This window comes from Cornus florida, unplaced genomic scaffold (genome assembly GCF_030987335.1).
Source record: "Cornus florida cultivar Cherokee Brave unplaced genomic scaffold, ASM3098733v1 CherokeeBrave_3.0.0_Hap2_Chr01, whole genome shotgun sequence".
NCBI lineage: Eukaryota > Viridiplantae > Streptophyta > Magnoliopsida > Cornales > Cornaceae > Cornus > Cornus florida.
This window is the reverse complement of record NW_026775571.1, coordinates 74,470,637-74,536,014: the sequence shown is the minus strand read 5'-3', so window position 1 is coordinate 74,536,014 and position 65,378 is coordinate 74,470,637. Positions and strand designations below refer to the sequence as shown.

The following is a 65,378-nucleotide window of genomic DNA, read 5'->3' as shown; positions in this document are numbered from 1 at the left end:
CATTTCTACAAGTTTGACATCTATTTTGCCTACCAGGTGCCACGCGGCACCAGCCAATCCATCGCTAATTCACATAATGCGCGACTAATAATTCCAACGAATTTGAGGGTGGTAGTGCAAAACTAGTAAAATTAAGTAAAAAACAACAAGAATGGAAGCAAAAACACGTGCGGAATATGAGAGCGAGAGGCACACTCAGAGTGTGAAAGCGACACCCATTAAGAAGGAAGGATTGTGTGACTTCCAGCGTCTTAGTTATCAAATTTTTTTCCCTCTTTATTAATTTTAGGAAAGTTTTTTAAGTTTTTTAAGTGGGACCTACTTCTTGGAAACGAATTATTATATTTGTGAATGATAACATAAAAAAGAGTACTGTAACTGACCAGTTAGGTGTCTCACAGCACACAATGACACTCGACTAATCACCCAACTAATCAGGTGTTGTCAAGTCTATAACTTTCAAAATAGAGAACTGAACCCTTGAAGTCGAGATCACTATAATAAGATTGCCTATAAGTGTTTTTTTTTTGGCCAACTATTCACTGTGTATCACAATTTTGAGACAAGATTATTCATTATAGTTTCTCAGTTGTGGAACAACACAAAGGGAGTAATGGGAAAAGGGTTTTCTGTGGCAATTTAGTGGAATTAAAGTTAATGGGATATTATAACCTTCTTTACTACAATTAAGAAAGCATCACATCATCATCACTGCATCATCTGAGAGGAAAGAAGATAAAGATGGAAGTTTGAACTGATGTATAATTTGTTCAAGTAGCAATTTGTCAATATTATGAAACATATGTATGTTGTGGACTAAAAATCCTATCAACATTAATGAAGTTGATATAGTTGTTTGAATTCTTCTTTTGATCATTTTCTTTCTTCACAACACTATATATTCATGCATAATTTAATTCTCATAAAATTGTAACAAATTACTGGTCCAATAAAATCATATTAAGGTTAAACTTCCAAAATGGGGTGTGGGGGTAGTTGTGAGGAGTAGCCTGGATTCATCTTACAAGTAGTATAGACCGTTAAATTACATATACTATTATACCTCTTATTTATCGTCTAGGTTTCTTGTATAGCATTCACCTATTCGGTTATTTTATTTGTATACTCACTTATCCCTAGCCAGCTCACATAAATAGGATCATTTTGTACTGTTCATTAATTTAATTCTATATACAGTTCCAATACTTCTAACATGGTACCTTATGAGATAGCAGCAAAGCCCCATCCTGCTCCACCATCACTTTCATCACCATGCATCTCAACATGCTGGATCTCCCCGGATTCGCCACCAACTCGTCTTTGTGAGTCTTAACGTGTTAAATCTGCCACCAACGTGTCAGGCCAGTACACTTCCATGCGCCTCCTGTAGGCTTCACGTCAATGCGCTTCCATGCACCTTAACGTGCCAGATCATCACAAATCTGCTACAAATATGTCGGGCCACTATGTTTTCATGTGCCTCCAATGGTCTTTACAATAATGCATTTTTTCCTTAACGTGCCACCGTGTCAGGCCACTATGCTTCCATGCACCTCTAGCGGTCTTCACATCAACGTACTCTTATGCCTTTCAACGTGTCAAATGCGTCTCTAGTGGTCTTCATTGTAACAACCCAAATCGGGGTCCGGATCGCTAACCGGGTCCTTAACCAAACCCGAGGACACACTAGGGGTAAAATAGTCATTTTACAATATGAGAGGTTAATCTATCCTTAAACTAATCAAATAAGGTTTAAAACAATCATTCTAATCATCCCATGATACGCGGTGAAATTCTACGGTCGTCGGTTATGAATTCTCAAAAGTACCATTACTCGGTTCAAGGGGAATTCCGACAATGTTCCACTAAAACAATCATAACTCTCAACATGAATGGAATTTGAAGATGATGTTGGTCTCATTGGAAAGCTAACTCAAAATCCTTGAAAATAGACTTAAGAATGACCCTATTTGGGTTTTCAACAAAGAAGTTATGACCAAATAAAGTCAGGCGGTCAAAACTGATACATTGTCAAGGCAAAAATATACACTAGAGGGCTGGAACCGGTTCTTAATCTTGGTACCAGTTCCACATGGGCAGAAAGCCCAAACGTGAACCAAGACAACTCTTGAACAGGTTCCCGAATGAGGTATTGGTTTCCAAAGTCCAGAACCTAAAAATTTTACCCAGAAAGGCCTAAATACTGAAACACATACATATGGGCACTCCCTAGGTCCATTGGTAACCTTAATTAAAGTCTAATCCCATTCCCAAATATGCAATTGACAGTGTATGCAACATAATTAAACTCCCGTGCCTTCAATTAAATCGAATACTAATAAGCACTAAAAAGTGCGTATTTAAACCCCTTAAGCTTGAACATTCTAGTATCTTATTCTATCTTATTTTTCTGTTTTAGTCTAATTTCATGTTATTTCCATTTTCATGCACTTATCCTCAAAATAAGTTAATTCAGCCAAATTAGAGCAAAAAAAGAAGCAATCTTAAGCCTAACGGGAAGAAAGGAGCAAAGTGGAAGCAAAGTGGTGAAAAACAGTATTCTTCGATCGATCGAACCTAAGCCCCGATCGATCACACAGTGATCGTTCCAACCATGCCATGATGGATCAAACCTTTTGTCCTTATCCTCAGCAAAATATCTTCTTCGATCGATCCAATATTTCATTCGATCGATTGAAACCCTTTGATAATATCCCCACCTACCACTTTTGTCCTTTTTCCCAAAATATTCCAAAAATATCCCAGCCTTGTCTTTATCCGAAAAGGCGCCACCATAGTTTGATCTATCAAAGCTACCTCATGATTGATCGAACTGCCTCAAGTGCGAGAAAAACAGAGTTCCAGCCAATTAAAAGGTGTGCTCGTGGTGCAATCATTTAGAGGTCCTAGTGCACGAGGTCTGACCATTGGGTTTAGGTGTGACACTTGAGCTACCTATATAAGGATTTTAGCTATATTGATTAAAAGATATTAGTTAGTTTGAGGAGGCTTGGCTAGAGATTAGTGAGAGAATATACAAATTGGGAAAGTTCTTCCTCTTATCTAGGGTTTTACCAAGGAGGAAGATAAACTCTACCATGGAGATAGCCCTTGAGGGTTGGATGACAACATCAATGAGTGGCTAAACATCTTCTTGGGGTTAGAGTTATCCCTAAGCATGCCTCATAGACTTTGATGTTTTGTAATTAATGGGGATTAGTGTTGTATTTCTTATCTTGACATTTGATATATATAAATCTTGTTTCTACAATGATTTGTGTAGGTTAATACTTTCAATTGATCATTTAATTCTATTCATATGTCTATGTATGTTAGAATGGATGTTCATGTGTTTATATCTAGATTTTGTTACATTGATGCATGTCTATGTGTGTTAATATCATGAATCTAGTGATGGTAAAGGCATGGTGTTTAAATGGAATACTCTTGTGATTTATTTGATGGTTCATACTTATTTCTTGATGGATTGTGTCCCTTCCTTAGTTTAATTAGTTTAATTTTCATGTCATTAGCTTAGTTGTAGTGTAGTTGCCTTACTTTCTTAGATAGGAGGACAATCAATACTTGTTGTTTGATGTTCCATACTTATGAATGCAAGTAGTACATTTTCTAATTTGTTGAGTGTGCATTGATTGTGTTATGGAAGGATTAATGGCTTAATTTGATATGTTGTGCTATGCACTAAATTGTCTAGACAATGTATGCTTACTTGGTCATCCATACTAATAATTCAATCAATGTCACACACTTTCATTTACATCACATTTCCCCCCTTAATCTATCAAATATTGAATGTCTAGGAAGGTAATGCTTAGTGGTGAACTCTATGACCCAAGACTCCTCTCTCTAATTCTCTACACCTTATTTACTTACTTGTTTTACATTGCATTTGCCTAGTTTAAATTGTAGTTTAATCCAACCAACAAACCATCTTTGATCATTCGACTTATTAATCCGACATTGATTTCTAAGCAAAACTACACCTCCTTTTCCTTGGGACGATCCCTACTCACTTTAGCTAAATTAGTAGTTAATAGTAGTCAGGGACGGAGCCAATGAAGGCCTAGGGGGGGCACGTGCCCCCCCTGAATTGGCCAGCAACCTATAATATATGTGGTAATTTTTATAAAAAATTTCATATATATGACAAAATTTATATAGTGCCTCCCCTCAAATTTGTAATTCCTAAAATTATATTCTTATTTTTTCTATATTTTCTCTTTTACCCTTCACATTCTTTAAATTTCTTTAATAGAAAAAGTCAAAATTTTCTTCCTCAATTGAAACTTTTTAACTAGTTCCTATTAAAGTTTTTTCATTTTTATTTTCCTTTTATATTTTAATAATTTTCTTCTTCTTTGTCTTTTTAAATTTTATAGTTATTATATATATATATATATATATATATATATATATATATATATATATATATATATATACTCCGCATTATTATTATTATTTTTTGGCAGTGTGCCCCCCCTCACTTGAAATCCTGGCTCCGTCACTGGTAGTAGTAGTGGCATTCTATAAATTCAAACTTGGCCACACTATACACTTTCTTGCAACTCGGTTCGGGCGACACCAAATACAAGTCCAATATATCGTTCAAAGACCGAATTACACAAATCTCATTTTATACAATTTCAAAAGAATTAAATACAAGGAATGAGGCCTTCATGGCCAAAATTACATAGTTTTAATAAAAATGAATTACAATCCTAGTTACATCAATATCCATGGATGTACATCATTCACCGGCTCATCTCCGAATTCCTAAAAAATATTAATAATGATAAGGTGAACTCAACAGCTCAATGGAAAAAGCCTAAAGTACATTCCTAAAAATCCCGTGAGCCACAACCAAAGAGTAGGAGATCAAGAAAAATGGATCATGGGATACAAGCCATATCATTATACATGAAATTTCACAAATTCACATACCAATCCATCACACTTGAAATGCAAATGCCCTCTTCTTCCTTTCCAACTCAACCTCACCAAATCCTTCATAGCCTTCACCTTAACTTACAACACAACCCATCCTCTCACATCCTAACCTTCTCTCCTACTTCAAACCTTCTTCCTCTCAACTCACTCCATGCCAAGAATGTACATACCATACTACCATTCATCACTTAGACTACATCATCTTCATGTTTACCTTAATTTTATATCAATTGGGTCGACGATATGAAAGCTCAATTTGGTGTTCATCGGTTTTAAGAATATTAAGATTATTTGAACTTAAATATGAGTAAATTAATTAAATCGCAAATTTTCCTTTGATTTCACTCCTTCAATAGGATCACAGTATAATATAATCTAGCTAAAGGTTAAAAAATGAACCTAATAAAATTTTAAATTTATTGAGCTAATTCACTCAAATTACTCAGTGGAAATGATTATCACATCCCATTTATTAAAGTTCCATAATCATTTGAGGGCTTAATTTTTTGACTCAATTGATTATTTGCACTAATCAACTCGACAAAGTGTTGAACACAAATTTTACCACCTACCTTATATAAGAGTAAATTAATTAAATCGCAAAATTAAATGAATTAAACAAGTCGAAAGAAAAATATCAGCAAAATACATTCTAGTAAATTTCACATAAATGTCACTTCATCAATATCATCCATTGGATATTAAATTTAACTTTTTAGACTCTGGCACTTAAAAAATGTGTGATTATGACATCCAAACTCACGTTATAATGTCATTGTTTCAGCTAAGTTTAACGGACTTGGACCGCACCTGCGTTGCGTGGCGTAGCTTCTTGATTGCGGGACGTGACATAAGCCTCAGTATAATGGCAATGTGAGTTGCTGTTAAACGGTTCAAGGGCAGTTATGAGTCATGACCACCATTTAATAATCAAAACAAACCTTAAGTAGGTGAAAGAAAAAGCAAAGAAAGTGAAAAAGAAAGAAAAAGACAAACTAACATCGAGCCAAGGAACAAGGATAGAGAACACTGGTTAGACAGTTCAGAGTAAAACCATGAACTTGAGCAGTTGACTTGGCAATAAGAAACAAAAATAAAATAATAAAAAATGAATTATTTTGTGTCTGAAAGAGAACAGTGTATATATATATATATATTTTTTTTTTTGGAATGGTGTATTTAGGGCTTTGCTCGACTAATCATCGTAACATCACACAAAGCGTTCCCTCCATATGGGTCGGTAAAGTTCAGCCTTGCACCATTATGCCTTAAAAAATTATTTGCATTCAAAGGGAACAACCTCGGACCTTCATGAGGCCTTGAGCCATCTCCTTGGTGTTAATTGGTATGAAAGCTGAAAAAAATAAAAACAAAGAATAACTTAAAACTTACGCTAAAAAAAAAATAAAAATAAAAAATAAAAATTGAATTCAAAATAGTGAAACTAAGCAGAAACAGAGTCATGAAAAGATAATTTTGCATTAACTTCTCCTTTAATGCCTTCACCTACGCTTGCCCATATTGAGAAGGTGCAGTTTTATTTCATTTAATGCCCTCTGCTCTCCCTCCCTCTCTCTCTCTCTCTCATGCCCTTCACCATCACCATTTCATTCTTGTCTGCAAGAAGCAACACTCAGCAACCTACCTTTAACAATTCTTGAATCCAAATCAGCATCTTTGCTTCTCAACCAACACAATCTTAAGCACAATATATTAGATGAAAGAAAAAGACCACCCTTTTATCTTGTAAATCTATTTAATATATAGGATTTAAGTTCATGTCTCCAAAATTTGGTCCACTGTATGTTCTTTCATTCCAACTTTGTAGATATCTAACTTGAAGTTCATTGGGTTGAAGTCTTTGTTTTGAAAAGAAAGAGCTCAAAAAGCTGGAATTCCTGACATGGGTATTGAAGAAAAACAGAAAAAAAATATATGGCTTTGTGGTTATGATTACAGAAATTCCTGTCTGAGTTAGAACTCTTTGATCTGAGTCTTGGTAAGTTTTCCTAATTTGCAAGTTTCTGTATAAGGTTTGGATTACATTTGTTCATAGCTGTGCTTGGCTATGGAAATTTATTTATATTAATTGTTGTGTAGCTTGATTTGCATCTACTGAAAAAGAGAAAAGTGAAAAGAGTTTCAGTGGTTTAGATAGATAGTCCTAGTTCTCATATTATATTCTCTCTTGTTTAGAATCACACATCCATTGTTTGTTCAGTGGCTTCAATGGGCATTGTGATTTAGTTTGGATGGTTGGTTTGGCTTTCTGTAATGGACATTTGGAGCTGTTTGGGGGGCTTCAAGATCCACCAAGGGAAGGCCAGATTTCTTGCACAAGCTCTTATCTTTGTGGTGGTTTCGGATTTATGGGGATTGGTTTGGGGTCTAGGCTCCATGTCTTCCATTGCCATTTCTTATGGTGAGAACGGTCCTGTTTTCTGTGGCCTCAAGTCAGATGGTTCTCATCTAGTGTCTTGTTATGGATCAAATTCAGCTATAACCTACGCAACTCCAGCTCATTTCGCCTTTACCGGTCTAACTGCAGGCAATGGCTTTGTGTGTGGGCTCTTAATGGACTCAAACCAACCCTATTGTTGGGGAAGTAGTGGTTTTATTGAAATGGGAGTTCCGCAGCCCATGATCAAAGGGTCTGAATACTTGGAAATTAGCGCGGGCGATCACCATTTGTGTGGCTTGAGAAAACCCCTAACAGGAAGGCTCAGAAACACTTCTCTTGTTGACTGTTGGGGATATAACATGACTTCAAACTATGTGTTTGATGGGCAGATCAAATCTATCTCAGCTGGTTCAGAGTTCAACTGTGGATTGTTTTCTCAGAATAGAACTGTTTTCTGTTGGGGTGATGAGACTAGTAGCCGAGTTATTAGCCTAATTCCCAAGGAAATGAGGTTTCAGAAGATTGCAGCCGGGGGGTTTCATGTTTGTGGGATTTTAGAGGGGTTGAATTCCAGGTCTTTTTGTTGGGGAAGCAGCTTGGACCTTGAGGAAGAAATCTCTGTGGTGTATGCAGGTCAAGTTGGTGTCGACGTGGCTCCAAAAGATCCGATGATTTCAGTTGTTGGAGGAAAGTTCCATGCTTGTGGAATCAAAAGCTATGGTCATGGTGTGGTTTGTTGGGGTTATCGTGTTCCAAGAAGTACGCTGCCTCCCAATGGCATTAGGCTTTATGAAATTGCAGCTGGGGATTACTTCACTTGTGGAATTCCTGCTGAGAAATCACTCCTACCTGTTTGTTGGGGTGCTGGATTTCCACCCTCCCTACCATTAGCTGTTACTCCCGGACTCTGCAAGCCGAGTCCTTGTGCCCCCGGTTTCTATGAATTCAACAATGGGAGTGCACTTTGTAAATCTCCTGGCTCCCACATTTGCTTGCCCTGCAACAATGATTGCCCCAATGAAATGTATCCAAAGACTGAATGCTCTTCCATGTCTGATCAACAGTGTGAGTTCAACTGTTCTAGTTGTGTCTCAGCCAAATGCTTCTTAAACTGCTCTAATTCCAATGCCTTGGTTGGAAAGAACAATGGAAATTTCTGGTCACTTCAAGTTCCAGTCATTGTTGCAGAAATCGCGTTTGCTGTGTTTTTGGTGAGTGTTGTAACTTGGACTGCAATTATATATGTTCGCTGCAAGTTGAGGAACTGCCGGTGCTCAGAAAAAGACTTGAAATCCAAGAAAAAGAATGGGACAGGTTCCTCTTCCCAAAGAGACAGCGGCAAAGTCCAACCGGACTTGGATGAGCTTAGGATTAGGAGAGCTCAAATGTTTACTTATGAGGAACTTGAGAGAGCCACTGGGGGGTTTAAAGACGAATCTCAAGTTGGAAATGGAAGTTTTTCGTGTGTCTTCAAGGGGGTCTTGGACGATGGGACGGTTGTTGCAGTTAAAAAGGCTATAATGTCCTCTGACAAGAAGAAGAATTCAAAAGAGTTCCACACTGAGCTTGACCTACTCTCGAGATTAAATCATGCTCACTTGCTCAATTTACTTGGCTATTGTGAAGAAAGTGGAGAGAGGCTTCTGGTTTACGAGTTCATGGCAAATGGTTCTCTGCATCAACACCTCCATGGCAAGAACAAGGCCGTAAAGGAGCAGCTGGATTGGATAAGGAGAGTGACTATTGCAGTTCAAGCAGCCCGGGGAATTGAATACTTGCACGGTTATGCTTGTCCTCCTGTGATTCACCGGGACATAAAGTCCTCAAACATTCTCATTGATGAAGAACACAATGCTCGCGTAGCTGATTTTGGTCTATCTTTGTTAGGACCTGCCAATAGTAGTTCTCCTTTGGCTGAGCTACCTGCAGGGACTCTTGGCTATCTTGACCCTGAGTACTATAGACTCCACTATCTTACAACCAAATCCGACGTCTATAGCTTTGGTGTTTTGCTCTTGGAAATTTTAAGTGGCAGGAAAGCCATTGATATGCAATTTGAAGAAGGGAATATAGTTGAATGGGCAGTCCCTTTGATCAAAGCCGGGGACATAGAAGCGATTTTGGATCCAGTTCTGAAGCCCCCATCTGACGTTGAAGCTCTGAAAAGGATTGCAATTGTGGCTTGCAAGTGTGTGAGAATGAAAGGGAAGGAGAGGCCATCAATGGACAAAGTGACAACAGCTTTGGAGCGAGCGCTTGCACAATTGATGGGCAGTCCAAGTAACGAGCAGCCCATTCTGCCAACGGAGGTGGTCTTGGGAAGCAGTAGAATGCACAAGAAGTCCTCTCAAAGGTCTTCCAATCGTTCAGCCTCAACCGATGTGGCAGAAACCGAGGACCAAAGGTTCGAACTCAGAGCTCCTTCGTGGATTACCTTTCCGAGTGTTGCTTCTTCTCAGAGGAGGAAGTCCACGGATTTGGATGCAGACGTAGAAGGGAGGAACTTGGAAGCTAGAAATGTGGGCAATGGTGGAGGCATTGGCGACGCGTTGAGAAGTTTGGATGAAGAGATTGGGCCTGCTTCTCCTCAAGAAAACTTGTTCTTGCAGCACAACTTCTAATGGTTCAGCAGAAAACAGAAAATCACATTTGAGGTACTAAAGCATCAAACACATAGAAGATTCTTGATTAATTTGTGTTTGGGGGAATGTAAAGAGAAGAATGAGAGAGAGAGAGAGAGAGAGTGATGTAACTGTCTCGATTACTACTTATTTTGTTGTCATCACTGCTTCACTACCATCAAATGTTTCATTTGTGCAACTTCAGCTGCTTGTTTATGCATTCGAATCTGACAATTTGCTGGTTTTCTGTTCTTTGTAAAACTGGATTATCATTGTATCAGTAGATTTTGTACTGGCATTCTTCTATTTCTTCAGACTGTAGTAACTTTTTGGCCTTATATTTGTGTTTAAAATTGTGACAAATTAGTTTGCAGTTGTTTATGTGCTGGAAACTTAGTATTTTGGTACTTAAAACATAGCCTTTATCTCGTACAAACGAATTAGCCATGTGAATTCTTTTCTCTTTAGAATTGGCAAAATTTATATATAGAGCAATGTATTTGCTATGTTAATGACATACAATTCCAAAACAAATGAGGATTGTGTGTATACTATATGGTTTCAAACAAGCAGGTTTGGTTTTGGCAGATGACAGTTTGCAAAAAAAAACCATAAAAAAAGGAAAAAGAAAAAAAAAATGCCCTCACGCAGGATCGAACTACGGACCTTCAGTTTACAAGACTGACGCTCTACCACTGAGCTATAAGGGCTCATATGATATGCTAGCCGAATTCATTTTATAAAATATTTATTTTCACTTTCTTTTTTTTAAAAAAATACAATTATTTAAAAACCATTTTCACATATTTTATAAGTTAAGGTATTTTCAGAATTCACAAATTTATTCTAGAAATAAATACCCTAAAAAGGTGGAAATGGAAGCACTAAACCCAAGGGTTTATGTACAAAGCGGAACACAAAACTGATTATCGCACCCATTGAACCAGAGAGAGAAAGAGCGACTCTCTCAAGGAAACCCTAGCTGCCCTTTCCCGCCCACAATTTCCTCCGACGAGAATTTCCGGCTCCGATCTGAAAAGGACAAGAAAAAGGTTAGCATGTTTGTCTTCTTCTTATTCTTCGTTGTTCATTACATTTGGGGTTTCTACTGTGAATCTTACATTTTAAACACTGAAATTGAGCCTCTTTTCTTCTGTTCGCATGTGTAAAATTCTTTGCATAATGTTTTAGATTTTCAGATTGCCCATATGAAGTTGAAGGACCGCTTTTGACTCTCATATATACAGTATCTCATATATATATATATATATATATTAATATTGAAATTGAACCCTTTTTTCACATTTTTTCGTTAAAGTAGTAGTATATTATGCCTTATTTCACAAAAGCACAGAATATTTTGCTTTCACTCTTTACTTTTCAATATGAATGTCCAAAGATAGGTCATCAAAATATGAAATCAGCAATGAGAACTTTTTTATGAACCCAATGCAAACTCTTTTTGCAGAATATAAACTTAGCAATATTTGCAGACATCCCAATTTAAGTCCTACACTAGGAATATGACATGTGATGAGACTTTAGTTTCGTGCACTTTCACATGGAAAAGATAGTTTATGCCCTAACAAATTTTGACTTGTACAAGGCACAAGTTTGTTGGCTTGATAAATGAATGCAGATTTGTAGCGAAAGGAAAGTAAATGATAATTCCATTTGAGAATTGCACCGAACATGCTGGTTAAGTTCCTTAATTGTAGAACCATTCATTACCGTGACAGTATTTTAGGTTGAGTTTTTATCAGGTGTTTCTTTGTGTCGTTTTGCCAGTTCTTCATTTGTGAATTTAGGCATATCGAGATGCTTGAATGAGGGGTATATATCCGATCCTTCACCATTTTGTTCACTAATGAGGTTTCAGATCAATGTATCTGAATGGAATAACTAAAGCCCTTTTATTGTCATTTTCTAAGAGAAATTTATGATGGCTGTTTTTGGGATGTTTCATTTTCTGATGGTCTTTAGTTCTTGAAATGAATAAAATTCTAGGAACAATATGCGCGAGGAGGAACCTCCTTGTTACAGCTAACATGTCATGATATAATTAGATCATATTATTAGATTTGGTATCAGTGTGACCCACTCAATTTCACAAGAAAGATGCACAGGAAATATATTCCTGTGTTTTCACCACTTCTCAAACTGCTGAGGCCAGATGAGGATTTGCGATGGGAGCCTGAACATTAGAGAGATTGGCTACTTATTTTGTTTAGACAACCTAGATTGCCCCCCTAAACTCCGCGTATAGAGAGTGCTATATTCCATAGAAAAGACTCGTGGTCCAAATTAATGATATCAAGACACATGTATAGTCAAACGAAGCATTCAAAACTAGAGAAGCTCAGTTTGAAATCTATTCGGAGATCATTGACTAATATCGGATAAATAACTGGCTATTTCATTCATGCATTATCGAATCCTGAAATATAATATCTTAAAGAAAGTGACTCTTTAAAACAACTGAATTCTTTATTTGTTGCGAAACTGCGAGTGCTGGGTTATCTATATTATTGAATGAAATCACTCCTTAATTACTTCAGAGGCCTTGATTTCAGACAGTTCCTGATCTCTGGGAACATGCATTCTTGCATCTTAGATAGCGAGACCTATATTAGTTATTTTTGCTAATTTTATGTTTCTTGAAGCTGATATTTAAAGATAGTAATATGAATTCAATTTAGGCAAGTTATATGATTTAGTCATAGAGTGAAAGGTTGTTAATTTGTAGTTTGATCAGTAATAAAAGTTGGCCATGGCTTATGTACTTAGTATTACTTAATTGTGGCAGGTTACACCTCGTAAATTTTCTTAATGATCGACATCAAACATCTTCTTTATATAAATTACATTTTTCCCCATGTGCAGCCAAGCGACAGAATCTCTATAGGCTTATCAAAAATGGCAACACAGCAAGAAGGAGAAGACAATCAACAAGTAGCAAGCCCATCGGCTGTTGGCATGAGAGGGATGATAGAAGAACAGTACCGCAAAATCAAAGAGAATGCAGAAACTTACCCTTACGTATGGGGTTCCTATATTTTTGTATATGGAGGACTTGCCATGTGGTCTGCATACAGGTGGAGAAAGCTTCGAAAAACTGAGGACAGAGTCCGAGTCCTTCAAGAGCGACTCCGTAAGCTTGTTGAAGCTGAAGGGCCTGCAAGCTCTGCTGCAGTGACCAACAAGACACTGCCATCTGCTGATAAACAACCCTGACAACCGTTTTACGCTCTCTCCTTCAACTCGTTCCTTTTCTTAAAAAAACACTTTTATCACAAATGGCTATGGTTTTCTGGCGGTAACCTAGTTGGGGAGGTCTCAATGTTTCATATTATGGAGAAGCTTGGGAGAACCCAAAACAATATTTTCTTTCTGCAGATGGGGAATTTGTTGTGATCTTGAAGCTGTCAAGAATCCGCCCTCGTCTCTTTTGTGACAGTTCTTTCTCATGTTATGAGCGATTAGCGTGCCAAGTATCTGTTCTAGAAAATGTAAAACAGTTTTGAAGGAGAAGCTTGAAGCAGAGTCAGTAGAGGAATTGATTGTGTTCTGTAGTCATGCCATCCCATTATAAACCACATTGTTAAGTTGATGCCATAATTTTGAGAAGGTTCTTCAAGTTTATATTAGTTTTTTCATGTAACTGGTTCATTAGAATGGACCATGTTACAAGAATTTTTAGCTCGAGACTGCTCTTCAATTGAAATCCCAATATGTGCAACTGAGTTGGTATCTTAATAACATGAATGTACTGATTGTTGCTTTTATGCGTACTTTTTTAGGGGAAAGTATGAAATTTAAGTTTTGCTCAAATTACTTTGGCACTTTTTGTAGAAGTTGGGAACTTCTATGTATGCCTATAGGCTATAGATGAGAAAGCCTGATAATGGAGTTTACAAATATATATGTGTGTGTGTGTGTGTGTGTGTGTGTACTTATTTAGTTACCATGAAAATTAGGGAGTAAAAGAAAATAAGAGGAGCCAGTGACATTAATTTCAAGGTAAATTCACCTTTCTTGTACTTTGTTTAATTACATTGGGTAGTTCAATCCTTCTATAGCTTGCAGCTCAGCAAGAACCTTCCATACAATGAATGATATTTATTATCCTCCAATTACCTTTCCTTTTTTTTTTATTATTTTATTTTAATATGTAAGGGTTTTTTGTGTTGTAATTTTACACCTTTTCTTAACAGTTAGAAAGAAATTGCCTTGAGAGAGTCAAGTAATGTAAATGAGATATTATGAAAAGCAAATGGAACATTAATGTAATGTAAATCTAGTTTTAGAGAAAGTTAATATAAATGTAAATTTAAGTAATTTACAGTATATTTTAAACACCCCCCCCCCCCAAAAAAAATGATATTAATATTATTAAGTATAAGTTAGGGATATAATTGTCCTTGAAACGGCGTTGAGGTGTCTTTGAAACTGACAAAACCTTGGGGTGTTAAAAGCAAAAAATGGATAATGTCTTTGAAAGTGACAAATCGTGTTGGGGGTGTTGAATGCCGAAAAAAAAAGTTGATAATTTTCACTCAGACTGTTTTGTAGCATAGAATTTGTGGAATTAAAAATTATTTTGGTTCAATTTTTGGTCACTTTTCTCCAATTTTAGCAATTCCAACACAAAAGCTCGAATTTTACGTATGTCAAACAAAGCCTTAGTGTTTAATTACACTATGCACTGGATAGTTCCTAAATTTATCTCATTTCTCTCTTCTATTTTCTTAGGGTTACCCATTTAATTCGTATAGCGTTAGATTCTCGAACAAGTATGCCCAGGTTTAAATCTCTCCCTCCCATAATTTGCCAAGGTAAAAATAAAAAATAAAAAAGGGTCTCAAGCTAGAGTTAGAGATATTTCCATAGGCTCAGACAACCATATTTAATAATGTTGGGCTTGGACTGAAATACCTCAACCGCTACTCAATTTGGGTTGGGGCTCTTATTGAAATGTTTATTATTTATATTATAAATTTATAATTGTGATAAACTTTTTTTTATTGAGTTTATTTTTTAAAAATATTGGTTTTATTCTTAATTTCTTTAAATATCAATTTCTTGAGAATTTGTTTATAATTTTTTTTTAATTTTTTTATAATCACATTCAGTTTTTTATAATGTTTTCTACTCGAGTGTATAATAGAATCAAGGCTAACCCGAAATCAACCAATTTGTCTCCCAGTTGTATGGGTCCTACCAGCCCACATTCATTGTAAGACAACTCATGCCAATTTTCCACAAATTTAAAGGTTAGGGTGAAGTACTGCCACACCCCCGTTAGGTTTGGTAAAAAGTACACTTAAAAAAAATTTATCTATTTTTTTAGACAAAGATATTCCCTGAAGGTTCAAAAATAGACAAAGACATCCCTTAACATGAAAAATTGAGCAAATTACCCTTTAACCGTTTAAGAGACTTTTTTAACTTTACAATTTAATAAATTGGACCAATCTACTCTCATGAATAATTTATGCATAAAAAAAAGTAAAAAAAAAAAAACACTTTATATTGTTCACTTCTTTTTATTTATTTATTTATTTTATTTATTTTATAAATGTCTCAACTTATTAAAAATATAGACGTCTAAAATAATTTTTTGATTTAATACATATATTTCAAATAAATTATATTTTGTTATTATTTCTTTTCTTTTTCTTTTTTATTTTTAAATTAAGATGCTTAATTCTTTCATCTAAAAAAATTAAACCAATCTCTTTTTCTTAAAAATAAAAAATATCGTACCATTATAACTTTATGCATCTTAAATTTTATATCAAATATTATGCATTTCCCAACATAAAAAAAAATAGGTACCAGTATAACTTTATGCATCTTAACTTTATGCATGCCTTTATTTTATTTTATTTTTTTCCCTTTGTTTTATTATTATTTTTTTTCCCTTTTATGTTCAGAAATGCATAATATTTGATATATAAATTAAGATACATAAAGTTATACTGGTACTATATTTTTTATTTTTAAGGAAAAGAAATAGGTTTAATTTTTTAGATGAAAGAATTAAGTATCTTAATTTAAAAATAAAAAAGAAAAAGAAAAAGAAAAGAAGTAATAATAAAATATAATTTATTTTTTTATGCATAAATGATTCATGAGGGTAGATTGGTCCAATTTATTAAATTGTATAGTTAAAAAAGTTTCCTAAACAGTCAAAGGGTAATTTGGTCAATTTCTCATGTAAAGGGGTGTCTTTGTCTATTTTTGAACCTTAAGGAGGTGTCTTTGTCCAAAAAACAGGTAAGTTTCGTCTGAGTATTCTTTTGCCAAATTTCAGGGGGTGTGATTGTACTTTGCCCTAAAGGTTAATACACTTTTGTCACTTAAATTGAGACTCCCAAACATTGTTTGCATTCCCGATTGCGATATCGGTTGAGGTGTAATGAATTCCGACTAATATCAATATAAATTGATCGAATAAGTCAATTTATAAAAATATATAATAATATTAAATTATTAAAAAATATTACGAATCGAACTATACACCGCTTACCAATTAATACGACCAACCATCGTCTGAAATAAATTCACAACTACCTACTAATTTCTCGTAAAAAAATGACACTTCAGTTTTGAAAGGTGCCAACAGAAGAAACTCTCTTACCTTTTAAGATGCAAATTCCTAATCACTCTCAAAAGTCAAACTTTACTTCATAATTGGAATTTGAAGTTAACGAATACCAATATTTTCAGTGTACTTGATAATATAATTTCTACTTACTCTTCGCAGCTATTTAAAAAAAAAAATTATAATCAATTCTCTACAGCAAAAATAAATTCCCTTCCCATAATTATTTATTAATTTTTATTTATTTCTTTGAAGATTTTTTTTTAAATAACAATTATTGAATTTATTGTTAACTAGTAGTATAAGATATTCACATAGATGTAATAAAATAAAATAAAAATAAACCGAAAATTTAGGATTACTTATATTGGAAAAAGTATAAACATGTTAAAATTTTCTCATCTTTGTTTGTTATAGTGTAAGGTTTTTTATTTTATTTTGGTGATAATTTCAACTTCAACTAATAAGAATGGACTTCTTAAGCTTTGTGAGAATTACATAATTAAATAAATTCTCATTAAAATTTTTAATTTTATTATATGCTAAGAAGGATAGACACTTTTATAAAGATATCGTGTCCACGACTTTTTTAAAAAGCACGAATACTTTTATGAAGTGTCGTGTTCGCGTCCGATACAATATCAAAATCAACATTTCATAGATACTTCTAGACACGTATCCGACACTTGATGGCAATATTCATTATTTAAAAATATTATGACGTATATCAAAATTGTCAACCTCTTTTTCTTTAAAAATCGACTTTAAACACGTATAGCAATATGCAATAAATAAAAACTATCACATAAACATGGAGAAATTATTTATAAAAAATAAAAATTATATGCAGGAATTGTGGGACCTGCTCAGCACCCTTTAAACAGGAAAAAAACGTGGCATTCTTATTTTCACACTTTCTATATTTTCACTTGCTCTCTCACTTTCTGTATTTTCCATCAAATTTGAGTCTCAATCAATGAGAGCTACTCTACCTTTTAGGTTGGCTACAAATTGAATTGATTTTCCGTTTTAATATTTTGATGGTAGCAAATTTCCCAACACTGCATTTCAAAACAAGAAAACAAAAACAGAAAGGCATTATATTTATGTAGGAAAGTATATATATATATATAGAGAGAGAGAGAGAGAGAGAGAGAGAGAGACAGAGATAGAGGGAGAGTATCTAGCCTCACCCACATCTAGCCAATCAAAATCCTCCTTCGTATTGTTCAAGATGACCTCCTAATTTAACTCTTCACTCATTCCTTATCTCCCAAACCCCCCATATCAGAGCAATCACATTTCCTCAACACTTTCCTCTCCCTCACTCGATTCCCTCCCAATTTCCCTCCATCTCTCCCTCTTGTGAGAGAATGGCCACCAGCCAGTACTCTCTCAACTCCATCTACCACCAGGACAACCACCACTCTTTCCGGAGGCGCCACTCCATAGACACCCCTCCTCCCTCCACCCTCTTCCTCAAGCCAACCACCAACACAACCAACCCCACTTCCCTCTCCCACACTCTCTCCTCCACCCCTTTCTCTCTCTCCCTCTCCACCACCACCGCCACCTCCTCCCTCACAACAACACCCTCCACCTCCCAAACCATCTCCTTTGACCTCCTCAAACAACACCTCTCCTCCAAAAACTACCGGGAGGCCGACGAAGAAACCCGCCGCCTCCTCATCGTCCTCGCCGGCGAAGCCGCCCAGAAGCGCGGCTACGTGTTCTTCTCGGAGGCCCAATTCATCCCGGAACAAGACCTGAGGGCCATAGATGAGCTCTGGAAGCAACACAGCAGCAACAAGTTTGGGTACAGTGTCCAAAAGAAGATATGGAAGAAAGTGAACAGAGACTTCACCAAGTTCTTCCTCAAGGTTGGGTGGATGAAGAGGCTTGACACTGAGATTGAGCAATATAATTACAGGTCTTTCCCAACTGAGTTCACTTGGGAGCTCACTGATGACACACCAGAGGGTCACTTGCCATTGACGAATGCTCTCAGAGGTACACAGCTTCTCAACTGCATTCTAAGCCACCCTGCTTTTCACTCCACCCAAGAAGAAGAAGAAGAAGAGGAGGGAGGGAATGGAATTGAAGAAGAGAAAGGAATTGCTGATAATGGAGGGTTGAAGGGTTTGAGGGGAGTGAACAAGAAAGTGTTCAAAACAGATTACAGCTTTTAATCTCAAGAAACAATGGGCACTTGTATTTTTATATTTACTTATATATATTTATATATGCAATGAAAATGGTTACTGTTTTTGTAATAATATGCTTTTCACTTTCCCTTTGAACTTTCTTTTGTTTTTCTTGTTTTTGTTTGTTTTACAAGTGGGAGCATCTTTTTTAATTTTAAATTGATGATATATGGACACTAGTACAAGGTTGTGTCGCTTGACACGTTGTATGTATTAGTATGGTTGCAAACAAAAACCAGCCCTTTTGTATTTTTTTTTGTTTATTAATGTAACTTGTGCGTTTGTGATGTTGAATATGGAGTCTGTGAAAAAGCGATATATATATTTTTTATAATCAATAGTCACTTTCATTCACTCTACGTTTACGTAAATTGTTTGTTTGACTAGTTTTTGGCTACTCGACCAATGTAAGAGAGGAAGTATAACTCTCTGCGAGTGACTGAGTTATTTATCGTGTTCTCCTCTCTAACAATTAATTCTTAATATTCTTGTTATGAAAATAATAATAATAATAATTTCTCTTCATCATAAAAATGAATGATTTTGAAAATATATGACAACCCTTATGTTGTGTTTGGTTGCATCCGATTGGTGCTTCACTGCTTTGGATTTGGATTCAAAATTTAAACTACATTTTTTGAATTTAGTGTTTCCAAACACAACATAAATACATTCATTGAATCACATTTACATCTTGAAAAGCAAAATAGAGGAATTTAAAAAACACTGACTCAGCATGTCCTCAGAAGAAGACTGAAGAGGGGCAAGGAGAGAGAGAGACAGGAGAAAATAGTAAAATTCATTCACCTAGAGGATTTATGCTTCCTTGGAAACACAATTTCTAGAGCCCTAGGAGATAATGAAATGTTTTGGAGAATCCTCTTTCATTTGGTAGAGGTAATAAAACAAGGGAAAGGAAAGGAGTAAATCCCTTCCTTCCGAGCCCAACACATCACTTCCAATTTCCAACCCAAAATATAAGGAAAGCAGGAAAGGAGCAACGAAACATCTCTCCCCCCATACCATCTCCCCATACCAACAGGCACTAGCCTAGATGGTATAAGTTCTCACCAAAGGGGAGGTTGAGTGTTCGGGCTTTGGTAGGGTCAGGTGTGTCTGAGCCCTTTGAACTTTGGGCCACAAAAAAATTAAAATTAAAATTAAAAAAATAAAATAAAATCTTTCTTCCCATGAGTGGCTTAATTACCCCCAAAATAAGGCAAATTTACAAATCACTAGATCATCATCCCAGTCAATGAAATGATCTGTGGGATATCTGAAAGCAAACCTAGAGAACACCAGGCTGGTCCATGCTCAACTATTAACCAATTAATTTATGTGCTTGAGACCAGCAACTTGACCAAACTCTCAAATAATTCAAAAAACCAAATTGTAAATCAACTCAAAACACCAAAACTGTGAACGAACTCAAACAAATCCTTGTCAATCGATCCGAGATCCCAAGGGGAATCAAGCTACTCAAGTTTGACTTGTGATCAATTCCTGAGATAAACCAACTAAACTCGAATCAAATTCTACCTCCCAAAGTGAAGGCTTTGCCAGGACTAGGGAAAAGAAAAAATAAATAACTTAAAGCTCATTAGTTTATTGAGCTTCGTTAGATATCAACTCAATGAACAAACCAAGTTTCAAACTCAAAACTTGAATCGAAACTGCCAGTAATAAGCTCACTTGAAATTGCTCATGAAATAAATAATGCAAACTTGAGCTTCTATTCGAGCTCATAAAGTATTCAACCGCTTGAGCAACCCACTTGTGGCAGGTATTTTGTTTGAAACTATTGCAGAGGAAAGTGAACCAACCAAATATGCATACAAGACCAGCAAAGATTAGGTCAAACAAGCCTTCCAAATAATTTTCCAAAATATCTGTCCCTTGATTCAACTGAGAGAGAGAGAGAGAGATCATTCCCACATTTTCTAATCCTATATAATAATCACACGGTATCTTGCAGTCGTGCAGACTGTCTTGTAAGAAATTTTTTTTATTAGATGTCACAAGTTTCTACAATATAGATACAAACATGGATCCATGTGATATTTTCTTCTCCATTAAACAACTATTGCACAATAATCTTAAGACATGAATCTCATGAATAGGGGATTTCCTTCATTTCAAACAATTTTCATTTGAGAAGAAAGCGAGGTTGATAGAATTCCATCCCCTGTATGTTTAAAACAAGGGTCATTAATTGTGCACTGGTAAGGCAGCATGAGCATGCATACATGCATCCATTCCCATGTGCGCATGATGTAATGAATTTTATGGTTGATAATGCTACTTCCATCTTGCAAAACTGATTTTGAAAAGCATATAAAGAAAGTGAACTTACTAACTAAACTCACTATGCACATGGACAAAGCCTCCTTGTATGCTGATGCAAGCCATCACAAGAAAGCATTGATTGTGTTTGTGTGTACAAGCATGCTCCTGGATTCTGAAAAAAAGAAGGAAATCAATCAAGGTCAGGACTGAACTCATGAACCAACGATGTATTTCTTTTCATTTGTCTCAAACGTTCATGAAAATCTTTTTAAAAGCTTTACACAAATATATAACATGAATGAATCAGCTACATTGTATCATATAATTATTAATTATGCTTATACCTCCCATTCATGAAACAGAGGTTGTATATACAGTGTCACTTTTGTCAAGTATTTATCCCCAATTAGCAATATGTCCGCGTTATTTCCAGAATATACCATCTATATATATCATTGAATCTTAAAAGAGGGAGAAGCGAATCTATTTTCCATCATTTTGAGTGAGTGTGAATTAGGTTATAATCAAACAAGCACCCATTATTATACTGCAAGCACATTAGTAAAGTGGGTTCTCCAATTAGGCTTTACAGGATCTAAATTTTTCCACTACCAAAGCAGAATGTAAAAATTATGCTTATGATCTAAGATTCTTATAAGAAATGTTCAAGATCAAAATTATTTCCTTACGTATTACAATTAGCATGGTATTGTCCATGTTCCAACAATTCACTGAAATTTTTCAATATTAATAGAAAAATGTCGACTTGGAGTGGTAAATCCAGTGTTATTAAAAGCCCAAGGCGCTAAAGGTCATTTGGAGCCTAGGTGCGCGCCTTAGTGAAGTTAGGTGCACAATTGAAAATTTAAACTATCATAAAAACATCAATATCTCATAAGTCATATCAATATATTCTAAAAAGCAATATTAAATATAAAAAAGTAAATTCATCAACTAAACAAGCATTCAAAAGTTTAAAACACTAGATATTTGAGTCCAACACTAGATATTGTCTGTAACCCACATTTTAAAACACAAATCAATAGGAGTCCCTCATGAGCTGTATTGAAAACGAAATTTATTCAAAAGTTTTTGTTTTAACTTTCTGGAAAAGGCAGAAGTTTATTCGATTACTTTTCAAAAGTTTATATTTTTCCTGCAATTGGAAACCTTAACATATGTGGTAATGAAAAAATGGGTTTGGTCTCTGATAGTGAAAAATTATGCAAAGAATTGAAAAAGTACAAAACTAAAATTAAAATCTGTTTTTATTTCAAGTTACTCGTTCTTGCGGAATAAAATTTTCATCCTTTTAGTAACCATCCTTCCAGAACTACCATAAAGGTATATATTCATTTTTCAACTATTGAATCGAAGACTTGTGTTTTAATGGAAGCAGTTGTTTAATCTAATATATATTGGATTAATATGTGTTAGCTTAGTTGATACCATTAATTGTTGCATCCTAGCTAATGATTTCCTGGCATGACAAACATCAACTTTCTCCAAAAAAAAAAAAAAAAAATGAAATGAACATATTAAATCTTAACGATACTCCATATTTTGCTTAGAAGTTGCTAAATAGTCTTTTCCATGAATTGTTACCATGAGTGCATGACATAATTATTGAAGTGCATTCATTACTTAATGCAAAAGAGCAAGTGTACCAGATATCTTGGAGCATCATCAACAACTTCGGCAGGTTGGTCTGCGCCCATGCTTGCCAAACATGCTCCCTTGCAGCTAAAAAATTTCTGCATACTATTCATAGAAAAACTTATATTAACAAAAAGTTAACAAAACAAACCATGAAAATATCAGTCCAGATGAAAGCATAGACAATAATGTTTAAAAAATATTAAATGTGAGCTACATTACATGTCTTCAATCTTCATGATCGTTCATTTATGAATCAGACAAACAGGACCAACATCCTGTTGCCCCAATTCATCCCAATTCCATCCCCGCCACATCTCCCAGGGGTGGGGGGACACCCAGTACCCGCTGCCCCCCATTCCAATAATAAATAAATATATAGGCATCCTGAGGCCATAGTTCCCAGAGGAAGCAACCATGCAAGTCAATACACCCAAAATTTGAAAATGATAGCCACCATATATTTAGTTCAATCTTAAAAGAAGATAATGAAAACTATCTAGTTTACAGCGTAAACACAGCATAAGAATCCTACCTACTCAACTTGATAATGTGTATCATACTCCAGGACACCAAGCAAATAATATACCAAACATGCATAAAACATCAACTAAACAAACAAATCAGCAGTAGATGCAGCTATAAATCTTGAGAATAATAATGAAATAAAAGTTAGCGGGGAAAATTTAATGCATGAAATATAGGGCTTACATCTCGCATTGATTAAGGACTAAGAGTTTGCTTAGTACACATGATTGCCCTCTTGACTTGCACACAGAGTTGCATGATTCCCCTTGCCTGTCTCCCATGTGACGCAAAACATAAAATAACTAAAATTCAGTTGGAACTAAACATATATAATCACAAAACGGGTGCAGTCACCAGACACAGCTCACCTTCCAATAATAACATTAACACCAGTTAGTCTTGCTTCCAAGAGTGTATCAGTAGCCCCTGTTGTATTAAAAATTCAAAATATACAAATTTAAGATCCTTTTGCAGCAGAAGAATATATCCAATTAGAAACAATTTCTTTGTAATAACTATGCAAAGGGAACATTAGGAAACAAAAATATTGTACACGAATTAAGTATGCTATTTGAAATGACATCCTGGTTGCCGGTGTGGTCTGATATATTCCTCTCATGCTGAACAAGCTAATACGGTGTGGCACCTATATTTTTTGGACAAGGTGCATGTGAGATGGTTTTGGTCCTAGCAAAGAAGATATATGAATACATTGGTAAGGAATGTTATAAATCAAGTTGAAGGTTGATGGAGAACTGACGTGGTCTGAGAGCTTGAAGTGCACATGTTCCGCCTCCACGTTTGGAGAAGGGGCTAGGATATTAAGGTTGATCTTCATTAACTGTTACTATTATTATTTTAGTAATGTTTAATTTGAGGATATTTTAGTAATTTAGCATTTTATTTTTAGCAGTAAAATTTATTAGGATTCAATTTTGATACTCATATATATGTGGGTTGATACATTGAGAAGGAACTTTTTGATGATTATTGAACATTATTGAGATTGATTGCATTGACTTCTTTCTCCTATTACTCTTCTCTCTTATTATTATTATCCTGTCTCATTCCACGTCCATTTTGGTATCGAAGCAGGCCTACATGTTGTACATCAGTTTGGTATCTGATCTGGGTCACTTTAGCTCATACCTGAAATGACCTTGGCAATGGAAAAATTAACATATACCACCAGGTCTAGCCATGCTCATTCCAGTCCTCGGACATCTGATCTGGGTCACCAGCAATCATCACAGCTTAGAAGGAATAACCATCACAATCTATGCAGAGTTTGCCCCCATCTTATATGACACTGCATCCTCCATAGCATGGTTGTCAAAGGCGCACCTGAGGCGTGAGGTGCCTCAAGGCACAGCAGCCGCGCCTAGGATAGACCCAGGCGAGTAGAGCGCCAGGCGCGCTTTGAGCGCCTAATTGTGGTGGAACTAAATGAATGTAATTCCTCCAACAAATGAGCTCGCCTAATTGTGGTTGAACTAAATAATATATTACCTTAATGAATACCATTCCTTTAACAAATCAGCTACCCTAATTGTGGCCAAACTAAATAATATATTACCTTAATGAATACCATTCCTTTAACCGATCAGCTAGTCTAATTGTGGTCAAACTAAATAATTTATTATCTTAATGAATACCATTCCTTCAACCGATCAACTAGCCTAATTGTGGTCGAACTAAATTATTTCTTACCTTAATGACTACCATTCCTTCACCAGATCAACTAGCCTAATTGTGGTCGAACTAAATAATATATTAACTTAATGAATACCATTCCTTCAACAGATCAACTACCCTAATTGTGGTTGAGTTGGAAGAGCAGATTTATATGCATCAGCCTGAGGAGTTTGAGATTTTGGGAAAGAAAGATCATGTTTGCCTACTGAAGAAGTCCTTGTATGGGCTAAAGCAGTCTCCTAGACAGTGGTATAAGCGATTTGACACCTTTATGGTTGGGAATGGCTACTGTAGGAGTAAGTTTGACAGTTGTGTGTATCACAGAAATCAGATGGTTCGTATTTGTACTTGTCGTATCTTGATGACATGTTGATAGCTTGCAAGAACATGTCTGAAATCAACATGTTGAAGACTCAGCTTAGTGGAGAATTTGAGATGTGAGATCTTGGTGCTGCAAAGATGATATTGGGTATGGAAATTCACAGGGACAGAGGAGCGGGCAGATTGTATTTGTGACAGAAGAAATACATTGATAAGGTGCTGGAACGCTTCGGTATGCAGACATCAAAGCCTATGAATACTCCATTGGCTGCCCACTTTAGTCTTTCAGCACGATTGTCGCGACAGACTGAGGAGGAGGTGGAGCACATGTCTCGTGTTCCTTATGCTAGTGCACTTGGTAGCTTTATGTATGCTACGGTGTGCACTAGGCCAGACATTTCAGATGCAGTTAGTGTAGTGAGCAGATATATGGATAGACTTGTGAAGGCCCATTGGCAGGATGTGAAGTGGATATTACGACACTTGTGAGGCACCGTAGATGTTGGATTAGTCTATGACAGAGGCAACGATACGTGTGGGAGTGTTACTGGATATATTGATTCGGATTGTGCTGGAGATCTTGATAGAAGGAGGTCCTTGACAGGGTATGTCTTCATTCTTTGTGGGAGTGTGATCAGTTGGAAGGCGACTTTACAGCCTGTAGTTGCATTGTCGACTACTGAGGCTGAGTACATGGCAGCTACAGAGGTAGTAAAGGAAGATGCATGGCTGAGAGGCTTGGTTGGTGATTTGGGCTTATAGCAAGATAATTTAACTATGTTTTGCGACAGCCAGAGTGCCATACACCTGATTAAAAATCAGATGTTCCATGAGAGGACCAAGCACATTGATGTTAGGTTTCACTTCATCAGAGATGTGATTGTACATGGTGCTATTGCAGTGAGGAAGATGTTGTCAATGGCTTATTTGTTATTACTTATATAATGTTGGGGCTTATGTGTAATTTCTAAAACTTGTTATTATAAATAGAATGTGGTAGAACGATGAAAGTATTCTTTCATTATTTCTCCCTTTTTCTCTTATCCACTTTCTTCTCTTTTTATTCTTCTTCTTTATCGCTTACTTTTGATTTGATTATGTCTTAAAGTCAACATGGTATCACAGCATGGTTTGTAAAGCTCTCTAGGTGTGTAATTGAAACCCTAAGGGTGTGAAGGGTTTTGAAGAGATTCCAAGATGGGATTTGTTTGCAAGGAAGTAGTGTTAATCACATCCACACATACCGCGGATCCAACTGTTTTTCATCTATTGCAGTCTAGATTGGTGTTTTTTTTAATTTTTTTTTTTTTTTTTTTTGTGTTTGCAAGGTTTGTAACAGTAGCTTTTTCTTCGTCGTTCACGATTCTGGTATGGTCTACTTTATTGCTTTCTAGGATTTGTGTGGTGACTGTGTGGTCGCTTTTTTATGCGTCTCAGAAGGCGGTAATCTTTCTAGTTGAAGTTTATGCATTAGAGAGGTGGTTCTCTACGTATTTTTTAACTTTTGGTGTTGCGCAACCGTAGGGCACTGAATTCCATCCCAACCCCCATCAGAATCATGCACCGTGTGTTACTCAATTTTAACTTCTGGCGTGTATAATGATATTTTTGTTTGTGCTGACCCTGTAGGCGGGTGCGAGACACTGGCAGGCTACCACACTAGCGAGCTACGAGTGCCCAATCTCACATCGCTTAGGTAAGGGAAATGTGAAGTGCTTATATGTAGGTGTGTCACTCCAATTGGTATAAGACCTTTTGGGGTAAAGTCCAAGAGCAAAACTGTTCGGACTCAGAATCAAAGCGGACAATATCATACCATGTGGTAGAGTGGGTCGTTACAAATGGTATCAGAGCTTAACCCAGCCGGAAGTGTGCCGACGGGGAAGTAAGGCCTCCAAGAGGGGTGGATTGTGATAACCCTGTGGGCGGGTGTGCCATGGGCAGGTGCGAGACACTTGCGAGTTACGAGTGCACAATTCCACATCACCTGGGTAAGGGAAAGATGAACTGCTTATATGTAGGTGTGTCACTCCAATTGGTATGAGGCCTTTTAGAGTAAAGCTCAAGAGCAAAACTGTGCGGGCTCAGGGCCAAAGTGGACAATATCATAACATGTGGTGGAATGAGTCGTTACAAATGATATCAGAGCCTGACCCAGCCGGAAGTGTGCCGACGGGGACGTCGGGCCTCCAAGGGGGGTGGATTGTGATGACCTTGTAGGCGAGTGTGCCATAGGCAGGTACGAGACACTGGCAGACTACCACACTGGTGAGCTACGAGTGCACAATCCCACATCGCCTGGGTAAAGGAAAGATGAAGTACTTATATGTAGGTGTGTCATTCCAATTGGTATGAGGCCTTTTGGGGTAAAGCCCAAGAGCAAAACCGTGCGAGCTCAGGCCCAAAGCAAACAATATCATACCATGTGGTGGAGTGGGTCGTTACATTGCCCTAAGTCACTTTTGACTTTGGGTGGTCCAATCAATTCCCATTTTATTATTGTCTCTCAAGTAAATCAGATGCTTGAACCAAATTCTAGACCCAACCTGAGAATGAATTCTAAAGATTGGAGCAGTTTATTTAAATATAAGCAAACTAATTTCGAAATATGGAGGATGCCAGTCTTGAGCGCACAAAACTTACCTCAAAAGATGGAAAGGTTTTTTTTTTCGTCTGATGAGTTAGAAGGATATGAATTGTGAAAAGACTGGATTATTGAACACTACGTTGGAGGAAAGTTGCTTTACATGCTTACCAAAATTGGTTTTCAGACACTTTGAGGTAAACTTGGTCTCAAAAAGGTTCCCACGATGACAAATGTGTTTTACTCTTATATTTAGTAATAACCATGGGAAATAAATCATTCTTGGAAGCCTTGAGGCACGTTGCAGGGAAAGTAATAGCGTCACAGCATTGGGAGCCCATTATGAAATTGATAAAAGAAATCTGAATTCAGAATTATTCTCAGTTAGGTCAAATTACTTATTGCACCATTAGAGTGTAAACAAGTAGAGGCTTGAGCTGCATGACTAGTGTCAACAGGTGGACCCATCTACTTGGATGAAATAGCAACTACTAAAAAGTTTATTGATCCAATGCACGTGAGAGTCTCCTATTTATAACAAACGGAGAGCACCCAATCATTTTTCTTATCAAAAAAAATAGGGCTATAAAATTTAAGTATGCACTTTATAAATATCATCCTGATGAAGTGAGTCCAATTAATGCTGCACCTAATTAAGAAAAAGAAGTCCAAGATCTGCTCATCAAAAAAAAAAAAAAAATTGTCTTTAAAAAAGAATATTGAAAATCAATACTATCTATTATAAAGTATAAACAGATCTAAGCAAACATAGAAAAAGAAAATGGAAGAATTCACAAGGAAAAATAATTTACAAATGGTAGAAACAATTTTAATAAGAGAATGATAGAAACATAATTTAATGTGACGTGATAATTAAATCATGGCCAAAAGTACTCGAGTTATGTTCATTCTCTCAAGAGTTTCAAAATGTTTTAGTCCCTCATTCAGCACAAACAAAATAATGCAACCACAAATACTTTGATCACCAATAACTAAAGGAATAGTCGGCCAATAAAATTTTATTGGGTAAATAGATCGTATTTTAATCAAATTAGTCAACATAAGTCTTGAATACCACAATGATCTTCAGGTCTCACCTGACGAGTTGGATGGCAGAGAAAAACAGTGATGGAAATCGCTAAGGTAAGCATTTTCATGAACCTGAAAATTCAAACTCATTTCAGATATAGTACCACAACTTTTAAAAAAAACATTATAAAATATAATTTTGTAATTGACACTGCTACTTCATTAGGGTGTTCCACAGAGTTGAGAATAAGTTGCCCTAGTAAATCCAAGAACAAGACATACCATTCAAGGCATTATGCTTGGGCCCAATGTTCCCTTGTGATTTTCATCAAACATTAGAATTTGATCAACTCCAATGACATTTATTTTTGGAATCAAACTACAGGAAATTGACAGAGAACAGTGGCAACAATTTTTTTTTTTTTTTTTGATAAGTAAGAATTCATTAAAAGTGTTTAAAAGGGGATTGCGTCCCACAAAAGCAATACAAGGCCAAATAAGACCTCTAAACCCTCAATAAATCCAAAAACTCTACAAGCTCATCCACGGATTTACAATTTCTCCCTAGCACCCAACAAAAAAGGGTGCTAAGAATGGAGAACTTCAACCCAGAATTGTTTTCCTTTCCTTCAAAGGATCTCTTATTTCTTTCAAGCCATAGACACCAAGCTTTTCCATAGGTGTTGCCATTGGTAAACAAAATTAGAATCTCATCAAATCTCTGGAAATGGAACAGGGTGTTCTATTAGATGATCAAAAGCTCATTTGCAACGACATTCTTAGGGTTTCTTTACTGAGCTTCATATTGGAGTGACTCTAGGAGACCTAAGCTTGAAGGCATCAAGTGGAGTCTCATCCCTGCCACTACTGCTCTATGACATGAGTCCATTTGAGGAGGAGGAACTAAGGAGGCCATTGTTATATCAAGAAATCAATCATCAGGACCGAATGGCTTTACAATGGCAATGTCAAGATTATAAAAGAAGACATTTCTTGAAGTGTTCCAAAAAAATTCACTCAAGAGCATTATTAATAGAAGCACCAATGCAGTTATTAGTTGTCTTAATAGCTAAGAATCAATGATTATGCCCACTAGCTTTATTGCTAGTTTTTACAATTTCATAAATAGGGTGCTCTTAAGAAGATTAAGAAGCATTATCCAAGAGACAAACTCTCTTCCAATGGGCTCGCAGTAGAGGTAGGCAAATTTTAGAAGCGATTTTAGTGGCAAACAAGGTGGTTGAAGATTGTAAGAAAGTTAATAACGGATCCTTTTCAAAGTGGCTTTGGAAAAGCCCATGGCTGTGTGGACTAGAATTTTGTGGCCAAGAAAGGCTTTGCAGTCAGATGGTGGCCTTTGTTTAAGGGATGCTTAGGATCAATAAACTTCACAAGTCTTAGTGAATGGAAAACCTAAGGGGATGTGTCTAGAGAATGAGGCATGAATATCATCGTCACCCTATCCGAATGGCTTTACAATGGCAATGCCAAGATTATAAAAGAAGACATTTCTTGAAGTGTTCCAAAAAAATTCACTCAAGAGCATTATTAATAGAAGCACCAATGCAATTATTAGTTGTCTTAATAGCTAAGAATCAATGATTATGCCCACTAGCTTTATTGCTAGTTTTTACAATTTTGTAACTAGGGTGCTCTTAAGAAGATTAAGAAGCATTATCCAAGAGACAAACTCTCTTCCAATGGGCTCGCAATAGAGGTAGGCAAACTTTAGAAGCGATTTTAGTGGCAAACGAGGTGGTTGAAGATTGTAAGAAAGTTAATAAGGGATCCTTTTCAAAGTGGCTTTGGAAAAGCCCATGGCTGTGTGGACTAGAATTTTGTGGCCAAGAAAGGCTTTGAAGTCAAATGGTGGCCTTTGTTCCAGGGATGCTTAGGATCAATAAACTTCACAAGTCTTAGTGAATGGAAAACCTAAGGGATGTGTCTAGAGAATGAGGCATGAATATCATTGTCACCCTTTTTGTTCAAAACAGCGGTGCATGTGCTCTACTGGTTATTTTCTACAACAGAATCTCCAAAATCCTAATGCCATTGAGGGTTTTGAGATGGGATGAGAAAGAATGAAGATTTCTTGTGTGGAAGGAGAGATGTGCAAGGAAGATGAGTTCTGTAAGGGGGTTGCTTCTTTCTATCAGAAGTTGTTCACAGAGACTCGTAGATGGAGACCTTTGCTTGGGGGTCTGCAGTTCGATACGATTTCTAGTGCGGAATGTGTAGGTTTGGAAAGGCCTTTTTCTGAAGGGGAAGTGCTGAATGCGCTGAAGAGCTTTAATGGAGACAAAGCACCAATGGTTTCACTATGAGGTTCCTTTTTCAGAGTTGGGAGGTGGTTAGAGGAGAGGTGATGGGTACTTTTCATGATTTCCACTCTCAGGGCCATTTTGAGAAAAGTTTGAATGCCACTTTCATTGCGCTCATTCCTGAGAGGGGGGGGGGGGGGGGGGGGGGGGGGGAGGACTTCAGGCCTATTAGTTTGGTGGGATGCATTTAAAAATTAATTGCCAAGGTCCTTGCGTTGAGGTTGAGGGATGTCTTGGATGGGGTCATTTCAGATTCTCAGAACGCTTTTGTTGGGGACCGTAAAATTTTAGATTCTATTCTTATTGCAGGTGAGTATGTGGATTCTAGACTGTGCAGTGGGATCCCAGGCGTTTTATGCAAACTGGACATTGAGAAGGCTTACGATCATGTTAGTTGGAGCTTCCTTCTCTATTTATTGGAGAGGATGGGATTTGGTGAGAGATGGAGGAGATGGGTCGAGTTTTGTATCTCTTCTCAGCCACGAGATTCTTTAGTAGTTCAAGGAGCTTGACACAGGGGGATCCACTTTCTCCCTTTTTGTTCCTAGTTGTGATAGAAGCCCTCAGCAAATTGATGAGAAGGGTTGTGGATTTGGGCTTCGTGCGAGGTCTTCAGATGGGCAAAGATGTTTCTAGTCAGGTGGGTATATCCCATTTGATGTTTGCAGATGACACTTCCGTTTTTTGTGATGCGGATGAGTCTCAGATGAGGTACTTGAGTTGTCTTTTGACTCTTTTGACACGGTTTCAAGTCGTTTGCGGCTTAAAGGTGAACGTGGGTAAAGGTGTCTTGGTTCCCGTTGGGGAGGTTCCAGAGATCTCCACTCTTGCTGACATTCTAGGTTGCAGCATTGGCTCTTTTCCTATTTCTTATTTAGGGTTGCCGCTTGGGGGGCCGTAGAGGCGAGTGGGATGTTAGGACCCTGTTGTGGAAAGGTTTGAGTGGAGGCTGGCTGGGTGGAAGATGCAGTATCCCTCAAAAGGTGGGAGAGTCACTTTGATGAAGAGTACTTTGTCGAGTCTTCCAACCTATTTTCTCTCTCTTTTTCAGATTCCTTGTTCAGTGGGTGAGAGGATTGAGAGGCTACAACATAATTTCCTTTGGGGTGGGAGGGAGGATGAGTTCAAGTTTCATTTGGTTCGTAGGGATCAGGGTTGCAGTCCAATTCGTTTTGGTGGTATGGGCATTAGAAGACTGGTACCTTTTAATAAGGCCCTTTTGGGCAAGTGGTTGTGGAGATTTGGAATGGAGAGGCATAGACTTTGGAAAAGGGTGGTTGCGAGCAGATTTGGGGAGGAGAGAGGTGGTTGGTGTTCTAGGGAGGTGAGTATCTCTTACGGTGTTGGGGTTTGGAAGTCCATCCAGAAAGGGTGGGATGAATTCTCAAAACACATTAGATTTCGAGTGGGGGATGGGAGGAGGATCCGCTTTTGGGAGGATGTTTGGTATGGTGATCATTCTCTGGCCATCACTTTTCCCAGGCTTGTTAGGATTGCTGTGGACAGGCATAGCTTTTGTGACTGCCTGCTATTGTCTTGATGGTGGGAGAACAGTTTGGGACATTCGTTTCTTGAGACACTTTCAGGATTGGGAGATCAAGGATGCCATTGGTCTTTTGGAAATGGTGTAAAGACAGGAGTTTACGGGCGATGTTTCTGACACATGGGTGTGGATTCCTTCTTCCCAGGGTTGTTTTGGTGTTCGGTCTTTCTACAGGTGCATTACAAAAGCCCATAGGGAGTCTTTCCCATGGAAGGCTATTTGGAGATCCAAGGCCCCCCTCAAAGTGGCTTTTTTTGCGTGGACTTCGGTGTTAGAGAAGATCTTTACCCAGCACAACTTAAGAAGGAGAAGACAGGTAGTGGCCAATTGGTGTTACGTGTGTAAGAGAGATAGGGAAACGATTGATCACCTTCTTCTGCATTGCCCCGTAGCTTGGGATTATTGGGTCTTACTGTTGAATTTGTTTGGGGTTCAGTGGGTTATGCCCAGATCCCTCATAAATTTGATTGAGGCTTGGCGAGGTTGGTAAAAAAGAGCTTATTTTTTATTCAGAAGGTAAGAGTCACAATCATCGAGTCCTATCTAAGCAATACCTAACTAATTTATATCGATCTTAAAGATGCCCATATTTCAATAGCAAAAAGTGAGAAGACTCAAAAAATTATTCCTTGGTCAGGGACAGGGAAGCTCTCTTGGGATGGTCCGTAGTAACAAAGCCTCCTTAGAAAAATGGTTGTGAATATTTTGAAAGAGTGAAGTACTTTTGGCACTTGGTTATAAAAAGAAAACATGAGATTTAGGAAAATGGTTGAAGCACTGATCTACATGTGAAGCCCGAAAAGTATATAATAAATTTGTAAATCAGAAATTATGCCTAATGTACAAGACCATTCCAAATACCTGTCATGGTGCATTAGCATGGACCAAAATTAATAGTCATAACTTACAAATTTCATTTCATAATCTTCAAGTCGAATAATGTAAATGACCACAGTAACAGAGAACCAATAACAAATGCCAAGGGATAATTACATACCACACTCTCGGAATTATGACGACACCTCCCAGCACAGAAATCAAAAACACTTGAATAGGTCCCTACCAAAAAATAATAATAATTTTTTGTCATTGAAAGAATACCCCAAAGGGAAACCTATGTTTTCCTAATTTTATAACCCCAAAAACATGTGGAGGTGAGTAGGGGACAAAAGCACCTAGTCAAAAGTTAATCAGGATCAATGTCATTATCCCACTTATCCACATCACTTGCAAAACTGTTAAATTTTCATATGCTAGGCCAGTTGGGGAAAACGGGAAATAATCTGATTGGATTAATACATAAGATCTCCTAGACGGTATCCATCAAGTGATAGCTGAGCAACTCAAAAAATTCAAGTTGTCGTAACTCGTAAGGAACGGAAATACGAACCACCAAAAGATAAAAGTTTACCTGCAGTTACTGGCTTAGCTATCTTCACCTTCAGTGCTAGTTCCTTTCGTGTCTACAGAACAAATTTCATGATGCAAGCGGTAAGTTCCATGTTGCAGGCTTTAGAAAACTAAGTCAAAAATAGATTTTTTTTTATAGATCTAAGTCAAAAATAGATGAAAACAAAATTCAATGAAATACCCTTTCTGGATTCAAGCAGCATGAAACACAAAATTCATATGAGTTGCAGCATTGTGAAACAAGGTTGCAACCACTGCAAGCAAGAAGAAAACATGTTGTCAATCTGTACGATATTTTTGCTCAATATGAGCCTATATGAATCCATTAGAGATAACTCACTGACAAGAGAATTGCTCCCCTTTTCCAGAGCAGCAGCGAGATTCTGGATCCACCGACAGTGCATTGCATACATGACCTACATTTTAAAACACTGGTTATGAGAAATGCTGTAACAGCAAGTAATGGTAATGCACCATAACCTTGTAATTTGCAATTCTGAAAATTTGAAATACATTAAGATGCAAAAAAAAAATAAAAATAAAAATAAAAAAAAATAAACTTGATGCAACTCAAAATTGAAGACCTATCAAAACAGATGGCCAAGGCCTCCAAGATCGACTCAGCTACCAACTACAGCCATACTAAAAGAGCTATTAAAGGAAACCGGAGATCTACCTTGATCAATTCCGAATTTACAAAGGCTACACTTGAAAAAGTGAAACACACAATTTGATTACCTTATTCGACATGAGTACCTAAGTAATGTCATTTAAATGGGATGGCAACAATCCACCTTTACTGTTACAAAAGCCTTTAGGCTTTTCCATCATCCTAGTAGTCCGGGTCATAACAGGCTAGGCTCTCAGCTCAGAAGTCAGGGGTTCATGTCCCATTGTTCACTCTTACCCTGATGTAGTGAAGTTCAAACATTTAGAGTTGTATTTTCTCACTGATAAATGCCAAGAGATTTTTTTTTTGATAAGTAAGATCGCATAAATAAAAAAAAGCATTCAAAAAGGGGAACGCATCCCTCAAAAGCTACGCAAGACCAAATAGGGCCTCTAATCTCTCAAAGAACCCAACACAAAATAGAGCTAATAATGGAGAATTTCAGCACACCAATAGAAGTCTCCTTCCCTTCAAAGTATCTCCTATTTCGTTCAAGCCATAAACACCACCGGTCACACAAAGGCGTAATCCTCCAGAAACCCTGAACATGAGCCCCCACTAAACAGCCTCTCCAGGCCTCAATCAAGCCTCTAGTAGATCTGGGCATAACCCACTAAACTCCAAACAAACCAAACATCAAAGCCTAGCAATCCCGAGCCACTGGGCAATGTAAAAGATGATGATTTACCGTTTCCTCATACAACAACAGTTGACCACAACTTGTCTCCTCCTCTTAAGGTTATCCTGGGTCAATATCTTTCCCAACATAGATGTCCAAACAAAGAAAGCCATCTTGAGGGGGGCCTTAGAACGTCAAATAGTCTTCCATGGGAACGCATCTCCTCGAGAAATCCTAAGACATCTAAAGTATGAGCGAACCTCAAAATGACCCCTAGAAGAGGGGACCCATACCAAAGAATCAGGGACTCCACTAGCAATCTCTTGATGATACAGCAACTCCAAAAAACCAACTACTTCCTCAATCTCCCAATCGTGAAAATACCTCACAAACGAACAACCCAGGATGATCTACCACTATCAAGACTATTGAAGATTTAATGGAGGAATCAGTGGAGGAAAATCTTTCTATAATTGATGTTATTTCCTATTATTGAAGATTTAGTGTTACTAGAGGAATCAGTGGAGAAAAATCCTCCTTGTTTCCTATTTTCTATCTCTTTCCATTCTCATAATTTCTTCTCCTATATAACGGAGCCTCCACCATTGTATTGTGAATGAATTGAGAGAGTTTTATAAAAGTAATGTAGCCCTTTGGGCTCTTTGTGCCATGGATGTAGGTCATAGTGGTTGAACCACGTATTATATGTGTTCTTGTTTCATTTCTCTCCACTTCTATTTCATTATTTACAACTTGGTATCAGAACCTAATTTCTCTTCCTAAGTTCAGACCCTTATTTTTGGGTATTCCCTTAGCATCTGAAATGATGCTAAGGTTTTTCGGTGCTATTTGTGACTTGTTTAGGCTGCCGGTTTGTTCGATGAGAATGTTCTTCGCCTTTGCCGTGTCTCCGCCAAATTTTTGTTGACTTGTTTGGGTTGTCAGTGTGTTCGGTAGCATTGTTCTTCGTCTTCTCTCTTCTCTCTTCTCTCTTCATCATTCACACTTGTTACTACTCGTCGTCTCAATGGCAAGTTGGGCATTCATGCTCCAACTTAAGGGGGAGTATTGAAGATTTAATGGAGGAATCAGTAGAGGAAAATCTTTCTGTAATTGATGTTGTTTCCTATTATTGGGAATGAATTGAGAGAGTATTATAAAAGTGATGTAGCCCTTTGGGATCTTTGTGCCGTGAATGTAGGCCCTAGTGGCTGAACCACGTAATATATGTGTTCTTCTTGTTTCATTTCTCTCTTCACTTCTATTTCATTATTTACAACTAAGATGATAGCAGTCACTCACCAAGGCGTGTCAATCTTCCAAATAATGCATAAGGTTTTATATTTAAAAGAGAATGTCCCATTGTTAATGCTAACACGTCCCATTATAAGCCACTTCCCGCAAAATACTGTCAAAGGCTAACTTTTCCTACTATGCGTGGAACATATACAGGATGAATTTAAACTTTAGAAAGATGGTAGGAATTAGGTGTAAAGAATCGAAAATGTGAAGTCCAGAACTGAACCTTCCAAAAGACAAAATTAATTAATAGAGTAGTCACATAAGAATAAGACTCAACCTTCTTCTTTTTTTCACAAAAAAAAAAAAAAAAAAAAAAATGGAAGTTCTAAGCTAGTACGCATGGACACTCCTCAAGGGGTGATGGGCCGTGACGGACGGCATGCATGGGACACAGCCGGACACATGTCTGACATAAATGTCCTGGAATTTGATGTTTTATTTATATATTTTGGTTGAACACAACATGGACACATCAGGGACACTTTGATGACATGGCAGAACATTTTTTGCAATTATATTTTTTAACAAAAGGAGCTCCAATGTAGTTTTAAAACATATTATGGGTTAACTAGGAAAACAACATAAATTTTAAGAAAACAAAAACATGTATCAGCCAATATAAAAATATGATGTGGGTGAAGAACTGATCCAACCCCTGGATATTATAGTACATAAAATGTACATTTTCCTTTTCAAACAATGGAAAGATTAGGAAGTACGACAAATAGCAACTGAATCATGACTTGAGAAAGGAAAAAGACATACCATTATCATCAGAGAGCAAGTATCTTCCTTGAACTGTAGTTCTGCAAATGTGATTGTCTTGGAGGCTGATATCCTTCCTATAATGAAAAAGTAAAACAAACTTAGGATAACAATTTCAAAAAAGAAAAAGGAAAAGGGGAAAAACTTTAAAAGAATTGTTTTTGATAAATTTAATTTCACTCAATATAAAAGAAATTAACAAGCATAACGAGTAGAATATGGATATATGATGATTGTCTCATAAGGAGTAGAAAATCATAAAAAACAACTTACAATATACAAGATTTAATAAATTTCGAAAGCTTAGTATATCACATCATGAACCTATTACTAACAATTCATAAGCACTCTGCTCATGCATTATGTACAATTAGGTATTTTTTAGTGCTTTTTAATGGAATTTTACTTATAAAAAAATTATGTACAGTTTGGATGACAAGAAATTTTGGAATGATACAGCAACCACACCAACCTCAAACACCTCCAAGATTTGATCTTTCTTTGCCTTCAAAGCCTTCCCATCATTAAAGCTATGTTTATCGCCAAAATATTTGAAGAGTAAGGATTATAGTTCTTTCATCATTAAAGGATTATAGTTCTTTCAACTATTTAACCCGACATTATTGAGAACTTGAGAACATGAAATTCTCCATTGAACTAAGATATTAAAACTATTCGGTAAAGTCAGATTTAGTTTTCCAAAAATGAAATACAAAATTCAGGTTTTATTTCCTCTCTTTTCTGCATGGCCAAGAAAAGATTTTCACAAATACTTTTGACAATGAATATTGAAAAGTGCTACACATGATTTGTTAATTTGTTATATTAAATATATGTAGGTGTCTAAAAGTCGGGTTCACAAATAAGTTATAAAACTCATTCACTGGATGTAAGGGCAAAACTGAATCAACAAAAGCACCAATGTTTTACCTCTCCATCAATATCCCCGGGCAAAACCCAAACTATCTAACATAGCATGTCTCATACAGGGATCTCATTCAATCCAATATATTCATGTTAAACACGGTCAATCTAATAAATTTCATTCTATTGAAGAAGGAAAGTTTCTTCTTCTTTCACCACTGACGTATCTTTGGTACATATTTGAAAGTAAGCACTTATGACCAATACTAAAAATTTGAGACATACGCACGTCATGCCAAACTTCGTATATTTTGAAGTGTCCACATGAAAAAAAATAAAAATATCACTAGTTAACGTGTTTTACATTTAAATAACATATGAAATATTTAATTATAATAGGTTGAAAAATCACTCCAATTATCTTTAGTGATATATCATTATATATTTTTCAGTAAGTACTGTAATTTTTTACTGTATTCCTGCCCCGTTTCTTCTCACTTGTTCTCAGACTACTATAATCATGGGTATGGATGTCCAGTCCCAGTATCAACTTTCTTTAAATGACAATTTTAGTCACTAATTAATTGACATGGAAGTTATTATAAGATTTGTTTCACTTTTGACATATTTTAATTTTAAAATTGTGCATATGTCTCATTTTTGCATTATGAAGGATGTGGTCCATTGACCCACTGATGTCTCCACTTGAAACCCCCTTAGTAAGTCTTGTGTTCCCACAACTCTCCTTTTTTCCCATGTTGCGAAGATGGTTTGGATGTATAAGGTTCCTCCCTCTGTCAAAACTCTGTTGTGTAATAGACCCTAAGGAGCTTCATATAAGAGACATACTCAAATATAAAATACCGAATAGAGCTATCACTTCGCTTCTTCCGGTATGTTTGAGGACATAATACAATTAATCATTTGTCTATGTATTTTGAGGTGACTCGTCACAATAGAAATTGCTTCTTCCATATGGGAGATAATATTTGGGTGCCTCAAACTGGCATTTCTTCCTTCACTTCATCCAGAACTCTAGGTTTGGGGGGTATTAGGAAAAAGCAAGATTGTGGCCTCTATTTGGTTAATATTAGGAAGAAATTTATAAGTTCAATGGCACATCTGATAATACAAACCACTCAAACACAACTTGTATCAAATGTTTTGGTTAACCTTTAACCTCTAGGCTTTCTAGAGGAACTTCTCTATGATTGATTCTCCACCATTTGAACAAAGACACACTTAAGCCTCACTTCATCAGTTTTTTTTTTTTTCTTTTTTGATAATTTAGGCCATTGAAGTGTTGTAAGGATATCAACAGATCATAGCGCAAAAATCCTTTTCACTTACTCGAAGCCTTTTTGGTTTTAGTGTTAGTTTAAGAGTAAATATACTCCTACAAAGGAGTCCTACCAGTATTCCATAATGGATATGATGTAAGACCAACCAATTGATGTAGAACAAAAGTATTATGAAACCGAGGACATTGTAGCTTTGATAGCAAGTTGACACGGTACCAGAAAGAAACAAGATCAGAAATAAGAAGATCAGATAAGGTCAGAAGAAGCAGGGAGAAATATGAAGGGGATGAGAAAATAGATGAAAGAATAGGCTAGACATACCGAGGGGAAGAGAATGTAAGAAATGGGGAAAGAAGAACACATAGAAGAGTAATATAAATCCACAATGGTATTCAATAATCAAAAGCTGAATACTTTACACCTTTATATAGGTAAGATAAAAGGCAAACCCTAAAGAAAAGGTAAAATAAGAAAATACAAAAATAATCATAAACATTATACATTATCAATAAATAAATAAACCTAACCATAATTTTATCTATCCTTGCCTCTTCTGCAAAAGTAGAGGTAAATCACGTGTGGCTAAAAGAAAAGAAGAAGAAAAATTTTTGACACATCCTCATATGAACTGTAAGCAATGCACCTCAAACGTTGGAACGTCTTCTCTTTTAGTGAACATATATATAATGCAGTGTAAATTCCAAGTAATGAAATTGGTTTGACAAGTAGTCAAGTATATATGTGAGGCAACAAGCCTTTAGGAATTATTTTAACAGGTTCAAAAGGGTCATTATACAGTAGCGTACTTGTTAGTTGAGGGTTTTGGGAGGAGGAGACTGGACACAAACCCAAACTTTGACATTATTCACACAAAGAGATATTCTTTTAATATCTATGAAATTGATACACACAAATAAAGTTTCCAAACAAGAGCTCTCAACATTGAGGTGGCCAGAACACATGCTAATCTCAAATTACTAAGGATGTCACATTTGAGAAAGGGTTGCTTCACCATAATTGTGGATAAAAATAAGATCTTTGATGTTTCACAAGACAAGGAATAATAAATAAATATATAAAAAGGAAAGTAAGAAGAGAACAATTACGTATTGGACAATGATGAAAATAATATATCAAAATACTGCAGAAAATCACATAATAAATGCCACATCATAGCCATGTTCTACAATAATCTATATTTGAGAAAATTTATAACTTTATCAAACAAATGAATGCAACTAGATTAGAGAAGAGAGAGTAAATAATTTGATCACAATATTTTATGCTGACAAAAGTAATTTGACCAATGCTGTCCAGAATCTCCAGATTTTTGTTCTCGTAATCATTGGAAGAAATTAAGGAATAAAGCAACGTATTACAACTAAAATCAGAGAATTGTATACTCATTACAAGAATAACTTAGAAAATTGAAACTTTTTTACTTTATTACAGTTTTGAGCTTAATGCAAGATAAATTTGCACACCAATTATGAGAATCACTATGAAATTCAATCTACATTTATAATAACAAAAGAGTAGAGAAAATTATATAAATTTCAAATTATTTTCAAGCACTTCTTAAACAATAAGAATCAGGGCCAACACTTAAAGAAGATTAAAAAAGTTCACTAATATCCAAAACTCTAATATTTCTAACACGGTTATTACAAGAATTGAGCATAAAATGCCAAGAATTTGCATAAAATTACTTCTACGAAGCTACTTGCATTCAACAATTATTCAAGAAATGACGAGAATATATCTGTTAGATTACAAGTTTACCATTTTACCTACCACCTAGGTTTCTTGCATACTACAAATTATCATATATAATTACACCTACCATATTAGTATCTATAGGTTACTTGTTCATCACTTACATACCCCAAAACTTCTCATATATATATATATAGGACATGTAATCGTCATTACTTCAATACAATATAATATTTCTCTTTCTTTACTTCTAACATGATATCAGAGCTTTTCGATATCTGGTAAATAATCTACCAGTTTATCGTAATCACCACAGGGGATGGCACCATCAGCCCCATCCTCGGCGGCGATCAACCTTCAAACTTATGCTTCCGCATCCCAACTTCAGTCTCAAGTCCATAATCAGTAAAAGCCTTATTTAGCCGCCCAATCAGCCTCCAAGGCACATCAATAGCGGTGCTAGCAGTAATGCGTCACCTGCCACGACAGTTGTCATGTCAGACACAGTTAGCAGCAGTGCCAGCAAAAGTGCCACATCACCTGCCATGTCGGTTGTTCATCACCCGCCTACCCCAAGCCTTCTCGTGTGTGTGTGTGTGTATAGCACATACAATCTTCACTACTTCAATACAATCATATATTTCTCTCTCTTTACTTCTGACAATATCATTACACTGTTTGGTTGTTGAGAAAATGCACGAACATAAGAGAAACCAAGAATGTCTAATCTTGGGTTATTCATTATGTAGCTGAGATGAGCTCTTCAATTTTCTCAAAGACCGAAACAATCAAGGGATGCTTCATTACGAATTTCCTTTACAAGAAATGCATCATTACACTGTTTGGTTGCTAAGAAAATGCAGGAACATAAGAGAAACCAAAATTTTTAATATCGGAATACTCATTATGTAGCTGAGATGAGCTCATTAATTTTCTTAAAAACGGAAACAACAAAAGGATGAGTGATTACGAATTTTCTTTACAGTTTCAACTATTTTCCGGGATCCAAACAGAGGGTTAAGAGAAAATTTTACCTGATTGCTGATGCAGTGGATGAAAATTGAAGGATGAACAGACGAATTAATATTAGACTGAGATTTAAACGAGATTTGGGCATTTTCGCCTTTCGATTTCAACAACGAAAAGCGACGTAAAATCTAGGGCTCGTTTGGTTTCTCTTTTGATGATGGTCGGGAAGAATCGGGTCGGGTAAAATGCAGTCAAAACTCCCATTTCTTTCTTCTTAGTCTTCTTGGTGCTGCTTCTTTTTTCAACATTTCGTTTGGATTGGTATAAAAAAGACACAGGAAAGAAAAATGGGGATGTTTTGTTTACATTTGTGAAAGGAAAAATGAAGAATTAATAAAAATAATCTAAAATTTTATGGCTGGTTTTAGTAACGAGAAACGTTTCTTGTTTTCAACTTCTAAAGAGACAAAACAAAAACAAAAATAGCTTCCAATAAAATGTTTTTATTTTTTTATAACAGAAAACATTTTCAATTTTTGTGAAAAAAAGAGAAAACATCAAAATGATGTTTCTTATGTTTTCGATACTGTAGAGCAGAAATGTTTTCACTATTGTTACTATACAGACATTATTCATTTCAAATTAAATTCATATTATTTGTGTAATATACTAAGTTGCATATTAAATGTTAATAAAAATATATATTTTTAATATAGAATAAATTAAATATTATATATTATTTTTTATTTGATAAAAATATATTTTAATATATAATATATTAAATAATAATGTAAATTATTTTTTGTGACTAAATAATTTTTGATATAGAATATAATGTTATTAAATTATTAAGTAGTAAATATTTTATATTATTATATATCATTTCTATATTATATTATATGTAAATAATAAATTATAATTAATTTACAATATTATAACACAATATATATTTTACTACATATAAGATATATTATTTAATATTTTTTATTCATAATAAATTATTTTATGTTAAATATATTATATATCACATAATAAATGTATACATCATGCATATACATGTGTTACATAATTGGTAGGAATGTTTTTGTCCTCGTATATCTAATTTTTTACTTATGATATATTGGGTATTTTTAAGATTTATAATTTTAAATTAGGTTTTCTAGATTTATGATTTTTTAATATTAATGAAAGCAAGTGTCGTGCCTGAGTGGTTGGGTTGCATCTTGTGTTCGAGAGTTTGTATTTAAGTCATCTACCCTCCCCCTCACCCTCCCCTCTAATCACTGAGTTCTAAAATTCTTGCCATGAAAAAAATAAAATAGAAATAAAAAAAATTAAAAATTAAAAAATTAAAGAATATTTTGTACATTTTGTAACAAATATATTGTATTACTAAACACAGTTATTATTTTATGTATTCAAATTTGTGACAACAACAAGTATTAATAAGCATTATTTATGTTTTATATTCTCATTCAAGAAAGCAAAATTATATTTCTGCTTTCTTAAGATTGCAAAAATAGAAAACGAAAACGTTTCTAAATGCACCCTAAGTGGTTATTTAGCTGCGTTTAGTAACGAGAAACGTTTCTTATTTTCTGTTGTCAATCTCTAAAAAGGCAAAACGAAAACAAAAATCACATTCAATAAAATGTTTTTGTTTTTCTATAACAAAAAAACATTTTCAATTTTTGTGAAGAAAAGAGAAAACATCAAAATTATGTTTCTTATGTTTTCGGCACTGTAACGCAGAAATGTTTTCACTAATGTTACTGCGCAGGCACTATTCATTTTAAATAAAATTCATGTTATTTGTGTTATACACTAAGTTGCATATTAAATGTTAATAAAAATATATATTTTTAATATAGAATAAATTAAATATTGTATATTATTTTCTATTTGATAAAAATATATTTTAATATATAATATATTAAATAATAATGTAAATTATTTTTTGTAATAAAATAATTTTTGATATAGAATATACTGTTATTAAATTATTAAGCAGTAGATATTTTATATTATTATATATCATATCTATAATATATTATATGTAAATATTAAATTATAATTAATTTACAATATTATAACACAATATATATTTTATTACATATAAGATATATTATTTAATATTTTTTATTTATAATAAATTATTATATGCTAAATATATTATATATCACATAATAAATGTATACATCATGTATTTATATACATAATTGTTGGGAATATTTTTGTCTTGGTATATCTAATTTTATACATATGATGTATTGGGTATTTTTTAGATTTATGGCTTTTTGATATTAATGAAAGCCTGAGTTGTTGGGTTGCTCCCTATGTCCGATAGTTCGTATTCAAGTCATCTACCCTCCTCTCTAAACAATAACTTCTAAAATTCTTGCTATGAAAATAATAATAATAATAAATTAAAGAATTTTACTTACATTTTGTAACAAATATGTTTTATTACTAAACACAGCTTTTGTTTTATATTTTTAAATTTGTGACAACAACAAATATTAATAAATATTATTTCTGTTTTCTATTTTCTTTTTGCTTTCTTAAGACTACAAAAACAGAAAACAAAAACGTTACTAAACGCACCTGCTATAATATTCAAACACTGTTTTTATATGCTTTCGCTATTAGAATTTCACACACACTAGTAGCAAATAGAATGAGATAAAAGCGCACACACAAGCAAATCGAGATCTAAAGTGAAGAAGTCGCACCAAGTTATAATTCTTGATATCATAAAGTTAATAAAATTTATGACCATAGTAATTAAATTTTATTACATTTAATTTCTTTTCTTTCTAAAGTTGTAACATTTTGAATTTATTTAGGATTGTATTTAGTTATATAAATTATAAAATGGCATTTAGAACCGCCCTGACATTCATTATCGTAACTTGCAAAATAGCTGAATCTCCGGCACAAGATAGAGGATGATGGGAAAATATAATATTATTTAAATTCGTGAAAAATATTACAGTATTTATCAATTTCTAATGTTGTATTCAAAAAAATAAATAAATAAATACAATAAGAAACTCTTTCTACTTTTTCGTAAATGTGGTTTGACCAAGTAGCTGAGAAAAGGCTTGGCCTTTTATTGTTATCGTAGCTAGTTGAAGTTGATGTCTTCATCCTTTGCTCAGTCATGGTGATTCAAGACTCTCCACATAAGTAATTGATTGAACGGTAAATACGATGTCGATGGGGTTCTCAAATGTCCCTTTTCTTATATCATGAATCGAATTTTTGCTCCATTGTATTTACATAACAAGTTCACCATTCTTCATCAAATACAAAGGCATCCCCATAAATGCCCCCCAAAAAGGGAGGGCTGTCCTACCCAAAATAGGAGGCATGGTGATCAATATAAACCAAGATTCCGGCACACCATATTCTTTCATCGCATACACATCCCATGCACCCCTAGTACTGTTGCAACACACCACACAAAACATTCCATTCAAAATCCCCAACTCAAACATGAAGCACAGTTTGCAAAAATCCGGTAACATAACTTCCCCGAATTCCTCCTTCGCTAGATCAAGAGAAGCAATGACGTGACGATCGTCCTTGTCAATAGCTAACCAATGCAGAAATCCATGTAAAAGTATCCATCTTGCTCGGTTGATCATCTTATAAGGGGAGTCTTGAATTCTTCTCCAAGAATTTGTTTTTCGTGGATAGACCTCAACTTCATTACCCCTACCCCTAACCACCTTATAGTTGTAGTATTTATTAATGGACATGTCGTGCCCAAACCCATAAAACATACTCAAACTTATTGAACCTGAAGGTGGTGGTAATTTCTTATATTTTCTCGTACAAAGGTTCCATAGAATGATATTGTGACCAACATATTTACACAACAAGCCATTGCATGAGCCCAGAATGATATTAATATGTCCATTCCATGGGAAGTGATCGAGGCTAGTCACAACAGAACTGCTCGGCGCTTCCAAGTCCATAGAGATATAATAATCCAAGGATGGCAGAATGAGTCGATGGTGAGGATTATAATCCAAGTGCTCCTTGATGAATTCCAACCCATTTAGCAACTTGTTCCATTCTCTGCAGACACATCTAAATCAACCTACAGACTTGACGGGTAGTAGCACCAGAATGTTATAGATGATGTCGTTCGGGAAGATGGGCGGTGGTAGGAATTTTAAAAACCACTCTCCTGCAAGTTGCCAGAGGTTTGCCATTCTAACACGTACTACTTAATTTTTTAGGGTTTGATTGCTTAATATAAGCTTCTACAAAACAAAAAAGGTAACCAACACAAATTCAAGTCACAAAAGAATTTGACTTTGTTATTCACACTGTCATCATCCCAGATAATAAGCTCAGGAAGTGGAGGACTCTAGGTACCGTAAGATTACGCCTTCTTTTAAAGTCAAATTCCTCGCCTTGCTATATTAAAAAAACATATAAAAATACCAGAGCAACTAGGGTTAGAAAGTATCAATAATAACAATAGGTTTTTCAATTTTAAATGCTAAATCAAAATCTATTTTATGTAAGTTTTTCAATTTGAAATGCTAAATCAAAATCTATTTTATGTGAGTTTTGAACTTAACTTACTCGTTTTATTACGAAAAGTTACTTCTATTAAGAATCAGAACATATAAAATGTGAATTAAGGAATACAATAAAACAAACATAATAAGATAAAATATTCACAACATTAATATTTTGAGTTAAACGCGTACATTAAATTTTCGAAAATAAATACATTGTATAACTATAGTATCCTTTTGTGTGGTAATCACAAAATACTAATAATGATGCTTAAATATATTCATATATATATATATATATATATATATATATATATATGACTTCATTGGATGATACATTATTTAATTAAACAAATAATTTATATTTGGATATCTTATATCTACCCAATTAAAAAATACATGCAATTCTTAATATTCATTTAATCACTTGAAGATCAATTCCCTTTGGGAAATTATTTCAGATGATTAAATAAATTCAATATTCATGAATATGACAACAAATCATAAGCATCAATAATTCATGAAATATTATAATTATGTATGCTACTAAGATTAATATTGATCAACCATTATGGTTGGGTCACTTTGGCAGCTATAACCTTTACATATATGAATGTTAAATTAGCTAGTTACTAATTTATCATTAATTATATTTACTACTAAAATTAATATTTATCAACTATTATGGTTAAGCCACTGTAGCTGTTACTAACCCCAAATAATATGAATATTAAATTAACTAGTAATTAATTCATCATTAATTTATCCATTTTAGCATTATACATACATACTTGCTCATCAATCAGTCGAAGTTTAAGTGAGTACTATCCTAGTAACTTGATGACCGAGAAACTTATAGAAAAATATATATTTTTACCTTATATATTAATAAAATATATTATTTTTGTTTCTGGACTAAGAGATTATAATTGAATCAATAAAATTGATTCTCCATCATGTATGTATGTATGGGTATAAAAATAATAATTTATTTGCAAGTCCAATAAAATTAAATTTTTACACCCATATATTATTCTAAAAATTCAGAAAATAAATCAATTCACATATTTTGTGTATTTAATACTTTATTAATTTTTAGATAAAAAATAATCTTTGTAATCATTGGACAACTATATATTGATATCATGCTGAATATAGTAAACAGAAACTATTACTTCCATCACATGTATTATTGACGAAAATTAATAATCAATCACATGAATGATTCATCTTGCTTGTCTATATCTATACATGAAGCATGATACAAACAGACCCAACATGACCCAATAGCAATATGCATATGTATGGCAATTCCCAAACAGTACCATGGGACCAATCAAAATACATACAAAAGTACCATGGAACCAATCAAAATACCCGTGTCTATATATATATATATATATACATCTTGCTTGTCTATATCTATACATGGAGCATGATACAAACAGACCCAGCATGAACCCAATAGCAATATGCATATGTATGGCAATTCCCAAACAGTACCATGGGACCAATCAAAATACATATAAAACCACCAGTCCCGTCCCACTGGATCTATACAATTCCCAGAAGTGAATGTGTCATCATTTCAAGGCCATGGACGTAGACGTGGACGCGGACGTCGCGGTGGTCGCAATAGAAATAATTATAATAATCGTGGTGGTCATAATTCCTCATTGGTTCCCAAAAGGAACTCCACACCGTCCCATCAGAAGTGGAATTCAAATGCGACCAAGCAGGCAAAAGAAAAAGCTTTGCAGAACAAAGCTCCTGAGATATATGATGACAAACCTTGCTATAGATGTGGAATGAAAGGTCATTGGTCACGTACCTGTCGTATGCCCAAACATCTAGTTGATCTTTACCGTGCCTCAATGAATGATAAGGGAAAAGGAAAGGAAATTGAAATGAATTTTATGGATGATGACTTAACAACTGATATTACTCACTTTGATATTTCTGACTTCTTTGCTGATACTAGTGGTACTATTGATCATTTGATTGGTGATGGAAATATCCATACCAATTAATGTGTCATTCTCTAGTATATTATCCCTTGTGTGTTTTAGCTCATCTGTATAAATATGTCTCTATCTAGGTTGTACTAGTATGTTTTTATTTTGGTTATCTTGCATGTAAATCTAGTTTGTACTTCAATTTTGAAGTAATGAAACATATATTTTGTGTATGAAAAAACATGGATCTGACTAAGGCATTGACTCTACCTAAGATAAATGGTGAAGATATATGTCTGGCAGACAGTGCAACAACGCACACTATACTTCGAGATAGAAAATATTTTTCAAGTATAACATTAGTTGAAGCTCGTGTCAATACAATATCAGGTCCAGCAGACCTAATTGAAGGCTCCAGAAGAGCTATCATTGTGTTACCATGTGAAACACAATTGAATATTGATGATACTCTATACTCTACCAAACCCAAAAGAAATTTATTAAGTTTTAAAGATATACGTCTCAACGGTTATCATATTGAGACTATAAATGAAGGGGGCGTTGAATATCTCTGTATCACATGTCAGAAGCATGTATTAGAAAACTCCCTACTTTATCTTCTGGATTATATTATACAAATATAAGAGTAATTGAGTCACATGCAGTGACGCACCAGAAATGCTCTGATCCAAATATTTTTATACTTTGGCATGATCGCCTTGGTCATCCTGGGTCAACAATGATGCGCCGAATCATTGAAAATTCACATGGTCATCCACTGAAGAACCAGAAGATTCTTTTAGCCAATGATTATCCTTGTACCGCTTGTTCACAGGGTAAATTAATAGTCAGACCATCACCTTCCAAGGTCGTCGTTGAATGCCCACCATTTTTACAACGAATTCAAGGGGACATATGTGGACCAATTCATCCAGCGTGTGAACAATTTCGGTATTTTATGGTCTTAATTAATGCATCAACACGGTGGTCACACGTAAGTTTACTTTCTACCCGTAATGTTACATTTGCTCGACTCATTACTCAAATAATCCGATTACGAGCACAATTCTGGATTATTCAATCAAGACTATTCGTCTCGATAATGCCGAAGAATTCACATGTCAATCATTTGATGACTATTGCATGTTAATTGGCATCCTTATTGAACATCCTATTGCACACACTCACACCTAAAATGGTCTTGCCGAATCTTTTATCAAACGTCTTCAGTTAATAGCTAGACCATTACTCATGAGAACTAAACTACCTGTTTCTGCTTAGGGACATGCGATATTACATGCAGCATCACTTGTTCGCATTAGACCAACTGCATATCATAGTTTTTCACCACTACAACTTGTGATGGGTCAACAACCAAGTATCTCTCACGTACGAGTTTTTGGTTGCGCTGTATATGTTCCCATTGCACCCCCACAAAGCACCAAAATGGGTCTTCAACGATGACTTGGTATTTATGTAGGTTTTGATTCTCCATCTATTATTAGATATCTTGAACCTATGACAGGTGATGTGTTTAAGGCGCGGTTTGCTGACTGTCATTTTGATGAGACTGTTTTCCCTCCATTAGGGGGAGAAAAGAAAAAGGCAGAAGAGCAACGAGTTATTAATTGGAATGTCTCAGCTTTATCTCATTTCAATTCTCGCACAAATCAATGTGAACTAGAAATTCAAAGGATCATTCATTTGCAAAGTATTGCAAATCAATTACCCGATGCATTTACTGACACAAAGAAAGTGATAAAATCACATATTCCAGCTGCAAACATTCAAGCAAGAATTGATGTCCCTGTAAGATAGTCTGTCAGTGTTATTGCAAATACATCTAAGACACGCTAGAAACGTGGTAGACCAGTCAGTGCAAAAGATATTGTTCCCCGGAAGAGGAAAGCACAAGAGAAATCAAATAAAGAAATTGGCGCTCCTGAAAAGGTCACACTTGCAAAAGGAACAACGAAAACGATTGATCAATCTAAATTTTAGAAGCAAGTAGCCCCAGAAGATATGCATGCCTTAGAAACGGTAGATACCCCGGAAGTGGCACATGCCCCGAAAGTGTCACAAGCCCCTGAAGAGGCACTGGTACCTGAAAATAATGAGATCTCAATAAACTATAGAGAATTGTGGGATAGAAATACAGTTATTATTAACGATATATTCTCCTTTGCAGTTGCTCTTGATATTTCAGGTGATAATGAGGATCCTGAACCTCAAAACATCGAAGAGTGTCGATGTAGAAATGATTGGCCAAAATGGAAAGAAGCAATACAGGCAGAGCTAAACTCATTAGCAAAACGTGAAGTATTTGGACCTGTAGTCCAGACACCTGAAGATGTCATGCCTGTAGGGTACAAATAGGTATTTGTAAGAAAATATAATGAGAAAAATGAAATTGTAAGATACAAAGCCCGACTTGTAGCCCAAGGTTTTTCACAGAGACCTGGTATTGATTATGAGGAGACATACTCTCCTGCGATGGATGCAATCACGTTTCACTTTTTGATCAGTTTGACAGTCTCAGAAGCACTGGATATACGTCTGATGGACGTGGTTACAGCTTATTTATATGGATCACTAAATAGTGATATATATATATGAAAATCCCAAAAGGATTTAAAATGCCTGAAGGAAATAGCTTGAAACCACGTACCATGTATTCAATCAAGCTACAACGATCCTTGTACGGATTGAAACAATCCGGACGCATGTGGTACAATCGACTCAGCGAGTATTTACTAAAAGAATGATATATGAATAATCAAGTTTGTCCATGCATTTTCATAAAGAAATCAACATCTAGATTTGCCATTATAGCTGTATATGTTGACGATCTAAATCTCGTGGGAAGTCCTGAAAAGCTCACCACAACTGCTAATTATTTAAAGAAAGAATTCGAAATGAAAGATCTTGGAAGAACAAAATTTTGTCTCGGCCTGCAGATCGAACATTTACCAAGTGGAATTCTTATCTATCAGTCAACATACACCGAAGAAGTCCTGAAGCGCTTTTATATGGATAAAGCTCACCCCTTGAGTTCTCCAATGATTGTCCGATCACTTGATGTTAAGAAAAATCCTTTTCGTCCTCTGGAAGAAGGCGAAGAAATTCTTGGTCCCGAAGTACCATATTTTAGTGCAATCGGTGCTCTAATGTACCTTGCGAATTGTACCAGACCTGATATAGCATTTGCAGTCAACTTACTTACACGGTATAGTTCTGTACCAACTCGAAGACATTGGAATGGGGTCAAACATATTATGCGTTACCTTCGAGGAACGACTGATATGGGGTTGTTTTATTCAAGAAAATCAAAGCCCCAGTTGATCGGATATGTAGATGCAGGTTATCTTTCCGACCCACATACAACCCGATCACAAACAAGGTACTTGTTTACTTGTGGTGGTACTGCTATATCATGGCGATCTATGAAACAGACCATGACTGCAACTTCATCAAATCACTCTGAGATATTCGTAATTCATGAAGCAGGTAGAGAGTGTGTTTGGTTAAGATCTATTATATAACATATTCGAGAATCATGTGGACTCTCCTCAATTAAAGATAGTCCAACAATATTATATGAAGATAATACAGCCTGTATTGCACAGGTAAGAGGAGGATACATAAAAAGTGACAGAACCAAGCACATTTCACCAAAATTCTTTTCCACATATGAGCTCCAGAAGAGCCGTGATATCAATGTTCGGCAAATACGCTCTAGTGATAATCTAGCAGATTTATTCACTAAAGTGCTTCCAACTACAACATTCAAGAAGTTAGTGGACAACATTGGAATGCGTCAACTAAAGGATCTTCAGGATTGAACAAATGAGGGGGAACAATTGATCGAAGAGGTATTAGCATACTGTACTCTTTTTCCTTCGTCTAGGTTTTATCCCACTGGGTTTTCCTGGCAAGGTTTTAATGAGGCAGTTTTAATCTATGCAATACCATACACAAGAATACTGTACTCTTTTTCCTTCACTAGGGTTTTGTCCCACTGGGTTTTCCTTAGTAAGGTTTTAACGAAGCATATTCTTAGTGTAGTGCAGTGAACCCCAAGGGGGAGTGTTATATATATATTGGTGTCCACATGTAATGATGATGGAAAGACTTTTGAAGCAGCTTATGATATAAGTTTCTTGGTCTGCTTGCTGCCCATGAATTATGTGCCTATAAATAGGCATTATGTGTATGTAATGTTGGTGTGCAATAAAGAAAAGCAGCTCTCTCTCTCTCTCTCTCTCTCTCTCACTCACTCTCGTTCTTTCTCTGTTTGTGTGTGTGAAAGTTCTCTCATTAATATTACTCTATACACACACACACACACACACATATATATATATTCATTACATTCGGAAGTATATTTATTTGTTCAAAATAGTTTCTAGGTGAATGAGAAATTGTGCCTCAAAGAGAAGTATTTGAAAAGCGTGAAATAAATACTAAATAGATGAGTATGTGAGAAAGTGTTGTCCCAGAATGGAATCTAATGAAACTTTTAATGGGTACATTTATATTTATATATATTTTAATTTATTTGATATGTTCTTTTTTTTATAATGTCTGCTAAAAATCAAGTGCACTAAAGGAGTTGTTGAGCTGCTTAATTTATTTTTTCATCTTCTATTCCAAAATCAAGTTATTTTATTAATTATACATAACTTAAATATGATTTTATTGGCTTTCCATTTTTTTTTTTTTGGAAATTTTTCTTTGTTGCTTCATATACTTTGTTTGACGGAGTGAGAGAAAAGAGAGAAAAATAAATAAATAAAATTTTTAAAGAAAAATCTGTTAAGAAGTAATTTCGTTCGAAAAATTCCCTCAACCAATCACTTAAATAGATATCAGAAACACCCATGTATAATTGGGGGGGAGTTTTTTTGTCAAAAATATTCATAAGGGTTTTCGTAACGGGCTAATAGTCGAGGGGAATTTTTTGCAATTTGCCCTACTAAAAATGCAACATTAATGAAAAATAATGAGTTCCTAAAGCATAAACTCTGATATCACGTGTAAACTATAATTATTTGTGCTAAACATTAATCACAAATTAACATACTATAATATTTGTGTGAGAACATTAAACACAAATCATAATCTCAGAAAATTGAACTTCATTATTTTCATATATCCATAATGCATAAATAAATAGTTAAATATAAATACCTCAATCCATGATAGTAAACCTCGATCCGCCAAACGAATAACGTGCTAAACTGCAACTATAAACAATAACCAAAGTGTGGAAACCAATTTCTCTCTCTTAACCTTTTGCACATATCAACATTATACATAAGAATAGGATTTATGCACTTTTATAAAGGTAGAAAGAGAACTAGTTTTCCTTTAGTTAACTTAATTCTACTTTCCATAAAAATAGGGAACAAATAGAAAAATAATTTTCTAATAATTAATTACCTAAAATATAATTTATAAGATGATTAAATAATATATAATTTTCCAATATAGACTCAAAAGTTTAGACATTGTTATATATATATGTTTTATGGGGCTCACAATCTGTACAATCTGTAAGTCATCAATGATGACATATTGGGCGTAGGAAGGAAGCTCATTTTTGCTTACAATGAAAGCCATAATAAGGCTTGTTTGGGAAGCCACAATGTTGAGCCTATAAATAGACCATGTATATTGCTTGGTGGAGATAGAATTGAATCACAAAGCTTTCCATTTCTCTCTTTCGTTCTGTCTCTCTCTCTATCCGTGTGTATGTGTAAGTTTCATTAATAAATATTACTATATATGTACACACACATATTCATCACACGTTATCAACACGAGGCTCTGTCAACTGAGAAGAAAATTCTATTTTTCTTTATCACTTTAAAGGGTAAGAAAAATAATTATTTATATTAAACTGTTGTTATTCAAGTCTCACATATAATTAACATTGTTGAGCCTACAGTCTCGCAATTATTTATTTATTTATTTATATTAGAGTATTTTTGTCTATTCTTTATAGAAAATTAAATTGCTGAGCCCGAAGTCTCGCAAATACTAAATTATTTAATTTGCAAATTTAAAGTTTTGCATATATTAATATACTGTTTGTGAGCCTGAAGTTTCACAAATATTTGGTACTCTTTGCAAACCCGAAGTTTTGCAAAATTTGTTAGCTTAAAGTCCAAATGAATCTGAAATTCTTTAACCTGAAGTCATTTACATTGAGTACCCTTACAAACCTGAAGTTTTCCAAAACATAGACATATAAATTATATGTGCCTTTTAGTGTAAACATATTTTGTCTTTTTGTTATTGTTTTGTTTACTGAAAGCACATGATTAATTTTTGACATTATATATTTATTGACAAATCAAATTATAGTGACTGCAGTGTTTTTATAATCTCAAATTGATTATTCTTTGTATAAAATAATTCTAACTATGTTATTTTATCATTTATAGTTCATAATGTCAAACCTTACCAAGCTCGAATTTGTGGCACTTGATATCTCGGGTAAAAACTACTTGTCATGGATCCTTGACACCGAGATCCACTTGGATGCCATAAATCTCGGTGAAACAATTAAGGAAGAAAATAATGCGTCCTTGCAGGACCGCGCAAAAACCATGATCTTTCTTCGCCATCACCTCCATGAGGAATTAAAAACAGAGTAACTCACGGTTAAGGATCCATTTATACTGTGGAAAAATCTGAAAGAATGATATGAGCATTAGAAAACTGTGATCCTTCCAAAAGCTCGCTATGACTGGATCCACCTGCGATTGCAGGATTTTAAAAGTGGAAGTGAATAGAATTCAGCCTTATTTAAAATCAGCTCACAATTGAAATTATGTGGAGAAAAAATCACTGATGATGATATGTTGGAAAAAACATACTCCACATTTCATACCTCAAATGTGCTTCTATAGCAGCAATATAGATATTGCAGATTTACCTAATATTCTGAGCTGATTTCTTGTTTGTTGGTAGCTGAACAGAATAATGAGCTTTTGATGCAAAACCACCAGTCCCATCCCACTGGATCTGTACCATTCCCGGAAGCGAATGTATCATCATTTCACGGCCATGGACGTGAACGTGGACGCAGACGTCGTGGTGGTCGTAGATATGGTCGCAATAAAAAAAAATTATAATAATCGTGGTGGTCATAATTCATCATTGGTTCCTAGAAGGAACTCCACACCGTCCCACCAGAAGTGGAATTCAAATGCGACCAAGCAGGCAAAAGAAAAAGCTTTGCAGAACAAAGCTCCTGAGATATATGATGACAAACCTTGCTATAGGTGTGGAATGAAAGGTCATTGGTCGCGTACCTATCGTACGCCCAAACATCTAGTTGATCTTTACCGTGCTTCAATGAATGATAAAGGAAAGGAAATTGAAATGAATTTTATGGATGACGATTTGCCTGTTGATATTACTCACCTTGATGTTTCTGACTTCTTTGCTGATCCTTGTGATAGTATTAATCATTTGATTGGTGATGGAAATGTCCATACCAATTAATGTGTCATTCTTTAGCATGTTATCCCTTGTGTGTTTTAGCTTATCTGTATAAATATGTCTCTATCTAGGTTGTACTAGTATGTTTTTATTTTGACTATCTTGCATGTAAATCTAGTTTGTATTTCAAGTTTAAAGTGATGAAATATATATTTTGTGTATATGAAGAAGTATGGATCTGACTAAGGCATTGACTGTACCCAAGATAAATGGTGAAGATATATGTCTGGCAGACAGTGCAACAACGTACACTATACTTCGAGATAGAAAATATTTTTCCAGTATAACATTAGTTGAAGCTCGTGTCAATACAATATCAGGTACAACAGACTTAATTGAAGGCTCCGGAAGAGCTATCATTGTGTAACCATGTGGAATACAATTGAATATTGATGATGCTCTATACTCTACCAAATCCAAAAGAAATTTATTAAGTTTTAAAGATATACGTCTCAATGGTTATCATATTGAGACTATAAATGAAGGGGGCGTTGAATATCTCTGTATTACATGCCAGAAGCATATATTAGAAAAACTCCCTGCTTTATCTTCTGGATTATATTATACAAATATAAGAGTAATTGAGTCACATGCAGTGATGCACCGGAAGTGCTCTAACCCAAATATTTTTATACTTTGGCATGATCGCCTTGGTCATCCTGGGTCAACAATGATGCGCCGAATCATTGAAAATTCACATGGTCATCCACTGAAGAACCAGAAGATTCTTTTAGCAAATGATTATCCTTGTACTGCTTGTTCACAGGGTAAATTAATAGTCAGACCATCACCTTCCAAGGTCGTCGTTGAATGCCCACCATTTTTACAATGAATTCAAGGGGATATATATGGACCAATTCATCCAGATTCCAGCGTGTGGACCATTTTGGTATTTTATGGTCTTAATTGATGCATCAACACGGTGGTCACACGTAAGTTTACTTTCTACTCGTAATGTTGCATTTGCTCGATTCCTTACTCAAATAATCCGATTACGAGCACAATTTTCGGATTATCCAATCAAGACTATTCGTCTTGATAATGCCGGAGAATTCACATCTCAATCATTTGATGACTATTGCATGTCAATTGGTATTCTTATTGAACATCCTGTTGCACACACTCACACCCAAAATAGTCTTGCCAAATCTTTTATCAAACGTCTTCAGTTAATAGCTAGACCATTGCTTATGAGAACTAAACTACCTGTTTCTGCTTGGGGACATGCGATATTACATGCAAGATCACTAGTTCGCATTAGACCAACTGCATATCATAGTTTTTCACCACTACAGCTTGTGATGGGTCAACAACTAAGTATCTCTCACTTACGAGTTTTTGGTTGCGCTGTATATGTTCCCATTGCACCCCCACAATGCACTAAAATGGGTCCTCAATGACGACTTGGTATTTATGTAGGTTTTGATTCTCCGTCTATTATTAGATATCTTGAACCTATGACAGGTGATGTTTTAGGGCGCGGTTTGTTGACTGTCATTTTGATGAGTCTGTTTTCCCTCCATTAGGGGGAGAAAAGAAAAAGCTAGAAAAACAACGAGTTATTAATTGGAATGTCTCGACTTTATCTCATTTAGATTCTCGCACAAATCAATATGAACTAGAAGTTCAAATGATCATTCATTTGCAAAGTATTGCAAATCAATTACCCGATGCATTCACTGACACAAAGAAAGTGATGAATCACATATACCAGCTGCAAACATTCCAGCAAGAATTGATGTCCCTATAGGACAGTCTGTCAGTGTTATTGCAAATGCATCTAAGACACGCCAGAAGCGTGGTAGACCAGTCGGTGCAAAAGATACTGTTCCCCGGAAGAGGAAAGCACAAGAGAAATCAAATGAAGAAATTGGCGCTCCTGAAGAGGTCACACTTGCAAAAGGAACAACGAAAACGATTGATCAATCTAAATTTTATAAGCAAGTAGCCCCAGAAGATATGTGGCACATGCCCCGGAAGTGGCACAAGCCCCTGAAGAGGCACTGGTACATGAAAATAAGAAGATCTCAATAAATTATAGAGAATTGTGGGATAGAATTACAATTATTATTAACGATATATTCTCCTTTGCAGTTGCTCTTGATATTGCAGGTGCTAATGAGGACCCTGAACCTCAAAACATCGAAGAGTGTTGATGTAGAAATGATTGGCCAAAATGGAAAGAAGCATGACAGACAGAGCTAAACTCATTAGCAAAACGTAAAGTATTTAGACCTGTAGCCCAGACACCTTAAGATGTCATACCTGTAGGGTACAAATGGGTATTTGTAAGGAAATATAATGAGAAAAATGATATTGTAAAATACAAAGCCCGACTTGTAGCCCAAGGTTTCTCACAGAGACCTGGTATTGATTATGAGGAGACACACTCTTTTGAGATGGATGCAATCACGTTTCGCTTTTTGATCAATTTGACAGTCTCAGAAGTACTGGATATGCGTCTGATGGACGTGGTTACAGCTTATTTATATGGATCATTAGATAGTGACATATATATGAAAATCCCAGAACGATTTAAAATGCCTGAAGCAAATAATTTGAAACCATGTACCATGTATTCGATCAAGTTACAACAATTCTTGTACGGATTGAAACAATCCAGACGCATGTGGTACAATCGACTCAGCGAATATTTACTAAAAGAAGGATATGTGAATAATCAAGTTTGTCCATGTATTTTCATCAAGAAATCAAAATCTGAATTTGCCATTATAGCTGTATATGTTGACAATCTAAATCTCGTGGGAACTCCTGAAGAGCTCACCACGACTGCTAATTATTTAAAGAAAGAATTCGAAATGAAAGATCTTGGTAGAACAAAATTTTGTCTCGGCCTGCAGATCGAACATTTACCAAGTGGAATTCTTATCTATCAGTCAACATACACCGAAAAAGTCCTGAAGCGCTTTTATATGGATAAAGCTCACCCATTAAGTTCTCTAATGATTGTCCGATCACTTGATGTTAAGAAAGATCCTTTTCGTCCTCTGGAAGAAGGCGAAGAAGTTCTTGGTCCTGAAGTACCATATCTTAGTGCAATCGGTGCTCTAATGTACCTTGCGAATTGTACTAGACCTGATATAGCATTTGCAGTCAACTTACTAGCACGGTATAGTTCTGCACTAACTCGAAGACATTGGAATGGGGTCAAACACATTATGCGTTATCTTTGGGGAACGACTGATATGGGGTTGTTTTATTCAAGAAAATCAAAGCCCCAGTTGATTGGATATGCAGATGCAGGTTACCTTTCTGACCCACACACAGCTCGATCACAAACAGGGTACTTTGTTTACTTGTGGTGGTATTGCTATATCATGGCAATCTATAAAACAGACCATGACTGCAACTTCATCAAATCACTCTGAGATACTCGCAATTCATGAAGCAGGTAGAGAGTGTGTTTGGTTGAGATCTGTTATACAACATATTCGAGAATCATGTGGGCTCTCCTCAATCAAAGATAGTCCAACAATATTATATAAAGACAATACAACCTGTATTGCACAGGTAAGAGGAAGATACATAAAAAGTGACAGAACTAAGCACATTTCTCCAAAATTCTTTTCCATACACAAGCTCCAGAAAAGCCGTGATATCGATGTTCGGCAGATACGCTTTAGTGATAATCTAACAGATTTATTCACTAAAGTGCTTCCAACTACAACATTCAAAAAGTTAGTGGACAACATTGAAATGCGTCAACTAAATGATCTTCAGGATTGAACTAATGAAGGGGGAACAATTGATCAAAGAGGTATTAACATACTGTATTCTTTTTCCTTCGTCCAGGTTTTATCCCACTGGGTTTTCCTGGCAAGGTTTTAATGAAGCAGTTTTAATTTATGCAATACCATACACAAGAATACTGTACTCTTTTTCCTTCACTAGGGTTTTGTCCCACTGGGTTTTCCTTAATAAGGTTTTAACGAGACATATTCTTAGTGTAGTATTGTGTACCCAAAGGGGGAGTGTTATATATATATATGTTTTATGGGCCCCACAATCTGTACAATCTGTAAGTCATCCATGATGACATATTGGGCGTAGGAAGGAAGCTAACTTTTGCTTACAAAGAAAGCCATAATAAGGCTTGTTTGGGAAGCCACAATGTTGAGCCTATAAATAGGCCATGTTTACTACTTGGTGGAGATAGAATTGAATCACAAAGCTTTCCATTTCTCTCTTTCTTTCTGTCTCTGTCTCTCTCTCTCTCCCTGTCCGCGCGCGTGTGTCTAAGTTTCATTAATAAATATTACTATATATATACACACATTCATCACAGACATATATATATATTCTTGGGTAACACATAAAGTAATTGGTAAGTTTAGCGTGACCCCATTAACTAAATTAATCGGGTAAGAGATAAAGTAATCGGGAGTTGGAACATTAATCATGCAGTTACCATAGGCGGCAAAAAACGTTTTTAATCCCTTTTTAACATCACGAGGTCCCACAGAGGACGATCCCTGCCCCATTGTGCTGTTGCTTTTGCTCTATCTACAGTACTATTTAGTGCCGTCAATTCTGTGCCTATATATGTATGGAAAGTAGAATTAATATATATATATATATATATAACAATAATAGGATTAATTTATCTCTTACCCGATTAATTTAGTTAATGGGGTCACGCTAAACATACCAATTACTTTATCTGTGTTACCCAAGAAAACTTTATAAAATAATATTATTCATCTCCAACACTAAACTAACTTAATATAATAATAGGATTAAGTGAAAAAAACAAAAAAAAAAAATTCTTCTAATATCGATATAGTATAAAAAAATTCTTACCTAATATAAAATTTCCTTATGTTATCAATTTAGTACAAATAAATTCCTAATATAAAATGATCATAATATTTTCAGTCCAGTTAAATAAATTAATAATAATAAATACCAGCTATGTAAAATAATTCTTTTGTCTAATTTGTATAAAATTATATTTATATGGACAAAAATAAACCTCAATTTGGGACAAGAATTTGTGTTATCATCCAGCAACATGAAGAGATCTTTCTCCCCTGTGATCAATTGAAGTAATTTTTTTTTTTTTTATTTAGAAGAAGAATGATAAGGACTAACTACGGATCCACGTCATAGTTGTTATCATTCATTAGTTTTATATATATATATTCTTTTTCTTTTTCCAATATTAGTTATATTTTTTAATAATAATAATCATATTTGCGTCCACTAAAATCCCTTCTTTTTTTTTTTTTTGGCCAAAAAACCTCTCTTAGGTGTTCTTATGTGGACATTGAATATTCTTATATATCTGTAATTACCCCACCATATATATATGTATCTTTTATTTTATAATATACTATTATACAACCAATCAAACCAATCACATGGACAAATTAATTCTCTTCGTTTTTTTCTTTTTCTTTTTTCCTATTTCTTTATTTTTATTCTTTAGTTAACCACACAGATTGCATAAAAATAAAAAATAAAAAACAAACAAACAAGCAAGAAAAAAGAGGTAATAAAATTTTACTTACAAAAAAATAAAATAAAAATAAAATAAAATTTGTACCAATTAATTAAATAAAGTTAATAATGATTGCCAAGGACTAGCCTAGATTGTGATGATTCCGTCAAGGAAAAAATAAAAATTGAACATCGAACAAAAGATTTATCCTAGTAAAATAAAAGTGGACAAAAATAGTATTTAATATGGGAACAGCCCAGGAACGGTGAAATTCATTTGAATGAGACGAAATTGCGAAATTGTGGAATATGGTGATAGAGCAGAAATTGCGAGATTGGAGATGGCGATTAGAGAATGAGACGCAGATCAAAAACCAATGGTAGCAACAAAGGTTTACCAACCCAAAAAAAAAAAAAAAATGTAATTGCAATAAACACTATGAAGTTTTGTCAATATACACGGAATTTCTTTCTATTTGTCAAATTACATTGACTCCCTTGTCAGATTTGTAACTAATATTTTATTACAATAACCACGCTTAACTGTTAATAAAAAAGAGATATATTTGACATTTGTATTTTTATTTTTGACTATTTCAAAAAAATTATCGCAATTCAAATTTTAATATAATTTTTAATATAATGATGCTTCCATCACATATTAAATATTCATATATAGAATTTAAAGAAATGCAATGTCCTCTTCTTAAATTGCTTCCTACTTAATTTTAGTTTGAATCTATATAGTTATTTAATTTAAATGTTTTTGAAAACACAGACTATTGGAGAATATAATTTTTATTAGTTTTTATTTTTTTAAGACGACAATTAATTTCGGATATTCAAAGAAGAAATGGTTGATTAGGCATATAAAAATTCTTAATTTACTATTGGTGTCTTAAAGCTATAAAAAAAAAAAATTCACATACAAACATTCACATCCTAGATCTTGCACACAATAGTCTTTCAGGGGTCATTCCCAAGTGTTTGGGAAATCTTTTGGCTTTAATTTATGGTACCAATAGTTCATTCATGTACGATATGGAGCAAATAAGTTTGGTGGTAAAAGGAAGAGAGCAAAAATTTGTAACAATTCTAAGACTATGTCAACACCATTGATCTTTAAGCAAATAGTCTAATTAGTGAAATCCTCGAAGAGATGACAAGTCTCATTGCTCTTGGTACCTTGAATTTTTCAATGAATCATTTGTCTGGACGCATACCAGATAACATTGGAAATTTGAGATATTTGGAAACCTTGGATGTTTCAAACAACAATCTTTTGGGACAAATTCCACAAAGTTTATCTTCATTAACGTTTTTTGGCGCACTTGAATCTGTCTCGCAACAACTTGGTAGGAGAAATTCCATCTAGAAATAAGCTCCAAACACTCGACGATTCGTCGATTTTTGAAGCTAACCCTTTACTGTGTTGACTTCCTCCTCCAACCAAGTGCCCATGTGATGACAAATCTAATGTGCCTCCTCTCAGTGGAGCATGTTTGGAAGATAGCAGTGTGAAAAATGATCTTGACATGGCATGGTTCTATATTAGCATGAGACCTGGATTTGTTGTTGGATTTTGGGTTGTTTTTGGTACTTTATTGATAAAGAAATCGTGGAGGCAATGCATGCTTTCAGTTCTTTGCTTGAATTTAGAGTGGCTCATCTGGGGAGAAGAGATGAAGATGGACTCAGTGAAAAACTAATTTTGTTTGTGAAAAAAAGTGTAATATATTTGTTTCAAGTGGAAATTAGTAACTCTTGAGTGCATCTATGTAATTAACCATGTGAATAGGCACTGACAAGTGCAATGGTATGTGACTTTTTTTTTTTTTTTTTTTGGGTTAAAAGGGTAAGCTTTAATAAAGAGATAATATGTACAACAGAGTCAATTGGACAAAGCCCAGGAACAAGCTCCAAGGCAAGCACCAAAGACTAAACCAAGCAAACACAGAACAGGTACTACATACAAATGGGACAGACAAAACTAACCAAAAGACTTTGCAGCTCATTGTGAGCTACAAGCACCTGTACTAAGAACAGATCCATTTCATATTAGAAACCATGATTGACCAGACGCAAATGAACATCCTTGCAAGAAGAGTTGCTGCATTGCCTCCACTGAATTGATTTTGCATAACTCAGCACTGTTTCTTAACTCAGCAATGGTATGTGACTTGCTTTGTAGTTTTCTTCTATTTTGGGGGTGACGTGTCAGCATGCGTGCAATAAATATATATTGTTATGTTTTATTAAATCCATCTCATTACCATTTCCATTACCAATTTAGCTTCGGGAGGAACTATCATTAAGTTATAATTCTTGGAGATTAATCATAAAATTAATAAAATTTATGACCATAGTAATTAAATTTTATTATATTTAGTTTTTTTTTCTTTCTAAAATAGTAACATTTTGAATTTAATTAGGATTGTAATTAGTTATATGTAGTTTTCCCTTATATAAATTATACATTGGCATTCAGAACTGCCCTGGCATTCATTATCATGACTTGCAAAACAGCCGAATCTCCAGCACAAGATATTGAGCTTTTGGTTCCACCTGCAACAGGAACCGGCTCCGGCGACAAATTGTTTCATTTTTGGTGGCATGCATATTCAGAGCAAATAATGGTAACACATTACGCATTTAAAAAATCGAGGGGCTCAACTTTGCAAAACAACTTAATCTCCATATTACCATTTACAATTAGAAGCAACAAACTAATGTAAAGCACAATTTAGAACTGGCAGAAAAATGACTATGACTATGATGAATTAACCTGTAACTACTATACTGTTTTGGAAAAACTAAAAGAGGATGATTGATAAATATAATATTATTTAAATTCTTGAAAAATACTGTATTATTTATCAATTTCCAATGTTGTATTCAAAAAAAAAAAAAAGGAAAAAAAGGGCAATAAGAAACTCTTACTACTTTTTTTGTAAATGTGGTTTGACCAAGTATCGTAGCTAGTTGACGTCTTCATCCTTTGCTCAGTCATGGTGATTCAAAACTCTCCACATAAGTAATCGGTTCAACGGTAAGTTGGATGTCTATGGGGTTCTCAAATGTCCCTTTTCTTAGATCATGAATCAAAATTTTGCTCCACTGTATTTGCGTAACAAGTTCACCATTCTTCATCAAGTACAAGGGCATCCCCATAAATGTCCCCGAAAAAGAAATGGGAGGCATGGTGATCAATATAAACCAAGATTCCGGCACACCATATTCTTTCATGGCATATACATCCCATGCACCCCTAGTACTGTTGGAACACAACACACAAATCATTCCATTCAAAATCCCCAACTCAAACACGGAGCACGGTTCGCGAAAATCCGGTAGCATAACCTCCCCGAATTCCTCCTTCGCTAGAGACTTGACGGGTAGTCGCACCAGAAAGTTATAGATGATGTCGTCCGGGAGGATGGGCGGTGGCGGTGGCGGTGGTAGGAATTTTAAAAACCACTCTCTTGCAAGTCGCCAGAGGTTTGCCATTCTTACACGTACTACTTTATTTTTTA

General features: G+C 35.1%; 4 protein-coding genes and 1 non-coding gene across 8 annotated transcripts; 3 read left to right on the top strand and 2 right to left on the bottom strand.

The window, feature by feature from the left end:
* The first annotated feature begins 6,462 nt into the window (after window positions 1–6,462).
* LOC132301203 (serine/threonine-protein kinase-like protein ACR4) lies at window positions 6,463–10,496 on the top strand. The gene is made up of 2 exons (XM_059798482.1): window positions 6,463–6,967; window positions 7,165–10,496. The coding sequence occupies exon 2, from the start codon at window positions 7,243–7,245 to the stop codon at window positions 9,988–9,990; it is 2,748 nt and encodes a 915-aa protein (XP_059654465.1). The 5' UTR covers window positions 6,463–6,967; window positions 7,165–7,242; the 3' UTR covers window positions 9,991–10,496.
* A 132-nt stretch (window positions 10,497–10,628) lies between these two features.
* Window positions 10,629–10,700, bottom strand: TRNAT-UGU (transfer RNA threonine (anticodon UGU)). Its single transcript has one exon. It is a non-coding gene; the product is annotated as a tRNA-Thr (tRNA).
* A 150-nt stretch (window positions 10,701–10,850) lies between these two features.
* On the top strand, window positions 10,851–13,692 carry LOC132301194 (uncharacterized). The gene is made up of 2 exons (XM_059798472.1): window positions 10,851–11,042; window positions 12,874–13,692. The coding sequence occupies exon 2, from the start codon at window positions 12,907–12,909 to the stop codon at window positions 13,222–13,224; it is 318 nt and encodes a 105-aa protein (XP_059654455.1). The 5' UTR covers window positions 10,851–11,042; window positions 12,874–12,906; the 3' UTR covers window positions 13,225–13,692.
* Window positions 13,693–17,852: 4,160 nt separating this feature from the next.
* On the top strand, window positions 17,853–19,095 carry LOC132301183 (tetrapyrrole-binding protein, chloroplastic). Its single transcript, XM_059798462.1, has one exon. It carries the CDS (start codon window positions 17,971–17,973, stop codon window positions 18,784–18,786), a length of 816 nt encoding a protein of 271 aa, XP_059654445.1. The 5' UTR covers window positions 17,853–17,970; the 3' UTR covers window positions 18,787–19,095.
* Window positions 19,096–20,630: 1,535 nt separating this feature from the next.
* On the bottom strand, window positions 20,631–42,708 carry LOC132301154 (uncharacterized). 4 transcript variants are annotated; one of them, XM_059798451.1, is made up of 13 exons: window positions 42,446–42,708; window positions 41,706–41,888; window positions 37,531–37,607; window positions 34,515–34,590; window positions 34,356–34,428; window positions 34,176–34,227; window positions 33,762–33,823; window positions 28,969–29,032; window positions 23,640–23,697; window positions 23,455–23,541; window positions 22,755–22,848; window positions 21,155–21,259; window positions 20,631–20,986 (listed from the first exon to the last, which is right to left on the bottom strand). In XM_059798451.1, exons 2-12 carry the CDS (start codon window positions 41,747–41,749, stop codon window positions 21,167–21,169), a joined length of 780 nt encoding a protein of 259 aa, XP_059654434.1. In that variant the 5' UTR covers window positions 41,750–41,888; window positions 42,446–42,708; the 3' UTR covers window positions 20,631–20,986; window positions 21,155–21,166. The 4 variants fall into 4 exon arrangements, with proteins under 4 accessions (XP_059654434.1, XP_059654421.1, XP_059654416.1 ...); XM_059798438.1 differs by lacking the exon at window positions 41,706–41,888 and having other exon boundaries at window positions 20,631–21,063; window positions 42,446–42,707; XM_059798433.1 differs by lacking the exon at window positions 41,706–41,888 and having other exon boundaries at window positions 42,446–42,707.
* Window positions 42,709–65,378: the final 22,670 nt, after the last annotated feature.

What these genes read in the sequence shown, in the direction of transcription:
- LOC132301203 (XM_059798482.1), top strand. Translation starts at nt 7,243, where the DNA reads ATGGACATTTGGAGCTGTTTGGGGGGCTTCAAGATCCACCAAGGGAAG.
- LOC132301194 (XM_059798472.1), top strand. Translation starts at nt 12,907, where the DNA reads ATGGCAACACAGCAAGAAGGAGAAGACAATCAACAAGTAGCAAGCCCA.
- LOC132301183 (XM_059798462.1), top strand. Translation starts at nt 17,971, where the DNA reads ATGGCCACCAGCCAGTACTCTCTCAACTCCATCTACCACCAGGACAAC.
- LOC132301154 (XM_059798438.1), bottom strand. Translation starts at nt 42,528, where the DNA reads ATGCCCAAATCTCGTTTAAATCTCAGTCTAATATTAATTCGTCTGTTC. An exon ending in TCCACTGCATCAGCAATCAG is followed by an intron (nt 37,608 to 42,445) that starts GTAAAATTTTCT and finishes TTTTCATTATAG; the next exon opens with GAAGGATATCAGCCTCCAAG. An exon ending in CTTGCTCTCTGATGATAATG is followed by an intron (nt 34,591 to 37,530) that starts GTATGTCTTTTT and finishes TTTAAAATGTAG; the next exon opens with GTCATGTATGCAATGCACTG.